Source organism: Bidens hawaiensis, unplaced genomic scaffold, assembly GCF_021521415.1.
Source record: "Bidens hawaiensis isolate Kalapana, Puna unplaced genomic scaffold, B.hawaiensis_p1.1 tig00048839_1, whole genome shotgun sequence".
NCBI classification, from domain to species: Eukaryota; Viridiplantae; Streptophyta; class Magnoliopsida; order Asterales; family Asteraceae; genus Bidens; species Bidens hawaiensis.
Genome location: NW_027498722.1, coordinates 15,550 through 87,638, shown reverse-complemented (window position 1 = coordinate 87,638; position 72,089 = coordinate 15,550). Strand labels below are relative to the sequence as shown.

Here is a 72,089-nt window from a genome sequence, read left to right as displayed (position 1 = left end):
AAATTAATGTTATACGAATTCATAACCGCTTAACAAAAAGTTTGAAGGCCAAACTTAAACAGTAGTCATAACCGTTAGCAACAGGTTTTCGTTGAAAACCGAAAACGACCAACCAAAAGTTAATGAAAAAAATCAACCGTGAAATCAAGCCAATGACCAGTTTGAATGGTTTTACGGTTTTAAATCAAACAACGAACACCAATAAACTTGTTACATGATTACCAAGGTATATGTTTCCCGCTGTATCACGCGGGAACCCGTCTAGTATTTACTAATATATGGGAGTCATATATCGCTTGATAAAAAAAAACTAGTTTTGGTTAACATAAGTAACCTTTATAAAAGAAATTACCAAGTCCCTTTATCTCAGTTTCCAAGGTTTAAAATAAAGGTACGTGTAAATCGTGTAACGTTGATGGGTTGAATTTTTCAACCCTAATCCGACCCATATACTTATTTATGTAATGTCAAAACCATTAAAAATTGTGTTGTGTTCGTGTCATATTCCAGATCAACCCGTTTTATGTTCATTTACGAATTTATATGAGTAAGATCTCTAGTGAATTAGGAACACTATAAGCAGTTAGTTACATGCTCGGACTCAAACAACACATTTTGATAATTTGGTTATGTTAATTTATTTATTTCTCTCTTATTCACATTAACAAACTTTGGTTTATATATATTTAGCTTGAGGTTAGAATAAACGAATGAGAATAATCACAAAATCAACAATTAAACTAATAAAATAAAGTTGATGAAAGTGAATAATGGATAAAAAGTTAAAAAACATAAATTGATTTCTCTTTTGAAGTTAACTAGTAATTTACCCGCGCGTTGTGCGGCTTTCGGGAGTTGAGGCATTAACTCGACGTGAATTCGGTTAGTTTCGGTTACATATATTACACTACCAAAACATAAACAAAAACAAAAACAAAAACAAAAAACATATAAAAATCGAAGAGGACCAATGGGGTGATTCGATAGGTAAAACTCTGACGTTGGTAAAGCCCAAGCGTTATCGGTCCCATGCGTTGAAGCGGCGAGTCTATGCAAATTTTGTCGGTTTCCGCCATGTTCATTACGCTTTTGGTTATATTTGCTACGGTGACGGAACAAAAGCAAACAAAAAAACACAAACAATATAAATATTGAGGCAGACAATAAGGTGGTGTTAGTCGGTAAAATCAGGTGTTGGTAAAACCCGAGCAATGTCGGTCCCAGGCGTTGAGACGGGTGAGTCTACGTAAATGTGGTCGATTTCCATGATGTTTGTTACAGTACCAGAACTAAAAACAAGTTTGATTGGTTACGTTCGTTACGGTACAAGAAGTAAAACAAATATATATATATATATATATATATATATATATATATATATATTGAGGTGAGCCAATGAGATGGCTTCGGTCGATAAAACCCAGACGTTGGTCAAAATCAGGTGTTGAGGCAATGAGTCTATGCAAAGTTGGTCGGTTTCTGTCATATTCATTATGCTTTTGGTTACATTTGTTACGGTGACAGAACAAAAACAAACACAAAAACACAAACAATATAAATATTGATGCGGGCCTATAAGGTGGTGTCAGTCGGTAAAATCGGATGTTGGTAAAACCCGAGCAATGTCGGTCTCGGGTGTTGAGGCGGGTGACTCTACGTGAATTTGGTCGATTTCCATGATGTTCGTTACGGTACCATAACTAAAACAAAAAATAGATATAAATTGAGGTGGGTCAATTGGGTAACGTTGGTCAAACTCAGGAGTTAAGGCGGTGAGTCTACGCAAATTCGGTTTTTCCGTCACATTCATTACGACACGAAACTAAAACAAAATAGTTCGGTCGGTTAACGTTACGTTTTGGTCGGTTTCGTCACATTCATTACGGTACTGAAACTAAAACAAAAGAGTTCGATCAGTTAGCGTTACGTTTATTATGGTACCAAAACTAAAAAAATAAAAAACAAAATAAAATGACCTACCAAAACTTAAAAAAAAAAAACAAAACAAAATGGTTAGCTGGGACGCCAGCCATCACTTTTACTTATATTAGATAATAGTTATATAAAAAACTTTTAAACAGTTAATTGATCAATATACTTTTTAAATGTATAGTGTTTTTCAGGGCCGACTTAACCATTTTGGAGGCCTGAATGGAAATGAGATTTTGTGGCCCTACATGACAAGTCTGAAAAAATATATATAAACTAGGATAATAACTCGTGTTACACACGGGTGGAAAACATATCAAGAAACAATATAAAATGTAAAAAACATATTCAATCAACACAAATATTTGACATAAGTTTTTTACCAGAAGATATTACAAAAGATGTTAAACTATGTCTATAACATAAAAAAAATACTTTATAAATAAATAATTCAGTAAATAAGGAATAATATAAACATAAATGAACCATTATACCTGAAAAAATAAAAAAACTCATTAGTAACAAATTTTGTAATATTATTTGACAACTAAGCTTACAAATACATACCAGGTTTAAACTTATATTTCACCCGTGTAGAGTTTTCGTTCAAAAACCTTTTGAAACAAAAAATGTCGGTTATAGATGAGACGAAGAATCTGGTTACAAACGATGGGGAGCGTTATGATTTTTGAACGAAGCATGTGCCTTTTAAAAAAATAAACAATGAACAATTTAAACCTAGTAAATTTAATAAGTTTTTTTCATTCTAACAATAATTAGAATAATTAATATCATAATTACATTAATAAGTTACAAAAATATAAAAGTCAATATCATTGATTAAAATTTTATTATGAATATGTGGAAATTAGATTTATAGAACGTTGATGACATAAAAGCCTATGTGGACAACCTATATGAAGGACATGTGGGATAATCATTTTGCTTTAATATATTAGTAAATTAGATGCTCGTTAAATCAGTTACTATTTTTTGACTAATATTATACCAAATAAAGGAACGTTTTAAATATAATAAACTAATATTTTAATTATTGTAACTGTTAGGTTCCTATTCATATATAATAAGATTTTTAAATTGATAGGTCATAAAAATAAATTAATATTAGTGAAACTTGGAAAAAGACGTATTAGGAACAAAAAATCACAATATATAAACATAATTTTAAGTAACAAACATATTAAAAATCATATCGATTAACCGATAATTTAAAAAAAAATCATACCTTTAAACCCTAAATAGATTAAAACATAAATTGATTAATAGGAATAGATTAAATATCAAATCTATTAATCGTTAGTATACAAAATCATGCAGTTAAACCCTAAATCCAATAACAGTGAATCAAGTTGACGTTGTTCTTCACAAAAATCGATTAAACACTAAAATATAAATCATACCTGATACTTGCAAACGATGAACATATTTGATGTTGTTTGGATTATAAAACCGACAAATCATGAACCGGTTATAGATGAGGTGAAGAATCTGGTTACAAACGATGGGGAGCGTTATGATTTAAACCTAGTAAATTTAATAAGTTTTATAATTCTAACAATAATTAGAATAATTAATATCATAATTACATTAGTAAGTTGCAAAAATATAAAAGTCAATATCATTGATTAAAATTTTATTGTGAATATGTGGAAAATAGATTTATGGAAGGTTGATGACATGAAAGCCTATGTGGACAACTTAGGTGAAGGACATGTTGATAAAATTGTGTTGTTTTAATATATTAGTTAGATTAGATGTTGTTCTTCACAAAAATCGATTAAACACTAAAATATAAATCATACGTGATAATTGCAAACGATGAACATATTTGATCTTGTTTGGATTATGAAACCGACAAATCATGAAGAATCGGTTATAAATGAAGCGAAGAATCTGGTTACAAACGATGGGGAGCGTAATGATTTTTGAACGAAGCATGTGCCTTTTAAAAAAGAAACGATGAACAATTTAAACCTAGTAAATTTAGTAAGTTTTTTAATTCTAACAATAATTAGAATAATTAATATTATAATTACATTAATAAGTTACAAAAATATAATAGTCAATATCATTGATTAAATTTTATTGTGAATATGTGGAAATTAGATTTATGGACCGTTGATGACATGAAAGTCTATATGGACAACCTAGGTGAAGGACATGTGGACAAAATTATGTTGTTTTAATATATTAGTTAGATTAGATTATATGCTCGTTAAATCAATTACTATTGTTTGACTAATATTATACCAAAAAAAGGAATGTGTTAAATATAATTAACTAATTTTTTAATAAACATATATAATAAGATTTTCAAATTTTAAATTGATAGGTCATAAAAATAAATTAATATTAGTGAAACTTGGAAAAAGGCGTATTAGGAACAAAAAATCACAATATATAAACATAATTTTAAGTAACAAATATATTAAAAATCATGGTAAAGGATAGAATACAATAATCTTTTATCGTACATTACGTACGCGACACTTTCAACCGATAGATTTTCAAAACCCAAAATCACAATTACACTCATCTGTTCGTCCCTCTCCCTCAATCTGTCTCCTCATCCCTCACCGACACCAGCACACCTCCTTCACCTTCGCTTGCCGGCGCCATCAACACTCTTCGTAACTATCATCACCGTCGACAACGCTCAAGTTTTCCTGTATAAAAATTGATTATAAAATTTATTAGATATATTATCAAAATAGATGATAAAACGTTCTGGTCTATCAAAATTGATTATACACTATAAAATTGTTTTTAATATGTTCAAGTTTTATTAGATATTTATATATATCAAAAACGTTGTATTGGGTGATATAGAAAAAGAATTGCACAGAAAGATGAATTATTCAATAATTTCTTCAAAAAACTCTGTTTTTGTCTCGAAAACAGAGCATGTGTTTGGTAAGAAATTGTACTCAACCCCTGCTCAGTTTTGTGGGAAGGGTCAAGTTCATGAGATCTTGATTGAGTCAATCAACATTTTATGGGATCTTTCTTGTGCTAAATTAGGCTCTTCACCTGAACCCATTGAGAATTACTACTTGGCAGTTGTTGTAAACCAAGAGTTGATCTTTTAATACGTTCAATAATATATCAATATATCTAATGTGTTAAAACGTTTCTATACTATGTATTATAAGGGAAAACGTATTATGATTGGTTATATTACTCAAAACGTATTATAAAAACGTTTTATCAAAATTCGTTATATCACAATTGATTCCTCCAATTGATTATATCAAAACGTATTATATATATATATATATATCAAAACGTATTATCTAAACGTTAGAACGTATTATAATATCAAAAGTATCAAAATTGATTTATATCAAAACGTTTTAATACGTTTTTGGTTTAATATGTTCTGTTTTAATACACAGATATATCAAAACGTTCTTAAAACGTTCTATTAATACATTCTAGTATGAAATAAAATTGATGTCTTCTTATACGTTTTGATAAAACGTTCTTTTAATACGTTCTTGTTTGAAATAAAATTGATTTTTTTAATACGTTTTGATAAAACGTTCTGTTTTATTTGCAGGTAACGAACATTTTTAGGGTTAGATAATTAACTCAATTAGTTTGATATCGATCTGCAAATTAGTTTAATACTGACCGAAGGTTGAATTATATTGATACGGGTTTTGATTGCCGTTCGGAACGGGGGTTTAGGTTTTGATTGCCGGATTTGGGGGAATTTTGAAGAACAGCGATTTGGGGAATTGAAAGACTAGATTTGGGGGAGTATACTTGTACGTTCTGGACGGAATTACCCTTTTGATAACCGCCGTATAGTATCGTATTAATGTATCTAATAATTTAATAGTGTTGAATTGTACGTTCTGGATTATCACATACCTAATGTACGATAAGGTATTAGTGTACGTTAACCGCCCCCTAAAAATAATATCGATTAACCGATAATTTTTTTAAAAAAAAATCATACCTTTAAACCCTAAATAGATTAAAACATAAATTGATTAATAGGAATAGATTAAATATCAAATCTATTAATCGTTAGTATAAAAAATCATGCAGTTAAACCCTAAATCCAATAACAATGAATAAAATTGATGTTGTTCTTCACAAAAATCAATTAAACACTAAAATATAAATCATACTTGATAATTGTAAACGATGAACATATTTGATGTTGTTTGGATTATAAAACCGACAAATCATGAAGAACCGGGTATAGATGAGGCGAAGAATCTGGTTACAAACGATGGGGAGCGTTATGATTTAAACCTAGTAAATTTAATAAGTTTTATAATTCTAATAATAATTAGAATAATTAATATCATAATTACATTAATAAGTTACAAAAATATAAAAGTCAATATCATTGATTAAAATTTTATTATGAATATGTAGAAAATAGATTTATGAAAGGTTGATGACATGAAAGCCTATATAGACAACTTATGTAAATGACATGTTGACAAAATTGTGTTGCTTTAATATATTAGTTAGATTTAAATTTAATGTGTTTTTTTTTGGATTTCGAGGCCTTAATTGTGGGTCTAAAGCCCTTACTCAGTTGCTTGGTTTCGCTGGCCCACATGCTGACCCTGGTGTTCGTTAACAGATCCATCCACTGTTTAAACAGTACAGATCAATCCATAGTTTTTCGTTTACAAAACTTCAGGAAAACCAAGACAAATTATTTTGCATGTCACGTGCAAATCTTTTTTCCCATTTCTAGGTTTATATTTCATATTTGTACTATCTTTTTTAAGATTTCTGCCTGACTGAAAGTCTGAAACCATTTTTTTCATTAGGCTTATTGACAAAGCCCACGTATGCAACTTCAATAGTCATGCATTTGGAACCTTCTGCCTTTTTGGGCTTCATCAGGGCCTTTTGGGCTTGCTAGTATGACACATACCCCCCCCAACTTTTTGGCTCATAGTGGGAAAACAATATCATATAGAGTTTTTTTTATTGTTTTTTTTGGGTCTTCTATTTATTAATTATTAATATTTGACACTTATAATTATCATGAACAAACTTATTTTAATTATTTAATCGTATAACAATAATAATTAAAATGAGTGAACATAAAAAAAAGCCATTTTCCAACGCATTTAGTTGATGTACTATGAAGAAATCATCATACAATTACAATCAATGTTTTCCCAAAAGCAGGTGACAAAACCATGATAGGTGCTACCCCACATACAAAAGCAAAGGGGGGAAAAATAGAAGAGACGTCATTTATTGTTACAACTAACAAAAATATATATAAAAAACTTTTGAATTATCTTTATTAGATTCATTTACTAGTTCACTAATCGAGTGTCCTTTATGCCAAAAATGAACAACGCTATGATCCATCAAGCTATGAGTCGTAAAAGGTACATCAATAGGGGTAGACTTCTAAGGAAAATTCACACCTCTAAACATATTGATAACTTTTAAGTATATTAGTTGGGTATAACTTTTCTGGTTTCACGATATGATACAAAACATCGTGAAAAAGTTGAAAAGATGAGCGTGGTTTTAATGCGTGAAACTTAACATGGAAAACATGATTCTATTAAAGTGAGGAAAGTTACTTGTTTCATCACACCATGTAATACAAGGGCATTTGCTATTGATCTTTATTTTTAATTTGGGTTAGAGTTGTTGATCCGAGCCTTTTTTTCTTTCTTTTTTTCCCAAAGAAACAATAAAAAAGGATTAATGAGTATAATGATGAAGTGTTTTCTTTATAGTACATTTGGTTTGTGTATTGAACATTTGTATTGTATTGTTCGTGTTAGAGGCCTATGATAGAGGTGTTTGAGTCTCAGTTTGCCTATTTACGTTTTTTTCTCAATGTAAAGCACCAACTTTAGTAATTGGATCTTTAGACATTAGGGCGGGCATTTTTGTGGGTCGTACAAAAGATAAGAGAGAAATTTACTAGGCAGCTTAGGAAAAGGTCTCGGGTCATGAAGAGGTAGGTCCCAGCAGAGCCCAGTTGGACCCGCAAGACTCACCTTAAACAGGGACGTCTGCGCAGAAACCAACTGGATCCGCAGGACCAACCATGCTCAGAGACGTGACGTCCTTACGCGCAGTACGCAAGCTGGTCCCGCAGGAAATGCCTCCCAATGGTGAAGGACTCCGCCTGTCCCCGCAGCATCGGATACAAGCCATTAGGGAAGGCCACCCGCGCAGCAAGGCTACACGCACAAGGCACTTAGCTCTCAATCATTCCGTGTCACCTGAAGGAATGAGCGAAGCCGGGAACAATCCCGCACAAGGGCGGGAGGGGGAATACTCCCGCCCAAATAAGCCAGTCCGTACGATACGGGAAGATCTTTTGTACTGTACCTGACGAGGTATGGGAAAAAGATCTGACTAAAGATACGACAGCTTATGGACAACAGTATGGCGAGCAGCATGCTCCTACACTGTATGTCACTATTATCCGCTGCCTACTCACCAACTCTTGTCATACCACGTGCGTAGCCGGCAGTTGGTGGAAAAGGAATAGTATACAGCAGGCCTGGTCGCTATCAGCCGCTACCTACCCACCAACCACCAGCAGGGCACGTGCGTAGGCTACTGTTGGTGGAACAGGAACACTGTTGCAGCGAGCCATACCTCCTTGGAAACCCACCTTCGGCTATAAATACCCCAAATGTTATGATCATCTCATCTCATCACATTATCATCATATCTTATCTTATATCATCATATTATACCTGATATCTGCTCTAGCAATCTCTTAATATACTTTTATATTTAAAGAGCAATCTAGTCTGATTCTCACGCCGGAGGGTGGTCACAAGGAGAAACCCCCCCTTCTCAGTGACGAGCTCACGGTGTCTGTTTTGCAGGTTATCAGAAGAACCATCTTCTCAGGGTCTAACCCCTCGTGGGAAACATCTCTCTAACCCCCAGGTTACCAGTAATCTGTCCGGGGTCCGGTTAGTGTTTCTTCATTGGCGCCATCCGTGCATAAAGCTAGAACTACATTTTTCTCCAGTTTTTTCAAACTTCTACAAAGATGGTTAGAGAAATTCCGGTAACCACAACCCCAGCTACTGGGGGGAATACCGGTAACACAGTTTTTACAAACACTACCCCGGTTACCCAAGCCGGGGCAAGTGAAGTAAATTTTACGAACACTACCCCAGTTACTCATGCTGGGGCAAGTGCAGTAAATGATCGCCTACTGGGATCCACTGATACCCAGGTTGAGAAACGAAGACTCCCCCGCCAAACTCTCGATGAAGTTAAGGCATGGGCGGAGACACGACAAAAGGAATTCCAGGCTGAGTTGGACGAACGCTTGCGTTCCGTACAACAGGCCGACGAATTCGAATACTGGGAGGATGACTCGGAGGAATCCGACTCCGACGCGAACCCTCGCCATAGGGCAAAAGGGAAGCGTAAGGAAATGGAATCCCAACCGAAAAGGCATTTTGGACAAGCCTTCAAACCAAAAAGCACAGGTGGAAGTCCACGAGACTTCTCCAAAACGTTCAGACCAAACGTTGCAAATGCGGGAACGTCCAAATTTGCAAGGGACATTGCAGAAGCAATCGCCCCAAAGAGTGCCAAACAAATGCCTAACATAGGCACATATGACGGTATATCTGATCCAGACGATCATTTGAACAGGTTCATAGCGGGGGCAACCGTCAGCAATTGGACGGAACCTACGTGGTGTTACATGTTCCAAATGACGCTTGTTGGGGCTGCTAGAGCTTGGTTTGATCGTCTACCGGTCAACCACATCTACGACTGGGCAGACTTCCAGCAGAAGTTTAGCCAACACTTCAGCCAGCAACGGAAGTATACCGAGGAGCAATGGACAATCCTCAAATGCATACGAGAAGAAGATGAATCTCTGCCAAACTTCATCACTCGCTTCAACTCAAAGAAGCTAAGTTTGGGCAATATCAGCGAAGATCTTGTTCGCGCTGCCTTCATCCAGGGCGCGCATGACCCAGAGCTCATCCGCACCCTAACGGGTAAAGATGGCATGCCATCCACATGGGATGCCATCATGACAGCAGCAAAACGCTATGCGGAAACGGAGAAGCAACTGGGTAGAGATCTCCCACAGAGCACAAACCTCTACACTCAGAAGACGAGAGAAGACAACGTCCTCACTGCCCGACTAAATAAAAAGCGGAAGCTAGACATTTGGCAGTCAAGGGTAAACTTTGACACCTCATCCGGCTTGCAACATCGATTGGGCGGAAGGGATAATGTACAGCCGCACCGGAACTCCAGATGGACGCCACTCACCAAAAGCGTCACTGAGATATTCGCCACTGAAGAGCTCCCGTGGCCAAAGCCTCCAATAATCCGACATCGTCACGATGCTGATCGGAGCAAATACCGTGACTTTCACAAGACAAAAGGCCACAACACTGAAGAATGCATAGACGTAAAAGACATGGTCGAAGCATTTGTCAGAGATGGGACGCTCGCGCACCTCGTGGCGCAATAAAGGCTGAGCAGGCGGGTGCGTGTAGAACCCCAGCTGGGGAAAACACGAATAAAAATTCCAGCTTCAATATCGAGACTACATGCTGCGTAAAGAACGAGATCCCGAACCAGGTGCGTATCGGCTCGATGGCACTCCCATCCCAACAACATGGAAGGGAGCTCATTTACACAGTTTGCATGTAAATCAATTCCAATTTGTAAAGAAAAGGCCAAGAGCCACTTCTAATGGAAATGATTCTCTTTAGAACATCGAAGCTGATGATTTTACATTTATACTTTTCTGAACACTAATATGTCGGCTTTCACCGCATAATTATGTGAAGAATCGTGGCATGGGGAAGACGGCAAAAGACCGCATAAACCCAAAAAGGACAAAACCTTCACGCAGGTCAGTTGAAGGGGAAAAGTTCAGCACCCAAAAATGAAAGTGCCGGTCTATCCGCACGAATCATAATGAGGAAACTGAACAATAACCTATCAACAACCGCGCGTCGAACGGTTAAACTATGCAACACTGGTGACGGCATTCACATTACGAGAAGTCGTTGCGTGGGAAGGCGGTCCTACCCGCACAAACCCAATAACGTGACAAACCTTCACGCAGGTCAGTTGAAGGGGAAGAGTTCAATTATCCCATTAAATGAAAGTGCCGGTCTATCCGCATGAATCATGAAAGGAAACCGACACACCAACCTATTGACAACCGCGCGTCGAACGGTTCAAAACAAAATTCTTAAAAGGATGAGGAAAACCTACACGCAGGTCAGATAAGGGTAAAGTTTTGCCATCCTACTAAGTGCAAGTGACGGTTCTACCCGCACAATCACGAAAGAGGAAGCAAAACTTCACACCTATTATCAACCACGTTCAAAGGTTAACTTATCCTCAAAGGATGAGGAAAACCTACACGCAGGTCAGATAAGGGTAAAGTTTTGCCATCCTACTAAGTGCAAGTGACGGTTCTACCCGCACAATCACGAAAGAGGAAGCAAAACTTCACACCTATTATCAACCACGTTCAAAGGTTAACTTATCCTCAAAGGATGAGGAAAACCTACACGCAGGTCAGATAAGGGTAAAGTTTTGCCATCCTACTAAGTGCAAGTGACGGTTCTATCCGCACAATCACGAAAGAGGAAGCAAAACTTCACACCTATTATCAACCACGTTCAAAGGTTAACTTATCCTCAAAAGATGAGGAAAACCTACACGCAGGTCAGATGAAGGTTAAAGTTTAGCCAGCCTACTAAGTGCAAGTGACGGTTCTACCCGCACAATCACGAAAGAGGAAGCAAAACTTTAACCCATTATCAACCACGTTCAACAGGTTAACTTATTCTAAACACTTGGAAAATTGCTAATTTAAACTAAGTATGCAAGTCATAAGTTTATAAAGCAAGAAACCCAAAGAAGGAAATAACAATCTTATACGCAAAAAGATTTATATTTCACAAACGAATTATTACAAGAATGGCCGGGCAACTACCCGCCTACGAAAAGAAAATAAATACATCTGTACAAGCTAAAACTATCCTAGCAGTGGGAAGGGATCTTCAGGATCAGGCTTCAGGGCCACTTCCACTTGGACCAGCCCCATCAGTAGAGCGTGGCAGTTCAAGGAAAGCTTTGAGGATAGCTAGCCCATCATCAGCAGCAGCGACTTCCTTCACCTTCTCCACCACCGGATGCGGGAAGGCGGCATATTGGTTCACCGCTTGGTCATATGCAGCTTCGGTGTCCACATCGAACAAAGGGAAGTTGGAAGGCGGGACGCCTTTCTCAACGAACCCTAGACCAAGCAGGAAGCCGGCCCTTTCCCCATCCTCATGAGAAGCGTTGAGGGCTGCGCTCATGGCATCATCGTAAGTAGTCTCTGAGAAGACCCGATGCACAACCTACAAAGAAAATACAAGTGTCAAACACCTTTTCTATGTACAAAGGAAAGCGTGAAGACGTAAAGCTAAACATACCTGAGTCAACGCTTCTTGAAGAAGCCATTCCTTGGCAACCAGAGCTTCTTGGAGGGCGGCTTGAGCTTGGGTGCGGGCGCGTTCGGCTTCGCTTTTGTTAAGGTTGGCAAGTAGCACTTCCTTTGCAGCAGCCTCTTCAACGCCCTTAAGCTTCCGCTCGGTGTGGTCAAGCACGCCCCTCTGGTCCAGGATCTCTTGGAGTTTCTTGGCATCTTCCATTGCCAAGGCATCATGAGCACGTTGGAGAGCCTCTAATTTGGCCTTGAGCTCCTCATTCTCCACGCGTAAAGGCTCAGCAACGGCTTCAGCTTTGGTGGCCCTCTCGGTTGCGTTCCTCGCAGTCTCCTTAGCCAGCCGAAGCTGTTCGTTAACAGCTTGGGCAGCCTTGGAGCGGGCCTCGAGTCGCGCTTGAACCTCAACCTCGAGGGCCTTGAAGGCCTTCTCCTTCTTCGCAGCAGCTGCGGCCAACTGTTGGTTCTCCTCCCGAAGAGCCCGCGCTTGAGATATTTCCTTGGCGCGAGCTGCTTTTAACTTGTCGTTTTCACGACAAAGCAGCTCGACGCGCGGCTGCATCCGGGCCTGGAGAACCCGAAGCTCATTGGTTAGCCTACCCTCCTGGTAGCTAGCCATGGCTTCCCCCAACGCACCATGGGGAGCAGCGTGGCGAGCCCATTCCACGCACTCCACAGGGGTACGAAGGGTTGTTCCTCGGCGGATGTTCCATCGCGGAACATACACTTCATTGGAATCCGACACTGCAAAAGAAACAAAGCAGTTAGGAAAAGATGAAGAAAAATATAAAGGCCAAAAGAACCCTACGCACCTGTAGGGTCGATCACAGGCCGATAGCCACCGAACCCATCACCTGAACCTAAGGGAAATCCATCCAAAAGGTCGGGCAGATGGGAAGGTGACAAAGATTGGCGAGTACTCCCATGCGTACCTGATGGGCCGGCTGTCGGTGCCGGTGGCGGGGGCATGGTGGCAGCCGCCGCAGTCGCTACCGCAGAATCCGCAGCAATCGTAACCGCCGGCTCGGTGAAGGATGCTGTAAAAATCGCACTCACGGCCGGCGGTGACGTCAACTCGGCTGGAACAGTCGGCTCAGAGTGAGCAACTGAACCAGCGGGAGCAGGCGCAGGCGCCTGGGTCGTCGCCTCAGGTAGGCTGACCGAGCCTACCGTCATCGGCGGAGGGGTACTCCTCTGCGCTCCACCCTGGAATGCGTCAACATCCACGCCTGCACAAGAAGATAAGTGTTTCAATAAATTTATAAAGTGACAAATCTACAAAAATAAGGATGTTTGTACTTACGGGTTTTCTTGAGCCTGAACGTACGGACGAGCGGGGACGAGCCCGATGGAACCGGTCTCTTGATGCCGGTCACCGTCGTCGTCGTTGGTTCTCCGGAGGTAACAGTCGTAGCCTCCGGAGCAGTAGTCTTCTCACCACCGGGGTTCCCCGCCACCTCTTCACTATCTGACTCGGTGTCAGATAGAAGCACCGGATCAGCTGTGGAGGCCACCTTCTCCTTCCATTTCCCGCCGGCAGCCTTCTTCTTCCGCACCAGCGGAGGACCATCTGCGGATTCCTCAGAAGAAGACAGGATGTCAGGAATTCCAGCAGCGGGTACAGCATTGAGGGGTTGAGGATAGAGTATCGCCTTACCTGGCCGCCGTTGGCTCAGGATCTCGTGGCCCAGCGGATAGACCTCCACAAACCGATCCGCCGTTTGTTCCAGGATGGGCAACTCGTTCTCGTCTAGAGCACGAGTACCCACCCGCACGGGACCGTCAGCTTCCCGCGGGTACAGGAGCGACTCCAAATCGTTCCCCTCTGAAAGAAAAGAAACAGTTAGAAGACAAACTCATATCAGCAAGAAAGACAAGACATACCATAAGGAATAGAGTTCAAACCGTATTCGAGAAGGATGGGAAACCGAGACGCCTCCTTCCATACCCGGCTCATCCCCAGCATCACCATCCCGGACTCCGCAAACCGGTAAACCGGAGATTGGACCCGGGATATCTTCGCGAACCATTCCGCCTCCTGGTAGTTGGAAGCGTGAAGGCTCGGAAGCGCTTGCCCCTTCTTAAACTTCATGGCAATAGGGATGGCGCGGGCAGAAATGTAGAAGAACTCCCGCTTCCACGATCGGAGACTGCGCTCGGTCACGCAAATCTTCAAACCCTTAATACGGGTTGTCAGGGTGTACCACCCCTGGATGCACCTCCAAGTATAGAAGGTTATCAGGCGGTCCACATAGGGCTCAATACCCAGAATCCGGCACACCCACTCGAAGTGCCGGATCTTGGCAATCGCCATCGGATGCACCTCGGTCAGGTGCACACCGTGCCTCTCCAGGACACGGTACACAAACTTTGTCAATGGAAACCTAAGGTTCCCATAAACAAAGAATGCAGCATATACCCCGATCTTGCCACTGGGGGCATCGTACACAGTCTGGTGGGGTTCAGGAAACTCAGGCTCAAGAGACTCAAGCATGAATTTCCTGACGACATACTGGTACTGATCGACAGGTAGAGCACACTGGCACTCGCCAGCAGTACTCCTATCGTCGGCTACAGCTTCAACATCATGGGAAGACATATTGCAGAGGAAGAAGAAACGATTTCGGAGGAATGCTCAACTGAATAAGGGAGTATTCACCAGAAATCGCCTTAGAGATGAAGAGAAGAAGTGAAGATGTGAATTACAAAGGACCCTCTTCCCCTTTATATAGTGATCGCAATTAATGCGGTGAATTTAATGCGAAGGAGAGAGAAATTGAAGGTGCAATGAAACCGTGACATGTGGCACCGGGCAAGCTGGCAACAGCTGTTGGCAGGACGAGTGCCATTAATTTCGCGGCCACGCGCCCGAAAAATCGCGCCCACGCGCCGTAAAAAGCGTCTGGAATGACCATATAATGTCACGTCACCATAACTTCTTGCACGTCCTGACACAGTCAGAAGAAACCGTCGCACGACGTTTCAGAGGTTTGGACTGTTCCTATCTTTCCACCAACCTTTCGAATTTCAAAATTCAAAATTTAAAAATATTAAAAAGTAAGAGGGAAAATACTCCTTACCTTGGCAAACAAGTAACCGTAAGACGGATGCGGGTACAGTGTAAAGGCAAAACCCTTCACATACCTAGCACCCGCAGGGAATTGAAGCCAAGTAAAACCTTGGCAAACAAGTAACCGTAAGACGGATGCGGGTACAGTGTAAAGGCAAAACCCTTCACATACCTAGCACCCGCAGGGAATTGAAGCCAAGTAAAACCTTGGCAAACAAGTAACCGTAAGACGGATGCGGGTACAGTGTAAAGGCAAAACCCTTCACATACCTAGCACCCGCAGGGAATTGAAGCCAAATATTCCTCGGCAACCAAGTAACTATAAGACGGGTGCGGGTACAGTGTAAAGGCAAAACCCTTCACATACCTAGCACCCGCAGGGAATTGACGCCAGGAATACCTTGGAAGTAAAGTAACCGTAAGACGAGCGCTGGTACAGTGTTAAGGCAAAACCCTTCACATACCTAGCGCTCCGCTGGGAATTGAAACCAAGAAGGATCTTCTAGGCAATGCTTGCGGAAACGGAAATAACATCCCCGCATAGCGGGAACGTCGAGAACTACGTTGCTTGAAGCTCCAGGATGGAATTGGTGGTTTTAACATAATTGATCACTATGTTCAAAACCACCAAAACCTCATGGAGAGTCCACACAAGTGGGACTCAACGCTCCTGACTTGCGAGGAGGTTACAGACCTACCCGCATCATACCCAAAGACCAAGCAGGAAACTCGGGAATTTCTGCAAGTGACAAGGACTTCCGCGGGAAGAATACCCATGGAAAACCTTAAAAAACCCTTTTCAAAACCCTTTGCTTAAGTCCAAAAGTTCACCTCACTTTATTAAACACGCATGAGAAGAACATTGGACTGGGGGGACTTGAAGAGGTAGGTCCCAGCAGAGCCCAGTTGGACCCGCAAGACTCACCTTAAACAGGGACGTCTGCGCAGAAACCAACTGGATCCGCAGGACCAACCATGCTCAGAGACGTGACGTCCTTACGCGCAGTACGCAAGCTGGTCCCGCAGGAAATGCCTCCCAATGGTGGACTCCGCCTGTCCCCGCAGCCTCGGATACAAGCCATTAGGGAAGGCCACCCGCGCAGCAAGGCTACACGCACAAGGCACTTAGCTCTCAATCATTCAGTGTCACCTGAAGGAATGAGCGAAGCCGGGAACAATCCCGCACAAGGGCGGGAGGGGGAATACTCCCGCCCAAATAAGCCAGTCCGTACGATACGGGAAGATCTTCTGTACTGTACCTGACGAGGTATGGGAAAAAGATCTGACTAAAGATACGACAGCTTATGGACAACAGTATGGCGAGCAGCATGCTCCTACACTGTATGTCACTATTAGCCGCTGCCTACTCACCAACTCTTGTCATACCACGTGCGTAGCCGGCAGTTGGTGGAAAAGGAATAGTATACAGCAGGCCTGGTCGCTATCAGCCGCTACCTACCCACCAACCACCAGCAGGGCACGTGCGTAGGCTACTGTTGGTGGAACAGGAACACTGTTGCAGCCGGCCATACCTCCTTGGAAACCCACCTTCGGCTATAAATACCCCAAATGGTATGATCATCTCATCTCATCACATTATCATCATATCTTATCTTATATCATCATATTATACCTGATATCTGCTCTAGCAATCTCTTAATATACTTTTATATTTAAAGAGCAATCTACTCTGATTCTCACGCCGGAGGGTGGTCACAAGGAGGAACCCCCCCCTTCTCAGTGACGAGCTCACGGTGTCTGTTTTGCAGGTTATCAGAAGAACCATCTTCTCAGGGTCTAACCCCTCGTGGGAAACATCTCTCTAACCCCCAGGTTACCAGTAATCTGTCCGGGGTCCGGTTAGTGTTTCTTCAGGTCATAAAAAAGTTGGCGGGCTTGGTCTAGGATGCTTGAGAGAAATAAAATATCAGCTAGCCTTCTAGCAAAATGGTGGTGAGATGCAAGAAAGAATCAAATAGACTATGGATGGGAGTTATATTTTGTATTCATTCGTCAAAAAGTCGTCTTAACACTGTTCGTTGCAAATCGGTTGTTTAAGGAAGTTCAGTGCAATATAACAAGAACTGAGACCAAGTGAACGACCCGGCTAAAAAAATGTCAATTTTATGACCTTAATTAGTACAAGAGCCGTGTTGATGGAGTTGTATGGAAGTGGTCTTGGTCTAAAACCCTTTTTGGTTGTAGAGGTAAAGGAATTATATGACTGCCTTGACCTCCTAAAGCAAATGTTAGTTTCGCGAAACATGGATAAACGATAGTGCTGAGGTGAATCAAATGGCTCATTCTTGCTTAAGTCTCTTCGATTATTGTTCAACAATCCGATAGGTCCACATCAAAATGATATAGTGTAACGGAGTAGGGGGGGGGGTTCACATATAAGTGAATATCTTTATGTTTTCGTGAAGGGCTGAGGTGAATCGTATTCCTATCTTTGATGATCTCCCAAAAAGAAATGTGGTAATAAGCTTGATTAAGTTTCCCCCTTTGCAAAGACATCCCATAAACAACCGATGTTCTACTCACATTGTGTTGCACAAAGATAACTATTTGGCAATTAATCTGCAAGATCCAAACATTTATGTTTTATCTACTCACGATATCCATGATTTCCATAAAGCCTAATTCCTAAATCATTGAAATAGAAGTTTACTCATGCAGTGATTCTTACCTCTTATTGATGTTATCAAAAGTTAAGAAATTAGACGGTTTTCAAGCTCATAATGGAAGTCTGAGAAACAAGCTTCATGTGTATAAATCAAATAGCAAAACTAAACTCTTTATCGTATAAAGATCGAGGTAGATTTAACTCTTAAAATACATACCTATTATGAGTATTTTTCGCTTGAAAAATTTTACATCATTGTTAGTCTCTCATTTTTATTTTTTTTAATAGCCAAAGGTTACACCATACAGGCTCGATTAAACCAATGATCTTCTATTCACACATTGTGTTAACTTTTTTTATAAAAATTATTGAGACTTGATGTTTCATGTGACTCGGGTTTAATATCTGTCAACATCATTTATTTTAGCGGCACAAGGTGATGATTAAAGACTAAGCAAATATGTGACGTTCACTAATTGGATCATTGAATTGAACGAGCTTTATCTCACCGCACTGTCATGCATTCAGGCATGTGTTCACATGTTAGGTGAGGGTTTTTATCGAATCAAAAGACAAGTATATCATGATGTAATGAATTTCGTCAATAGCCCATTTAAAAAATTCGTTAGCTGTTATAAAAAAAAAAATTAAAATTAACCATCATAATATATTCCTGAAAACAAGATATTATAATAATTATCCATATATATGAAATTGGCAACAAAACCCTAATTCTTTTTCCTCACTCCCCAAACCCTAACCAACCCACCCACCCACCCACCACTCAAACCCATTGCCTACCTTCCTCTTTCATCTTTCACTACACACACCACCAAAACCTTCTTTCTTCATATCACTTTAGGCTTCCAAAATGGTGGCTGATAAGGGCAAAAAACCCAAAATTGGAGACAAAATCGACGACCAAAACGATGAACAAATCGACACTGAGCTTGTGTTAACCATCGAAAAGCTCCAGGAGATCCAAGATGAGCTTGAAAAGGTACAACCTTTTTTCTTGTTTTTGTTAAATTAACAATCTTTATGCTTGATTTGAACCAAATTGAGGTTGATTATTACAAATTGTTATCTGGGTATGCTTAAAGATTCTTTATAATCATGTATTTGCCAACAATGTTTCACCTTTTAGCAGAAATTTGTTACATTTGTACCCAATTTGTTGTGGGTTCAGATATTAATGAAAAGTCACCCCTGGGGGGGAGGGTTGTTAAATTAACAATCTTTATGCTTGATTTGAACCAACTTGAGGTTCATAATTACAAATTGTCATCTGGGTATGCTTAAAGACTCTTTATAGTCATGTATTTGTCAACAATTCTCACCTTTTAGCAGATATTTGTTACATTTGTACCAAATTTGGTTAATTTGTTGTTTAATGGGTAAATTGGTGTGTAAGTTTTGTGGGTCCAGATTAATGGAAAGGTGTTAAATTAACAATCTTTATACTTGATTTGAACCAAACTGAGGTTGATAATTACAAATTGTTATCTGGATATGCTTAAAGATTCTTTATAATTATATATCTGTAAAGAATTTTTCACCTTTTAGCAGAAATTTGTTACATTTGCACCCAATTTGTTGCGTGTTCTGAAATTTGTTAATTTGTTGTTTGATGAGCAAATTGGTGTGTAATTTGTGTTGGTTTAGATTAATGAGAAGGCAAGTGATGAAGTGTTGGAAGTGGAGCAGAAGTTTAATGAGGTTAGGAAGCCGGTTTATGATAAACGGAGCGAAATCATCAAGTCAATTCCTGATTTCTGGCTGACTGCTGTGAGTAATTATGACTTGTATTTTGTTATGATGGTGTTTTTGATCTGTTTTGAGTCTGATCTGTTTTTGTTTATGCAGTTCTTGAGTCACCCTGTTCTCTCTGATCTTCTCAATGAAGAAGACCAAAAGGTGAATCCTTACGTTTAGTTTAATGATTATGTAGCCCGCTTAAGATTCACTAAATAAGTAAATAATTATCTTGTTATGTTTATTTTTTCCTAGATCTTTAAGCATTTGACCTCTATTGAAGTGGAAGATTTCAAAGATATGAAGTCGGGCTATTCCATCGCGTTTGTGAGTTATTCGTTTCTTATGATGCTATTTGATTGTTTAATTAGTGTTAATTTATTAATTTATTTGTGTGATTTTATTTATACCTTATTCAGAACTTCAGTCCGAACCTGTATTTTGAAGACACAAAACTCAACAAGACTTTTATCTTCCTTGATGAGGGAACAACCAAAATCACTTCAACCCCTATTAAGTGGAAAGAGGGCATGGTAAATTGTTTTACCAATACATTTATTAACAAATACTTTAATAGCTCGAGCATGTTTTTGGGTAGTTATGTTTCTTTTTGTGCAGGGCGTTTCAAATGGAGTTGCACATGAGAAAAATGGAAATAAGAGGCCTCATGAAGAGGACAGGTACTTTTGTAAATTTTTTATTGAATATCCATTATTTTTTACTAAAAAACATATTTATTTGGCGATATCTTGTTATACTGAGTAATTATTTATTCTTCCCATTTTATATTTTTGTGTAGTTTTTTTGGCTGGTTCAGTGAAAGCCAACAGAACGAAGACATGGAAGAAATTCATGATGAGGTATGTTTATTTCGACTTGCATTCATTTAGCTTTAATAATATCTCGTTAATGCTATAACGGCATCTTTGATGTTTCATTTTGCAGGTTGCTGAAATAATCAAGGAGGATTTATGGACTAATCCGTTAACATATTTCAGCAATGTAATTTCTTATACGACATCCGATATTCATTTTCTTGTTATTTTTACCTTTTTACCTCTGCTAATCTTTTGTTGCATTGCACAATTTTTTTGTTAAAGGATGCTGACGAGGAAGAATTTGATGGTGACGAAGAGGTAATATTCCCACAATTTTGCTGATATTTAAGGGTTTGTTTTATATTTTTTTAAAGATGGATCTAACGTCTAGATGTCAACAGGAGAATGGGACTGAAGATGAAGATGAGGATCAGGAGGAATGAAGGAAACTGAACGAGTTTGTGTAAAGTGGATCTTTAAAAAGTTGCAGAAGGTTTCAGGTTTAGTGGTATGTTGGCTATAACAAAACGGTTCATCGTGGTCGGTCCATAGGTTTATAGTTAATTATCTACCTTTTTCTCTTTCTAAATATGTGCCCAAACTGCAATTTTGGACTACGCTGCCGGTTTAAGAATGAAAAACCTAGATGTTCAGGGTGGAACGGGTTTATGAAGAAAGAAGCGGTCTTGGGTTGATTATTTTGAGTTCATGTGCTTTGTATGTTATGCTTTGTGTTCTGGCGGTTTGTCGTTAGCATGTTGTTGGATTAGTCATAAGTAATGGATGTTAAAAAATCGTTAGAAACGTAAAAACCACCCAAACTGAGCTAAATTGTTTGGCTTATTGTTCGAAAAAACAGGTTTTACGATTCAGTTTACTGTTTGAAAATCAGGTTTTAAGGTTGGAACCGGCCATGGGATAAACCGAAACTGACTGAGATGTTAAAAGTGTTTTTTTTAAATGCATATAACTTTAAAAAAAAGCAGACATAAATTAAAATTTCTCAGGTATACGAGTCTAACTATTCCTTTACGTTATGTATTTTTAGTTACAATGTGTATAGATTATTAATTTTATTGATTGTGGTTTTTTTTTTAATTTTCAGTTGCCGGTTTGGTTTAGCTTTATAGAAAGCTTAGGGGCTGTTTGGGATTCCTTATTTTCGCCTCCTTATAACTTATAAGGAGAAGTCATAAGTTGCAAATGTGTAACTTATTAACATTTCCTTTCACATAATAAGGAAACCCAAACACTTTTTTTTAACTTACCATAAGTTATAAGTTATAAGGAGGTAAAAATAAGGAATCCCAAACACCCCCTTAGTTGCCGGTTTAGTTTAAAAATTTTCATTAATGCCGGTCCTAACAATTGATGCGATTGGTACGATACCCATATTGCTACCGCAAGTATGCGTACCGAATAACAATAAAGTTGAATACCGTGTACCGTACCGAAGTTATTGGTATGGTACAGGTGAAAGTATTAGTAGAGTACCTAGCTAAGAATATTCCCAGCCCGTTCCCTATCATATATCCATATATATATATATCATATAATTATATTAAAAAAGACTGTATTTTCTCTTCTGTTCAATTAAATAATATTTATTATTATATTTTCTCTCTCACATTCCTAGCTCGTTCCCTACCATATATTCATATATATCATATAATTATATTAAAAAAACACTGTATTTTCTCTTTTCTGTTCAATTAAATAACATTTTTTTATACCTTTATCATTATATTATATTTTCTTTTTCATTCACTCACAGTCACTTTCAAAAAATATTTGAAAATTATATGGTATGAACAGTGAAACCCCAAATTTAACTTTTTCGTATAATATTTTCTCTCTACTCTATTCACAACCACTCATAACCATACCATATAATTTACAGATTTCTCTCACATATTTTTAAGGAATAGGTTGAGAATGCTCTAAAGTGCCACTTTGTTTTTTTTTTTTTGTATTCCTCAAATTTCTAATGATCTTGGGTACTGGAATAAGTTGAATCGGTTCGGGTACCAGTACCCTATGGGTACCAACTACCAAATTGGATAAATTGGTATGGGTACTGTACCAACATTTAATAAACCATAATTCTAAAACCGAAATACCACCACCAAAGCATAATACCAGCCGTCTACATATTCCGAACGGGTACAATATATTCTCGGTTGGACCTTTTTTTAGATATAAAATGCGAAGTTTCCCAATAAAAACCTCTACATATTTCAAAACAAAATACATAATTACCCATACTCGTAAGTAGCGAATACTGAAATTCTAAAATCTTGATACCGATATCTGTATCGAAAAGGCTAAATCAAAATGCGTACGGGTATTAGGAAAAGAAATTTCCGTTGATCAAATTTTGTATTTGATTCATTTGAATATTGCATTACAGCGTTTGAAAGAACGGTCACAATATTCTTTAAATCGAATAGTATCGAAAGGGGCAGGAGACAAGAGCTAAAAACAAAATACAAATTTGATCCATCAGTCTACGTGCAATATTTTTAGGAGTATAGCACAAAAACAAAAATGTACGTCAGCCCATTTAAATAATCTCTAGAATAGATACAACAAAAAGTTAAAACATGTTTTGTAGTTTTCATGGAAACAAAAATATGGTTACCTAACGCTTTGTTACAAAATTTTTTTTAAAAAAAGGTGCAACAAAACCCAAAAAATTAAATGTTACCAAATTGGATTCAATATCTCTACTGAAAATAAACCGGTTAACCGAACCGACTCGAAAATCAAACCGAAACCGAACCGGTTTGTAACGATTATGTAGAAAACGGTTTGGAACCGATTGAAACCATAGGTTCGGAACCGGTTTGTTATTTTCTCCACCAAAACTGGTTCCAAACCGGTTACCAAACCGAAACCGATCAAAACTCGAACCGAAACCGATAATAAACTGGTTTTGACTGGTTCTTAACCAAACCGAACTGATTTCAACCCAAACTGATTTTAAGTTTTAAATCAATGAAATTGCCTCATATAATCCAATACACACTAATGGGAAGTCATGTGGTGGATTGATGTTAAGATCAAAGGAACATAAATTTATAAACCTCATATCCTTTTTAGGCGTCAACATGGAAGAAGAGGCTTGTAGTATGGGACCAACTACGTATCTAACCAATTTGAAGTATGGGATCAATTAAGTATCTAACCAATTAAATAATAGTTGTGTTGTTTGTTAAATATTACGCATTTCGACAGTAAAGTTAGTAAAACCCCCACACCTACATGGCGCGGGGCATCATCCACCTTTTAGTTACACCACTAAACTTAGTCTAAGTACAATAAAAGAATAACGTAAAAATGAATTATTTTAATAGCTCAATTGGTCATTCTTTTTTGTCAATGATCATTGGCTCAATTGACAAACGCTAGCTAAGTGTGAAGCAAGAGGGATGTACCAGAGATACGACCACGCACGCGACAAGAATATTATGTGAACCTCTTAGAGTGTCCCAATTCAATTCCAACAAGTGGATGCTACTAATACAGGGAAGAACACCATTTTCTTAATTCAAACTCAGGTAAGATGAGCTGTATACGGATGATAAGCGTGACAACCGGTTGCACTAAGTAGCCGTTTATATTAAAAGACAATTTTTCTGAAATCAATGCTGATATATATATTATTATCCATGAAACTGAAACATAATAGAATATTTCCATTATCACCATAAAAGGAAGCCGGAAATAACAATGCAAAACGTACCAATATGCCTACACCAACTATTCCCACGGTTGATCTGTCACCTTTCTTCACCTCGGGCGATGAGTCTGGCCGAAAAAAGGCTGTGGATTGTTGGGTTCTATACGCGTGTAGCCCCGGCCCGTCTTGGGTTGGGCAGTAAAAGACTTGAAGGGTTGAATGGGCTGGCCACCCACTCAACTTTAGTGGCCCGTTTATTTTATTTTCTTGTAACTTGTGAAGAAAGAAAAAAAAAACCCTAGATGCCTCCCTATATAAACCATAGTGTATCATGTATTTTTTGTGCACCTCAATAAAAGAAGAGACCCTGTTCGTTACCCGTGGACGTAGGTTACACACCGTGACCGAACCACGTAAATCCCGTGTTCATCTTTATTGCTTTACGATTATTTTTATTATTATTGTGTTTTGAATCTGTGTTTCGTAAACCCCACTGCCACCACCAAAAGCATATTTATATGGTTTTGTTTGGAAGATTGTGTGCTTGTGAAAAGCTACTGCCATATGACAATTATTATTACATGATAGGAATGTGTGTGATTGGAATTTGTTATATGTGTTCTTGAGTTATACTGCCGCCGCCATTATTGTTTAATATTGAAATTGTCATTGCAAAGTCAAAGCAGTGTATATCAAGTTTGACCCTCTCGTTCAGAAAAGAAGAGGAATCAGGTTCATTGCTTTCGTTTCAGTTTTCTGTTTGGGTTATTTATTGGTTCAGTTTTACTTCTCGTTTATCCGCTGCGTTTACGTATTATTGTTCGTTTTATAAATCAATTAGAAATACCGTTAAGTTCTTAAGGTCCGAGCCGTTGTATTGTATTGATTTCTGTTGCCCTATCCGACTCCTTTCGGGTCAGCCGCGTACACGTAATACCTAACAAGTGGTATCAGAGCCAGTGTTGGCTCTCACTCTTTAATCTCCGGTATTATGGCTGATGAGGGTAAAACGAAAATCTAGAAGTTTGATGGACAAAACTTTGGATGGTGGAAGATGCAAATTACGGATTTGCTGATACAGAAGGATTTGGATGTGGCTTTGGAGGAACCGCCTGAGAAGATTACTGATGAGTGGAAAGCTATTGACAAGAAGGCGAAGTTAACGATTAGGCTTGCCTTGTCTATGAACGTGGCGTACAACATCTTAGACGAAACCACAGCGCGTGGAATCATGGAGGCGTTGTCAAACATGTATGAGAAACCATCGTCTGCAAACAAGGTGTTCCTAATCCGGGAGTTGGTTAACACACGCATGAAAGAGGGAGGTTCTGTTACCGAACACATATACACCTTCAATTCTCACCTGAGACGTTTATCATCGGTGAAGTTCAAGATTGATGATGAATTGCAAGCTTGCCTACTTTTATCTTCATTACCTGACAGTTGGTCAGGAACAATCACTGTAGTCACCAGTTCAGTTGGATCGAATCCTTTGACTTTTAACAAAGTTCGTGACTTGATTTTGAATGAATATTCTAGAAGGAGGAATAATGGAGAATCATCAAGCACTTTGCTAAGTGCTGAAGGTAGAGGGCGGAGCAAGAACAGAGGAGGCAACAGGGGTAGATCAAAATCCAGAAAAAGAAGCAAGTCTAGGCCAAGAAAAGATATTACTTGCTGGAATTGCCAGGAGAATGGGCATTTCAGAAGTCAGTGTACTAACCCTCCGGCACCTCAACAGAAAAAAGAAGTAAATTCTACTTCGGAAGTAAATGCTGCTACAAAAGAAGTTTCAGATGATGAAGCCCTAATCTGCTGTGTTGAGAACACAGTTGAGTCTTGGATCATGGACTCCGGTGCGTCTTTCCATGCTACGTTTAGCACAAAGAGCCTTAAGAATATCAGAACAGGAAACTTTGGCAAAGTTCGTTTGGCGAATGATGAGGCTCTAGACATTACCGGGATTGGGGATATCGACTTGAAGACTCCTTTAGGAACTACCTGGACTCTGAAAGATGTCAGAATAATTCCTAGATTAAGGAAGATGTTGATTTCTATTGGGCAGCTTGACGATCAAGGTTATGGTGTTACTTTTGGAGGAGGGCAATGGAAGGTCATAAAGGGTAAGTGGGTAATTGCTCGTGGGAAGAAAAAGGGTACGTTGTACATGGCAGAAATCTCAGCGGGAGAGGTAAATTTAGTGGCTAGTGGACCGAGTCCATCATGTTTGTGGCATCAACGACTCGGTCACATGAGTGAGAAGGGTTTGAAGATACTGGCAGAGAAAGGTAAATTCCCTAATTTGAAGGTGGAACTTGATACAGGGTTCTGTGAACCGTGTGTGCTTGGCAAGAAGAAACGGGTCACCTTTGTAAAATCAGGAAAAACACTTAAAGCAGAGAAGCTTGAGCTTGTTCATACCGATGTGTATGGACCAACACCAGTATCATCATTAGGAGGCTCCAACTACTACGTCACTTTCATTGATGATGCTACACGGAAGCTATGGATCTATTTTCTCAAAAACAAGTTCGAGGTATTTGATGTTGTCAAGAAATGGAAGGCAGCTGTGGAGATGGAAACGAATCTAAAAGTGAAGTGTTTAAAGTCTGACAATGGCGGGGAGTACATCAGCAAGGAATTCGTTAATTATTGTGCTGAGAGGGGTATAAAGATGATTAATACCGTTCCTGGTACGTCACAGCAGAATGGAGTAGCCGAAAGAATTAATAGGACACTGAATGAAATAGCTAAGGTAATGAGGTTAAATGCAGGGCTTCCAAAGACTTTCTGGGCAGATGCAGTCAACACTGCTGCATATCTTATAAATAGAGGACCGTCAGTTCCTCTTGGATTCAGAATTCCAGAGGAAGTATGGAGTGGAAAAGAGATTACATTCAAACATCTTAAAGTGTTCGGTTGTGATGCTTACGTTGGGATAAAAGACACCGAGAGGGACAAGCTTGACCCTAAGGCGAAGAAGTGTACTTTTATAGGCTATGGTGATGCGAAGATGGGCTATAGGCTTTGGGATCCAGAGGTCAGAAAAGTATGTAGGGCTCGTGATCCGGTGTTTAATGAAGTAGGACTTTACAAAGATAGAAAGTCATTCACACAAGAAGCTGATAAAGAACATGTAGAGTTTGAAAATACAAGTGAGAAAGTTGATAGTCAGAGTTTAGAAACATCAGAAGAGGTTGAGGAAGAAAATGCAGATGAATTTGAGGATCTCTCTGACAGTGGGAGTTCAGAGTCTAATACTGAACAGTCTCCACTGGAACAAGAAATGGTTACTCCTCAGCTAGAGGTTAGGAGGTCTTCCAGAACCATTAGACCTCCTAAGAGGTATTCCCCTTCTGTTAATTACCTTATACTGACAGAGAACGGTGAACCACAGTGTTACTCTGAAGTAATGAGTTTGAAAGACTCGTCTCAGTGGGAGCGAGCTATGAGAGAAGAGATGGATTCACTAAACAAGAACAATACTTGGGTTCTTACACCGCTTCTAGCCGGGAAGAAAGCTCTTCAGAACTGATGGGTATTCAGGATCAAGGATGAAAGTGATGATACAAAGAGATACAAAGCACGATTGGTAGTGAAAGGGTTTCAACAAAAGCATGGGGTTGATTATAATGAGATATTTTCTCCTGTGGTAAAAATGACTACAATCAGACTGGTGCTTAGTATCTTGGCTGCAGAAAACTTACATCTGGAGCAGCTGGATGTGAAGACAGCTTTTCTGCATGGTGATCTTGAGGAGGATATCTACATGGCACAGCCAGAGGGGTTTCAAACAGTTGGTAAAGAAAACATGGTGCAAGTTAAAGAAGAGTCTTTATGGATTGAAGCAGGCGCCCAGGCAGTGGTATATCAAGTTTGATGATTTTATGGGCAGGAATGGATACAAAAGATGTGAGATGGACCACTGCTGCTATCTCAAGAATTTCGATAGTTCCTATATCATCCTACTTCTGTATGTAGATGATATGCTGATTGCCGGTTCAGACATGTCAGAGATTAATAAGTTGAAGCGACAGATGTCTGAAGAATTTGTAATGAAAGATTTGGGTCCAGCCAAGCAAATTCTTGGCATGAGCATCACCGGAAACAAGAAGGACAGTTCTCTAACTTTATCTCAGGAGAAATACATCCGGAAAATTTTAGAGAAGTTCAACATGAGCGATGAGAAAACCACTACTCGAAGTACACCTATGGGTAGTCATATTAAACTTTCTAAGGATCAGTCTCTCCTAGTACTGATGGAGAAAAGGCAGAGATGGCAAAGATTCCTTATGCATCTGAAGTGGGTAGTCTTATGTATGCTATGGTGTGCACAAGACCTGATATTGCTCACGCAGTGGGAGTTATTAGCAGGTTTATGTCAAATCCAGGGAAAGCACATTGGGAAGCAGTGAAGTGGCTTCTTAGGTACTTAAAGGGAACTTCAAATATGGCCTTATGCTTTAAAGGTAAAGATGCAATTCTTAAAGGGTTTTCAGATGCTGACTTAGGTGGGTGCAAAGAGACTTATAAGAGTACTACGGGATATGTGTTCACTATGGGGGACACTGCAATCTGTTGGAAATCTAGACTGCAGAAGAGTGTGGCGCTCTCAACTACAGAAGCTGAGTATATGGCAGCTGCTGAAGCGAGTAAGGAGCTTGTTTGGTTGAGGACTTTCTTAGAGGAGTTAGACAGGGAACAAACAGATTATCCGTTGTACTGTGATAATGAAAGTGCTGTGAAATTAGCCAAGAATCCTGTGTACCATGGTAAAACGAAGCACATTCATATGCGTTATCATTTCATTCAGGGTTTAGTCAGTGATGGGACTATTCGGTTGAACAATATTAGGGGAGACAGGAATCCGACAGATATGTTTACCAAGGTTGTGATCTTGGACAAACTGAAGCTCTGTGTAGCTTCAGTTGGTCTCCAGGAATAGTGTTAAGGAGTTGGCGACGAACAGGTGGAAGACATGGTATATATTGAAGACTAAAGATTACTGGTACAGGTTGGTTTACATGTAGAGCAAGTGAAGATGTTCTGAGGCTCCAAGTGGGAGATTGTTGGGTTCTATACGGGTGTAACCCCGGCCCGTCTTGGGTTGGGCAATAAAAGACTTGAAGGGTTAAATGGGCTGGCCATCCACTCAACTTTAGTGGCCCGTTTATTTTATTTTCTTGTAACTTGTGGAGAAAGAAAAAAAAAACCCTAGTTGCCTCCCTATATAAACCACAGTGTATCATTTATTTTTTGTGCACCTCAATAAAAGAAGAGACCATGTTCGTTGCCCGTGGACGTAGGTTACACACCGTGACCGAACCACGTAAATCCCGTGTTCATCTTTATTGCTTTACGATTATTATTATTATTATTATTATTATTATTATTATTATTATTATTGTGTTTTGAATCTGTGTTTCGTAAACCCCACTGCCACCACCAAAAGCATATTTATATTGTTTTGTTTGGAAGATTGTGTGCTTGTGAAAAGCTACTGCCATATAACAATTATTATTACATGATAGGAATGTGTGTGATTGGAATTTGTTATATGTGTTCTTGAGTTATACTGCCGCCGCCATTATTGTTTAATATTGAAATTGTCATTGCAAAGTCAAAGCAGTGTATATCAAGTTTGACCCTCTCGTTCAGAAAAGAAGCGGAATCAGGTTCATTGCTTTCGTTTCAGTTTTCTGTTTGGGTTATTTATTGGTTCAGTTTTACTTCTCGTTTATCCGCTGCGTTTACGTATTATTGTTCATTTTAGAAATGAATTAGAAATACCGTTAAGTTCTTAAGGCCCAAGCCGTTGTATTGTATTGATTTCTGTTGCCCTATCCGACTCCTTTCGGGTCAGCCGCATACACGTAATACCTAACAGTGGACACCATAACTAAAGCCTGTACCGAATATGGGTTCTTCCAAATAGTGAACCATGGCGTCCCACTTGATTTGATGAACCAAGCAATGAATCTTTCCAAGACGTTTTTTAACTACCCTGACGAAGTGAAGCGCGAGTCTAGTTCCGGCCCGGATGCACCACTTCCTGCTGGCTACAACAAGCAGCCGGACCACTCACCGGATAAGAACGAGTACTTGCTCATGTTCCCACCGGAATCACCCTTTAATGTTCTCCCGGATAATCCACCCGACTTCAGGTAAATGAAGTAGAAGCCGCTACTTGAGATTTTTTCACTAATCATAATAAAAATAAGACAGAATTACAAATTTTATCCTTTAAACAAAGCCAATTTATGGATCGTGGCCCTTTTTTAGTTTTCTTACAGGCGGTGTCCTTTAAATATTTTTTTCCTACACGTTATGTCCTTTACGCTAACTGGGTTAGAAAAACTCAGTTAAAAAACGTCACGTGAGTCGCATGTGAGGGCTGTTTGGTCTTTTCATCTATACCGCTTTTCTTTTACTTCAATTCCCCCAAATTAAAACATTCTTCTACGCCGATTAATCAAAAACCCTAAATGGATGATCCCCGATTCTTCATCCGTGAAGCCTTAGAACAATCGGATGTTGAGAAGTTTTATGGTAAGTTCAAATTTTAGGGTTTATAATCGGGTTTATGTAGCTAATAACTGTTTAATCTTTTATTTGTAGTTAATCATCCACATTTGTTCTCGATCAAGTTGCATCATGGGGGTACTTTCACCAAATTTCTGGGACGGGTTTATAACAGAGCCGTTGTCAATTTCGTTGACATGCTAGATATTGACAAGTTTTCTGTTCACGAGCTTGATGGAATCTTGGAGCAATTACAGTATCCTACAAAAAAAGTTAGATTCTACCACTATCTAGTACCTGGTTCAGAATTAGATTGGGGGCTTAGAGCTTTGGGAAGTGATGATGATGTTAGGGGATTTGCTCAGTATATTGGAGCTTGGAAATTAATGAATGTGTATGTTGAGCATGATTACACCTCTGTACACACATACTTCTGCTCACCCTCAAAGTTTATTATTGAAGAGATAACAGATGAGGAGTTGCTTGCAAGTGAGATAGTAATAGATAAAGGAAATGCAGCTAAGAAAAGGTTGTTGTTGGAATGGCAAGATAGCATAAATGAGACTGGTAAAGGCAGTGTGGAACAAGAGACAAATGTTGGAGATGAGACTTTTCAACAAAAGAAAAATGTTGGAGTGAATGAAAATGTTGAAGTTGTTGAAGGTGGAGATGGTAGTGGAGATGGAGATAGTGAAGAATCTTCAGGTTCAGATGGTGAAAGTGGAGATGATCTTGGAGATGAAGGTGGTGAAGATATTGAAGAATCTTCAAGTTCAGATGATGAAAGTGGAACTGATGATAGTAGGGATTCTAATTTTGAGATGAGAGATGAATGTTCTGATGAGGATGAAAATGTAGAGGGTTGTCCAGTTAAGAAATCTAAGAATGTTAAGAAAGCTAAGGAGGGTGATGAAAATTCAGAAAGTGATTCAGATAGTGATTTCAACTATGAAGATGGTGACACAAATGATGTAGATGTAGATATGAGGGATTTTAGATTGCATACTGATTTTGAAGTTGAACAGCAGGATGCAATTGGTAGTTCAGAGGGTTTGGACATTGAAATGGATGATGTTATGTTGGATAATGATAGGTTGTATATAGAAAAACAAGGAGATGAGAGGGACATGGATTCTCTTTTCCATGTGGGGCAAGTTTTTGGTACAAAAGCAGAGGTGAAGGCTATGATCAAGGCACATGCAGTTGAAACAAGAAGAAAAATTAGGATAAGAAAAGATGATTTGATAAGGGTGATGGTAGTGTGTGAAGGGGATATGGAAGATGGGTTCCACAGGCAGGGGTTGGATCTAGCAGTGCTAATAAAGATCAGGGACCAGACCAGAAAAATATTGGGGGTAGGGGAAAAAGGAAAGACCCATTTGCTAGTAAATGCCCTTGGGTACTGTTGCTGTCATACCAAAAGAGAACAAGTTCATGGAAAATTACAAGGTTGGTAACTGAACATAAATGCCTTCAATCTAGGCAAATTTATGCTTGCACAGCCGGGTTCCTCTCAAACCAATTAATTATTGATCTTCAAGATGACCCCAAGCTGAAAGTTAAATCTATCAAAGAAAGGTTTCAAAGGAGGTTTGAAGTTGGTGTTTCTGACATGAAAGCTTACAGGGCAAAGATGTTGGCCAAGGAACATATCAATGGAAATTTCAAAAGCCAATATGGGTTATTGAGGGATTATATTGAAGAGTTGAAGAGGACTAATCCGGATACAACAGTAAAGCTTGAATTAGAAGGATGCACAGATCCAACATCTGAGACAAGACAATTCAAGAGGATATATGTTTTCTTGGGGTCTTTGAAAAAGGGTTTCAAAGCAATAGGAAGGGATCTCTTGGGACTGGATGGGGCTTTCCTTAAAAGTGCTTGGCCTGGTCAACTTTTAACAGCAGTTGGTCTAGATCCAAACAATGGATACTACCCTGTTGCATATGCTGTTGTTGAAGCTGAAACAATGAACTCTTGGGAATGGTTCTTGGAATGCCTTGGTGATGACTTGGATTTGAACAACAGATCTAAGTTTACCTTTATGAGTGACAGGCAAAAGTTTAGTACTTTTGTTTATGTATTTTGGTAATTTATTTAACCATTAGTAGATTAGTGCTTTAGTAATGATTTGTTATATGTACAGGGTCTTATACAAGCAGTAGATAAGTTGTTTCCTTCTGCAGAGCATAGGTTTTGTGTTAGGCACATCACATATAACATGAGAAATATATTCAAAGGTAAGATTTACAGGGATGCTCTTTGAAAGCTGTCCACATGTACAACACCTACACATTATGAGAGAGAGATGAACAACCTAAAAAAGTTAAACAAAAGGGCACATCTTTGGGTATCTAAGATCCCACCAGAAACATGGTCAAGGTCACACTTTACTGGTAACTTCCAATTTTTGTTCTTTATTATCTAATAACTTTCAACTTATGTCCTTTATCTAACACTATTCAAATGTTTTGTTATAACAGGTAGAGCAATTTCAGATGTGTTGACCAATAACATGTGTGAATGCCTTAATTCAAAGCTGGTAGATGGAAGGGACAAGCCTATTATAACTTTGCTGGAATACATCAGAGAATATTTGATGAGGAAGATTGTTAATGTGTTGAAGGTAATTGATAGGTCATCAGGGTTACTAACACCATATGCTACAAAAATGATGGAGTCAGTGAAGAAGGAAGCAAACAGGTGAGTTGTATGTCAATTTTTACATGTGTTGTAACATGTGTGAATGCTTTACATATATGGATGATAGGTACACTGTGCATTGGAATGGTGAGGAGCATTATCAGGTCACAAGACCAAATGGTGATCAGTGTGTAGTGAACATGACCATAAATACATGTGCATGTAGGAGATGGGAGGTAACTGGGATTCCTTGCAGACATGTGGTGGCAAGTATTTGGGTGAAGGCTGCTCATGACCCAACTGTTGGCAGGCCAGAAACATTTGTCAACCCAATTTACACAATGGATAGGTGGAAGGCGGTGTATAGCTACAAGGTGTATCCTATCAATGGTATGAGTATGTGGCCCATATCACAAGTCCCATTACAGATCACAGCTCCTAAATACAAAAAGCCAATTGGAAGACTAAAGAAATCAAGGAAAAAGTCAACCGTGGAGAAGGAAGATGGTGGTTCAAGGAAAAAGTCAAAGGTTAATGCAAAGGGCAAGGGAAAGGTTGTGGAGGGTGAAGGTCAGCAAGCAAAGGCAATGAGAAAGTCAAGGTCAAAAGGATCCAATGCTTGTGGGACATGTGGTCAAAAGGGTCACAACAAAAGATCATGCATGGCTTCAGTTGTTGATTAATGTTATCTGACTACTGTTTGACTTTTTATGTAGCTTTTAAGTTGTTGGCTTTATGAACAGGTTCCTTTTGTTTATTGTTTTGTGGTTGTTTAATGGTTGTTGAATGTTTAATAGATGTTTAATTGGCAAGTATCTTTTAATATGGTTGTTCATCATTTAAGTTGGTTGTTGTTTGCATTTAAAATTGTTGTTGGTGATTGTGACTTATATTGGACATATTTGCCCTTGGAATAGATTTGAATTATTTTGGGCATATTGCCCTTGGAACTGATTTTACTTATTTAGTACATATTGCCCTTGGACATATTTGACCATATTTTATGACAGATTTGCCCTTGAAACAGATTAGGACAGATTTTCCCTTGATGGATGTGCAGAATTGGATTGATGGATGTGCAGATGTTTAAATGAGCAGATGGATGTGCAGAATTGGATAAATGGATGTGCAGAATTGAATTGATGGATGTGCAGATGTGCAAATGTGCAGATGTGCATATTGTGACTGTTTGTGCATATGGATGTGCATATTGTGACTGTTTGTGCAGATTGTGCATAATGTCTCACACACTCTTCACTCTAGCACAATTGACCACACTTGCACATTTGAACACATTATTTAACACACTTTGATCATACTTTGTCAACACATTGAATGTCACACCCTGACCATGACGGAAACGTCGGGGCGCAACCGATTGTTCATCGCACACGACACTATTAAGTGACAATATTTAATCAACTCATTTAAATTCATAAAAACACAAAGAGTCACATAACTTGTTCATACAATAACCGAATTCAAATCATAGTAAATAATATATTGTTCGTTTTGCTAATATCCTAATAGTCTCGATAATGTTTTTTCTTCAAGTCCTCGAGTCAACCTAAAGTCAAACTTGTAATATTGCATAAATAGAATTTGTCAACACAAAGGTTGGTGAGCAATTTCATAGTTTTTGAACAGTAGATATATAATATGAAATTCCACAACTTGTATACAAAATAATAAATAATAGCAATAATTTAGATAAATGAAATCGTTAATAAGAATACATTAATGACACCTTTCTATAAGGGGATGCCAAATATACTCGGATTTTGTATGAAATCGTTAATAAGAATACATTAACGACACCTTTCTATAAGGGGATGCCAGATATACTCGGATTTATGAATCAACCATCCAAAGGCGGTAAACACATTAGCACTTAAGCATATAAGCATATAATCACCAAATTGAGCATTTATTTAAGTAAAGTATACAATAAATTTTGTGGTTTAAGACTCAAGTATAAATCATTTGGATTTGAATAAGTTTGCAATGTCACCCCCAAAATATAAAAGAGTGAAAACGGGGGATGAAAGTACTCACGTTCAAGTAATAAACTTGAAAGATTTGATGATTTGGAGATTAACCGGAACGATGAGTTTAACGAACGAAACCTAAAGGAGAAGAAATCTTGTATTAGAAAAGTTGTATTGGAAGTCTTTAAATGAAAATAAATGATAAGAAATGTAAGCAATGTAAAGTTTAAGGTTTAAAATGTAAGTATTTAAGAAATTATAATAATAGTCCTTTAAAAATGTAAGTTTGCTCGAAACCGGGTTAAAGTATCTAGCCCTTAATTTTACTCAACCTATGTTAAGTAATAAGGTGGGTAAAAATGCAAGAAAGCAAGTCCCTTTATAATATAGATACCAAAACGGGTTTTAACGAGTGTTCGGGTGGTCGGTTTGGGTCTTGGTGACTTGACCAAACCCAAAGTCAACTTTCCCAAAATAATAAATGTATGAGATAACTCAATAAACCTTAAAGAGACTTAACCAAGTATGTAGTTCTATTGTTTTAGAACTAACAACGTCCGTTAAGCGAGTGTTCGGTTTAATCGGTTCAAACTTTGTTATAAGATCAAGTTGGATTCAACATTCCGAGTACTTTGTGAAAATAATTAAAATCAGTTTATAAAGTATTTTTAAAGAAATATATAAGCTTTAATGGTTAAAAACACACTTGTGTGTCTTAAGCGAGTAGACTTGGTTTAGTTCGGTTTGGTTCGGTTTTTATCTTGGAATAATGCCAAGAATGGTTACCACATGTCCAAACATCATAGAACTTGTAAAATAATTTATAAATAATAATACCAAAGTCTTACATACAAAAAGTCAACAACAAAGTCTTTAAACGAAAGTTCGGTTTCCGGTTTGGATCTTGTTTCGGGATAAGACCGAGGTTAGATTCTACAAACCCATAACCATGGAACTAATTAAAATGTTTTTTTAGAAACTCAAATCTTACATAAAACATGTTTATACAACTATTTAAACAAACTAGTAAACAAGAGTTCGGCTTCCGGTTTTGAGCTATTTACGGAATAACCGAGGCTAGTCTCTACAAAATAGAACTAAGATGAGCAGAAGTTAAACAAGTATAAAAAATTTGATGGTTAGATGCGGAAAATATATATAATTAAGGACTACTACGAGTCCTCCATGTAGCTTTGTCTTATGGGCCGGACACTTAACCGACCGAGACCGGAGAAATGCCCATCGAAGGTACCAAGGGTGCTATTATATATATGTTGTATAACAATATTTAAGTATAAATTAGTGTTAACAAGTTGATTATAATGTAAGACTATGGTCAATTTGACTTTTGAAAGTCAAACTGCCAAAAAAAATATGAAGAACACCTTTGAATACTTGAGAATTGGAAGAGAAAGAGATGAATGAGCAGGGATTAATGAAGGGGATAGGGGTGTATATATAGGGTGGGTTGAAAGGGTCAAGCATGGGTTGTGATATCAAGGTTTGCATGCAAGAGGGGTCAAGACAAGTCACAAAACGACAAAAAAAGATGGGGCTGCTGGTCTGCTACTGGTCTGCACGTCGGTTCGCGTCCGGAAGTTCATTTTTGATGTATCTTGAGCGTTTTAAGTCCGTTTTCGAATCCGTAAAAGGGGGGTTTTTCAAATTAGACAAGCGGGAATGTTTTAGTAAAATAAAATCCAATATTTTATATATTTGAAATGTTTGGGATATAAATCGGGTCGGTTTACAACGTAAAAAACAAATACAAAATAAATACAATTTGACCCGAAATCGAGGGATGTCACATTGAACACCCTATTTAGCATTAACACATTACATCATACTACTGATTATACATTGCTTAAAAGGATCCCAAATTACATCCAAAATAAAGTCAAAATACAAAAGTCAACAACTTCAAAATACAAAAAGTCAACAACTTCAAATACAGTCAAGTAACTACATTTTCATTGCAATTACAATTGCAATGAAAATGACCCAACTAATGACCAATCTCTTCTTCATCTTCCTTGCTTCTGCTTTATAACTCTCTAAACTTTGTTCAACATTGTTTTTCGACTTCAACAAGCCTGGGATAATCTCCATTACCCGTTCACACATTGGTGGGTCACGCCATCCAAGAATGGGGCAATCCGATGTCTGGAAAAGAAGAGAAAGATGAAGGATAAACGATTATACTAGAACTGAAATCGAATTACAGAGTTACCATGTCCGGACAAGAGAAAAAGCGACGACCAGGATTTCTATCTGTCCATGAAGTTCGAACAACAGTTAGCTTGCCACAAACACAGTAAGTCATCCTCAATTGAGCCCTAGTATTTGAAATTCGCATCGAGCCCTAATTTGGGTTATTGAATTGAAGCCCTAATCGGGGGGGGGGGGGGGGGAGGGGTTAAAAAAGGAGGGAACTGACATACATTTGCAGGTATAGATGAAAAGACCAAACAACCCTCACATGCGACTCACGTGACGTTTTTTAACTGAGTTTTTCTAACCCAGTTAGCGTAAAGGACATAACGTGTAGGAAAAAATGTTTTAAGGACACCGCCTGTAAGAAAACTAAAAAGGGACACGATCCATAAATTGGCTTTGTTTAAAGGACAAAATTTGTAATTCTGTCTAAAAATAAGCTAATTTAATATGCGACCACAAGCCCTAGCTCAAATTATCATAAAAATAAGCTAATTTAATATACGACCACAAGCCCTACGCGAAAAAACGGGGGGTGGGGGGGGGGGCTCCCCGGGCCTTAAGTAAACTTCGTCAATGTTTATAAGTAGGCTCGAGCTAGCTCGCGGGCTTAAACAAGCCTATAATAAAGTTTATTCAATATATTAATAAGGAAAATTGGAAATAAATAATCCCACCTTTTGTGTATTGGCCGATAATAATCTCATCTTTAAAAATCACTAGCAATGGTCCCACCTTTTAACTATTTTTGTCTCACTGGTCCTCCGTTAAAAAATACTTAACGTCGTTATGTTTTTTCCCTAGTTTCAAAACGGTGTTTTAGGGCTTTTGATCGGAAGAACGATACGAGTCGACCGATGTAAAACTTATCTCGAAATGGTGATCCAAACGACGAAACAATGTTTCAATTCGGGTGATTGAATTTCCAATTAACAAAAATCAAGCCATTTGAAACACCGGTTCGAAATAAGTTTTACATCGGTCGACTCATGTCGTTCTTCCGATCAAAAGCCTAAAACATCGGTTTGAAACTAGGGAAAAAACATAACGACGTTAAGCATTTTTTAACGGAGGACCAATGAGACAAAAATAGTTAAAAGATGGGACCATTGCTAGTGATTTTTAAAGGTGAGATTATTATCGGTCAATACACAAAAGATGGGATTATTTATTTCTAATTTTCCTAGTAATAAAAATATAAAGAACTAAAAAACGTAGTTTAAACTTTATCTTTTAACTAAAGAATACCAAACCAACTGAGCCAAAACTGAACTCGAGCTTTAACTTAAAATAAAGCTTGAAACAAGTAGAGTTCGAACTCTCGTAAGTTACACGAGTAGCGCTCTAGCCTAGTCGAACTTGCCTCGACTCATTACAGCTCTATTAATAGGTTGTAAATTAATAATCATGCAATAAAGAGAAGGTTTTTACTCCTATTAACCTTACCGACTTTACTTACAATATACAGACTTCACTTACGAGTAAGATTTTTCTAGATATGTTTTTCACTTTTTTCGTTCGGTCTCTTTTTATAGAAACAATTGAAACATGGCCTCTATTGAATTTTGACAGAAAAACATTAGAAGAGATGTTCAAGAATTTTGTGAAAACAGGGCAAATATTAGAAGGCATAGTCTGTGAGTGTTTAGGCCTCCCTCCAAATTTTCTCAAAGACTACAACAACGATCGAAGCTGGGATTTCATGGTAACATTGAGGTACTTGCCCGGGACTGAAACCAACAACAATGGAATAACCCGAACATGAAGATGGGAACTTGACCACCATCGTCCTTCAAGAAGACATTGGTGGCTTAGAGGTTTGCAAGAATGGAGAATGGATTCCGGTCATCCCTTCAGAAGGCACATTGGTCGTCAACATAAGTGATGTTAAGCATATTATTTGTAACATTAAACTCATAAAGTTCAACAAATTAATAGTATAATATGCTAAAAGTTTGATACATTTTGTTGGTGGTGAGTAATAAGAAATTTAAAAGTGCGACACATAGAGTGGGGAGACCAAAGGGAAGAAGCCGACATTCATGTGTGTTTTTCTATAACTTGCAAGGGGACAGATGGGTCGAGCCGTTGCCAAACTTTACTCGAGAGGCTGGAATGGAGGCCAAGTACCGGGGGTTTTATTATAAGGATTATCAGGCCCTGAGGTTGAGAAACAAGACTCATCCACCATCTAACCCTGAAGATATCATTGCAATCACACATTATCTATATCTATATCTATATCTATATTATCTATAATAAAACATATAAGCATGTAAGGAGGACAAAATAGTAATTCAATCATTTTAAGACACTGTTAACAACAAATAGGGAGACGCCGTTAAAATTAACTAACTTCAACTCAGGCAACGTTCCATGCTCTCTCTGGCGACCTTTCATGCTTTCTCCGGCGACGTTTAATTAGGGTTATAAATATCATCATTCCTTGCAATCAAGTATCATTCATCATTATTACCCATGACTCTACAATCAAACAGGCGACGTTAGGGCTATAAATGTCGAAACCGTCATTGAAAATCCTGTAATCGCTTTCAATCAATTGTCCACGGGCAGATGGTTGATTGCAGTTCCTTCAACTCCCCCACAATTTCGAAAGGCAGGTGCGATACTTTGGGTCTAAGATTATATCGATTTCGTTTGTTTGTGTGCATTCTATGAAATTAATCAAGCATTTCAATGATCAATCCAATTATTCAATTCGTGTTATATGCTTATGTTTTCACACCACATGTTTGTTTAAAGTTCTTTGTGAAATTTTCCGTCTTAAATGTTTAATAATTATAATTTTAAGAATATTGTAATTATGTACAGATAGGGGTTTTGATTATTGATTATGATTGCTCTACAAGGCAGGTGTATCAGGATTGGGCTACAAATATTATATTCTATCGGGTGCCGGTTGTATCAATGGTCAGTACACTTTGTAAGTTTGTTAGTTTGATACCGATTTTCAATGTCTTTAGTCGGTTTACGTTCTGTGATGATTGTGTCACCATGAGTCTTTTCGCGTATGGCCAAACAAGTGGGAAAACATTTACAGTGATTGGAATCACCAATTACTCTTTAGCATATATATAGGGTAAGGATCCTAAGAGAACCGTTGGCAAATTGAGAACTTTGAGAACCATTTTGAACCACTAAAAAAACCCTCTAAAAAAATTATAAAACAAACAAAACCGAAAATTTTAAAAAAGTAAAAAAACCAAAATTCTTATATTTCATTCCGGTTTCATTAAAAAAAAACGAAATTTTTTTTTCTTTTTAATTCGTATTATACCTATACACATGTATACTTTCATTTAATCTCTAGTTACGTAATATACACATATGTACATTATCATTTACCTTAAATTATACATATGTGTATAGAAAAAAACATGTGTGTACATAATATACATATATGTATAATAAAAAAAACCGATTTTTTTTTCTTTTTAATTCGTATTATACCTATACACATATGTATATTTTCATTTAATCTCTAGTTATGTAATGTACACATATGTACATTATCATTTACATTTAATTATACATATGTGTGTAGGAAAAAAACATGTGTGTACATATATGTACATATTATACATATATGTATATGTATAATTTAGCTAAATCGAGAAAAAAAATTTTTAGAAACCGGGATGATAAATAAGAACTTTTGGTTTTTTTGGTTTTTTTATTTTTGTGTTTTTTTTTGTTTTATGATTTTTTTTATTTTTGGGTTTTTTTGTGGTACAAAATGGTTCTCAATTTCCAAAAAGTTTTCACATGATCCTGATCATATATATATATATGGGAGGGATTTTTTGAGAACCATGTTGAGTTTTAAAAACTCAATTATAGGCCACACATTTAATTAAATGGAATGGAATATGTGGCTGAGATTAAATCTGACAAAAAAGTCAAAGTAGGAGAGAGAATAAAGATATAAGTAGTTACACCAACTTTTGTGTTCGTTACACGTGTAAAAAGTCAACTTGGTGCGTAAAAAATTTTGTAATTTTTTTACGTATATGTAACTTACATATATTACGTATGTGTAAAAAAAATTTGAAAAAAAAATCGTTACACTGAGTTCTTTTGAGTTCTTAAAACTCAAAGGGGTTCTTATTTAAAATCTCCCATATATATATATATATATATATATATATATATATATTGAAGGTAATTACTAATCACATCATGGTTTTTATATTGTTTCCCTTTTGACAATTTAAATAACTATGGTTAATTTCAATGTAGCATCTTCATAGGGACTTTCATTTGAAATTCTCGACCATGGTGATATATAACGAATCTGATAGAGATCTTCTTAGGACTAATACTAATGCTGATGGCTATTCAATTTGACTTTTGGATGATCCAGAGGTAAACTTTAGTCTTTAACTTAAATTATTTTCTAATATACATTTTATATTGATGATAATGATGGTGACCCATTATAATTGAGCAACAATTCTTGAAAACCTCACTGAAGAAAGTGTTACGCATTCGGACCTATGATGGAAAGTAATGACCAGCTTGAAAGAAAAAAAATGGTGTAATCTAAGGTGAACGTGGCCAAGCAACGATTGGATAAACAATTTGAAAGAAAAATCACCCGTCAAGAAAGCATAGATGATGTGGGCCTCTTCATTAAATGGATTCTATCTGCTGAACACGCCTCGAAACCTACCCGATCTATTGATACGCAGGTTTGAATTTAGTTTTTGGGACAATTATGAACATGTAACTGATGTCGGTTTAGCACTTCTTTTTTTTTATGAAAGTTACTAAAGATCATGAGACGTTAGTCATCCACTATCAACTTTTAAGCATATTTTGAATCAACTTGACTATTAAGTGATGGTTACCGTCACAAACATTGTTTCTATTTGATATATAGGGCAATTTTCGAGTATCTAGAAACAAACCGGATAGTGTGTATGTGTAGTCTCACTAACCCTAATTTTTGAACTTTGGTTTTTCAAGTTATTATTATAACTTTGCTGATTTATTTGCTTGATGAGTTTAGGATTTGTAGAATAACGTTATACACTTTCAATTTGTAAACATTTGTACATTATTAGGGTTGTCTCAACATGTCATTGATAATTTTTTTTATTAGTTAAGCTATTTTACTAATTTATCATTAAAATCAAAACGATTACAATAAAGTGGCAGGCAAACGGGCAACAAGTTGCGCCGCAACCCCCTGATTGGGATAAACATGGATGGTTTTACTTTTATGTGAGAATATGCTTTTTTTATGTGTATAATTTTATTCAATTGTCAACTCGGTTATACTTTTCAGTTACTTTTTTAGTTACTGTCTTGCACACTTGAGATCGGCTCATTAAGAGCTCAACTCTAGCCGTGCTTATACGAGATCGGGCCTAATAATAAGCTTGTTTAATAAATGAGCCTGCACATTAGCTTCGGTTATCAAGCTTGAGTTGGCTTACAATATGTATTGTTTTTGACATGGAAATACAGCTAAGACTGGAAAATTTAAAATTTTTTAAAATATAGATATATCCAACTTATGCGCTTCTTTGATTAAAATGCAGATAAATATGTGAAGACAAAGTAAGAGAAGAGCTGCCAATACTTGAGCACATAGAGAACATTGTATGAAAGAACTGATGCGAACCAATCACATGACAAGATTGAGTCCAACACCCTACAAGGTATGTACTAAATATGATAAATGTATAAAAACTTTTTTAGTTTTAAAATAATTGATATATTGAATATATTGGAGCAGGTAACTGTAAATGCAAAGCTATATGAGTTCATTCATTTCCTATGTCTCAACAATGCACTGGTCAAGTTACCGCAGTAAGGATGCTTAAACCAAACATCATAGCGATTTGAACATCATAGTAATTCAATCATATGATCATGCCGAAAGCTAATATGCAAATCATATGATCAAGTCATGTTTCAGGGAGATAAAAATATTACCATTCTTCATATGGTATCTATCAGACATAAAATGATACACTACAAGAAAGTATTAGTTTCCTGATGTTTTAAATGACCTCAAAATATAAGGTTGTCAATTTATAAATTAGTCCTAAAAGTTGATGTTGAAGTGATGTTACTTAAAATATTAACTAGAAAATTGGTCTATGTAATGAAACTAAACTATATGTGAACATACAATATGATAACCGCATTATAGAAGCCGAAATCATATCCGAAAGTAATATTGAAACTAACACTTTTATTCTTAAAAAAAATCCTATGCCATTAGATAAAATGATTAATTTCAAAGTATGAAATTTTCACTTTTTTTTTAATTTTGTATTAAATATTAATAAAATGGGAAATTAGCAAGCCTCTCTGACCCTTATTCCGCTGTAAACTGATCTGAATGAATCTTACAAATACCGTATCGTAACGAACTGAACCAATGGCATTGAATTCTCTCTGCATCACAAGAAAAGAGTTTACCCGCAGCAACGTGTGGGCTCTAGTGAAATTTAATTGTCAAGAAACATGATCTAGTTGCTTGTGTTGGTGTTGTCGCTTATTGAGTATAGCATTGAGACATGGGTTTTAATGAAATACTTGAAAATTATTTCCAAATAGGATTCATAAAATACTTTAAAATTATTTATTGGTTTCACAAAATACTTTAAATTATTTATATATCACAGTTTATACTCTTTAGATGCATAACCATCAAAATAGTTCACTTATTCATCAAAATAATTTAAACTATAAGCTATTGATCAATAATAATCCATGGTCATAATGTGATTAATAAAACTCTTAAGTTTCACTTTGGCTGTCAAAGGCAATCCTACTTTAACGGAAAAGTAACTTAATGCGTCTCTAATGAACAGTTTACTGCTTTTTACTCTAATCAAAACTTTGCAAATTGTTTTGAAAAGACATAAATGAAAGTTAGGTCTAAAGACTCTAAATGAAGTTACTTCTCTGTTTGACAAGGATTGCCCTTGGCAATAAAAGTGATAGTTAAAAGTGTATCAATCACACTACAATTATGCCTAAACTATTGTGCTCTGTCTTCGGTTACCGTTGTGGTGGAATTGGTTGAGTGACCTCAATTGTCAAAGACAAAGAGAAGGTGTAGGTCGAAAACAAGCATGTGTTTCAATTAGGAGAGAACGAAGTGAACTTGGATGTTGAACCTGCTTGATCATAGATCGGGAAAGATGAATGAATACTTACGTGATTATTGAATCAAAAGTGACTCTTAGATTTACCTTTTTAGCAAAGTAGTGACCTTCTTGTCACTAGAGTTCTTCAATCAGTACCAATAGAAGGGTGAATCAGACATGAATCTAAGGTGGAGAATGATGAGCGGGCGAATGGATGTATTTAATGTTGCGTGTTTTAGTTTTTTTATTATATCAAACACAATTACTTTGCTTAATTTTATATGCGTAGATAACAGAGGCTTATACAAGTGTTTTGAGACATTTAGAGTGAGGTTTAAGCATTAACCATGAAATGGGAAGTGTGAAGGAAGGTTTAGATTGTGTGATGAAGAGTTTAGGGGAAAACCTAAAGCCGAAAGTAAAAAACTGAACAAAACGGGATGATTGAAAAAAGAGTCAAAACGTAAAATGAGCATTTTCGATTTTGAAGATTAGTTATGAGGCCCATAATATATAAATTTGGGGTGTCACGGTGAGGGGAATCCAAATATGAGATTTACTTGGGAAGAAAACCAGAAGGAGAGGCAACTTGCTTTCCTATGGGTGCAAATTGCGTCCAGTCTGAAAAAGTGGGACATATTGAAGGACGCAAGTTGGTGATTTCTAGGGGGCACAAATTGTGCCCTCCAAGACTCAACTTGAAAAATGGGACCTACGGCAATTCGGAATTTGGTTCCGTAATTAAAGTAACTTCTAGGTTACAAATTCTCTCTCCTTCCCAGCCGTTTTACAACATTCTAGAGTCAATTTTGAAGGTCTTAAATGTGACAACTGCCCAAATCCGACCCGACCCATGTACCCGTTTTCGGATCCGTTTTTAAGATTTAAAATTTGATTATAATCTTTATAAATATATCATATTACTAATAATAATAATTCCTTTCCGCCGTCCCGCCCCTTTTTCCCTCTTGTCGCCGTCCCGCCCCTCTGCTTAACCCTTAAGCCTTGAACCCCTTCTCTACTCTTTGCTTGTCCTTTGGTTCTTCCCGCCTAAGGATGTCTGCGCAGCTCCACGCGCCAGACTCCTTACAAGGAAGCCTGCGTGAAGACCAGCTGTTCCTGCGATACGCGAGGCGAACTGTTCCCACGGCGCGCAAAGAATTGTAGTTCTTCCCACGGCGCGCTAAGGATTGTAGTTCTTCCCGCGGCGCGCTAAGGATTGTAGTTCTTCCCGCGGCGCGCTAAGGATTGTAGTTCTTCCCGCGGCGCGCTAAGGATTGTAGTTCTTCCCGCGACGCGCTAAGGATTGTTCAGTCTGCCTTCGCCCTCGCGCACTCAAGTCTTCTCGCGCTAGACACTTAAGTCTTTTCTCCAGTTTAAGCCAGCCTGTATGCTTTTGAAATATCTTATCTTCTGTGCTATACCTGCCAAGGTATGGGCACAGTAGGCCAGATCTGACATCTGTCCGAAAGGTCACTTTCGGCGCAGCTTGCTTACCAACCCTCTTGGTTGTCAGAAAAAGTAACTGGCATAATCTTTTAAAATCTTCTTTTCCATGTCTTGTTCAGTACTTTGACTGACCCCTCCCATGCTATGAACAGTAACCTGTCAGCTTTCCCCATCCCCTGCAGCTGCCACCATATCTTTTGCTTTTGATACCTTTTGCTTTGATTTAATAAGATCTTTTTCCCCAATTCTAGGGATGTGTTCCCTAGGGTTTTCCTATAAATAAAACTAATTTCTTGGATAATTAAACACTCCCCAAAATCTTTCTCCCTTACTCTCAGCCGAAGATCCTCAGCGACGTCTACACTCCCCTCTTTGCAATCCGTCCTCTCTTCTTTTCTGCCCAGAAATCTCGGTAAATATATAATATATAATTTTCTTTTTTAATAATTTGTCTAAGTAACTTGCATATATTCAAGACATAAAAACCAATCGTTAAACCAATAACCTCTTATTTATAGGTTAACCTTCGCTTGTTTAAAAGTTGGTTCTTGCATTATCTTTCAACGCATCTTTTACAAGTGAGTAATCTCGTACCTAATCCCCTTTTATTTTTAACGTTTTGGGATGTTCATGTGTTCGTACAACTTGAGTCTTAAACTTGTTTATGAAATTATGTGCGCAAAACCCATGTGTTATGGACGTTTACTAGTGTTGTATATTTGTATGTGTTGATCATTAACCGCTTTGATCGGCCTATTCCGAAGTTTTCATGGATCCATTAGATGAACACGGGAGACCTATTGTTACGATTTTCTTGGTTTGTTTGCACATACACGAATGATTATTTGTTTTTGCTCGACTTGGAGCACGCTATGAACTATGAGCTATGATCTATTTAGGCTTGATCACAATCTGTTTACACACTATGTTGAACACCAGTTATACACATGTTGCGCGCAGTGCTTTGTTATTATCTATTTATATCTATTAAACTTGATTTCTCACCGACACGCAAGTGTTGACGTTTTATTTTAACGCATGTTCAGGTTTGCTGTAGCTGCTTTTGGAAACTCGAGGACACGTAGGATGTTTTCTTTTACTTTGGACTTAGTTTAAAATATAACAAGACAAATTTATGTATTTGAATATTATGAGTTATGATATGTGATTTATGTTACTTTATGGTGTGTTATGCGCATGCGCAATGAAATGTATTTATTAAATATTGACACCCAAATAGTGTCACGAGTAATGAAACAATACGTAGCGCCCCGATGTATAATCCGCCATCGGTCGGGGTGTTACAGATTGGTATCAGAGCTCCGTGACTTTAGGATTAGGTGGTTAGACGTAACGACCTAGAATACCTAAGAGTCCCTTCACGCGCATGAGAAAAATCTCATGATTGCGCTCTAATTGTTAATTACTCGATATTTATAAAATATGCTTGCGCATACGCAGCACATGATTTCATGTTTTATCCGCGATCTTTCGATTTTTATTGTTAAATTTCAATTCGTTTCTTTACTTACATATTCGTTGTTGTTGGGACTTAACATTGAAAATCCGAAAAGTCATGGTGATACATGAATAGTTGATTTTCAATCCCCATTAACTTTATGTTCTAAAATTGAAGATTTGAAAAGTCATGGTGATACATGAATTGTCAATCTCCAATACTCATTTACTCGTATATTTTAAATTGAAAATTTGAAAAGTCATGGTGATGCATGAATGGTCGATTTTCAATTCGAATTCATTACCTGTACTAAGTTTGTATTTAAATTCATATTTTACTTCAAAATTTGATAGCATTTAACTCCGCGAAACAAGCTTTACAATGATATACTTTGCGCTAAAACGATTTCCCATACCAAGATATTAACAAAAACTAAAACTTTTATAGAATGCCTCCGCTATCAGCTCGCCGTCATCAGAGGAGAGAAGCCTCGCGCAGACGTATGCAGCGTCGTTCTCAGGAAATGGCCGCCGCAATAGCCCAAGCCTTAAATCAAAATAATACCAACCCCTCCGGATACAATATTAAGTCCTTTAATGCGGGTAACCCTCCGAAATTCACAGGGCTCGAAGGAGCCACCGTAATGCTCCAATGGCTCGAGAAAATTGAGAACACCTTCCTCCATACCCATTGCCCTCCAGACCGACGAACCTTATACGCCTCAAGTGTCCTGGAATCAAGGGCGCTTACATGGTGGAACGGAGTAGCTCACGCGCGTGGCGCAGAGGCTGCTTCTAGCATGCTCTGGGAGGAATTCAAGGATCTTTTGACTCGAGAATTCTGCCCTCCCAACGAAGTAAAGCGCCTTGAGGAGGAATTTTGGAACTTGAAACAGTACAGTGGTGAAGCGCGCGAGTACCCAGTAACTAAGTTTGCTTGTCCCGCACCTAGTTACCCCTTCCCGTCGCGCCATCGAAAAGTTTCTTGGGGGTCTCCCCATGGAAATTCAAGATTCTGTATGGGCCAGGAACCCAGTAACCCTCTCTGACGCCATCGAGTTGGCCGCTGTGCTCAGCGACAACCATGTCAGGGCAGGAACCCTGTTCCTGCGGGGAGCCGAGAAGACCAAACTCACCAAGACTGTCCCAGAACCAACAGAAACCAAGCCAGAACCCTCAAATCGTAACAACCTCAAACGCAGGCGCAAACCCAATCATCAAGCCTACGCGCTTACCAACCCGCTCATTGTCCAGCAACCCGCCTACCAACCTCCAGTATACGCTCCTAACCCACTGTCAACCTACCCAACACCCCCTGTAGCCCATAACTATGCCTTAACCAATTCCGCGCTCCCTGCCCCGTCAACTAAGAAACCTTACACAGGAAACCAACCCTTTTGCCCAACCTGTAAACTTCATCACCCAACTCAAACCCCGTGTCGACAATGCAACCAATGTGGCCGTATTGGTCACACTGCTGAGTACTGTAGAGTCCTTCCCGCCAACCCAATCGCGCAAACACCACCAACCTACCCGCAAAACCCACAATCAACATACCATAATCCACGACCCAGGTCGTGCTATAACTGCGGTGACCCCAGTCATTTCCGGAACGCGTGCCCGAGACTGCAAGTACAAATTACGCAAGCTAATCCGGTTAACCAAATTTCAAACCAAGTGGCGCGCGGACGAGCTTTTAATATAACCGCGCACCAAGCGCAAGCGAATAATGACGTGGTTAATGGTACATTTTTACTTAACGGACAATATGCATCTATACTATTTGATACTGGCGCCGATAGGAGTTTTATTTCTCGCGCATTCGAACAAAAACTTGCGCGACCGCGAGTAAACTTAAACGAAAACTTTACAGTTGAAATGGCTAACGGTGAAACAATTATAATAAACTCCATGATCAAAGATTGCACGCTTAACCTTAATGAACACGATTTTCTAATCGACCTCATTCCCATGCCTCTTGGAAGTTTTGATGTTATTATTGGTATGGACTGGCTCTCGCAAAATCGCGCCGAAGTAATCTGCGCCAAGAAATTGATTCGCATTCCTCGGGAAAATGGTCAAGATCTTCATATCTACGGCGAGAAACCATCTAACGGTCTTAAACTCATGTCATGCACTGAAGCCCGAAGACTTTTACGAAAGAAATGTGTCGCGTTCTTAGCTCATGTGGTCAAACCCGATGAAGGAAAGAAGAAACTTCATGAAATCCCCATCGTGCGTGACTTCCCCGAAGTCTTTCCCGAAGATCTTTCTGGTTTACCTCCCGCTCGGGAAGTCGAGTTTCGTGTTGATCTTGTTCCTGGTGCATCCCCCGTAGCCAAATCTCCTTATCGACTTGCACCCTCTGAAATGCAAGAATTAGCAAGTCAACTTCAAGAGTTGACCGACAAAGGATTCATTCGCCCTAGCTCTTCGCCGTGGGGTGCTCCGGTTTTGTTCGTCAAAAAGAAAGACGGTTCGTTTCGCATGTGTATCGATTACCGCGAGCTGAACAAGCTCACCATTAAGAACCGGTATCCCTTACCGCGTATTGACGACCTCTTTGACCAACTCCAAGGTGCCTCTTGTTTCTCCAAAATCGATCTCCGTTCTGGCTATCACCAGTTGCGTATCCGCGAAGAAGATATTCCCAAAACTGCCTTTCGAACCCGCTACGGTCATTTTGAATTCTTGGTCATGCCCTTCGGTTTAACCAACGCACCCGCTGTCTTCATGGATCTAATGAACCGGGTGTGTAGGCCTTTCTTGGACCAATTCGTGATCGTGTTTATCGATGACGTTCTGGTATATTCCAAAACCAAGGCCGAGCATGAACAACATCTTCTGTTGGTGTTGCAAAAGCTTCGAACCGAACAACTCTATGCCAAACTCTCCAAGTATGAGTTTTGGTCTGACGAAGTACAGTTTCTTGGTCATGTTGTAAACAAGATGGGTATTCATGTCGACCCATCCAAAATTGAAGCAATCAAGCACTGGATTTCACCGACCACTCCTACCGAAATCCGTTCCTTTTTGGGCTTAGCTGGTTACTACCGGCGATTCATTTCGAACTTCTCAAAAATCGCCTTGCCTTTAACAGCATTAACGCACAAAGGAAAACTGTATATTTGGGGCTCGAAGCAAGAAGAAGCCTTTCAAACGCTCAAGCGAAAGTTGTGCGAAGCTCCTGTTCTAACGTTACCAGAGGGTACTGACGACCTTGTCGTTTATTGTGATGCCTCCAACCAAGGTCTCGGTTGTGTACTTATGCAACGAGGCAAGGTTATCGCTTACGCGTCAAGGCAACTCAAAATTCATGAAAAGAATTATACGACTCACGACCTCGAACTTGGTGCAGTTGTATTTGCCTTAAAAATCTGGAGACACTACCTCTATGGTACTAAGTGCATCATTTACACCGACCATAAAAGCCTTCAGCACATTTTTGATCAAAAGGAACTTAACATGAGACAACGCCGATGGAACGAACTCATCAGCGATTACGATTGTGAGATCCGATATCACCCTGGAAAGGCTAATGTGGTAGCCGATGCGCTCAGCCGCAAACCCAGTCAACTCAACTGTATTTTGCCGCGCACGCAGCTTCGCTTCGCGCCGATCCGAACCAATCTTGAATCGCGCATTCGCGACGCGCAGCACGCATCGATCAGTAAAGGCAACCTACGCGCCGAGTTAGCGTGTGGTGCGGAAGCACATCTAGTCCCTAACCTGAATGGAACTCTCTGTTATCTCAATCGCATCTGGATTCCCGATGATGAGATTCTTCGCACTATCATACTGAGTGAAGCGCACAAAACTCGATATTCCATTCATCCTGGCGCTGACAAAATGTACAAGGATTTGCGCCTTACTTTTTGGTGGCCCGGTATGAAAAAGGATATTGCTGTGTTCGTAGCTAAATGCCTAACTTGTTCTAAGGTAAAAGCTGAACATCAACGCCCATCTGGTTTGCTCGAACAACCAGAAATTCCTACGTGGAAATGGGAAAGTATAGCAATGGACTTTATCACCAAGTTACCCTCGACCGCAAGCAAACATGATAGCATTTGGGTAATAGTGGATCGATTGACCAAGTCTGCCCACTTTCTGCCCATTCGTGAAACCTACCGTGTTGAACAACTTGCGCATCTATATGTCAAAGAAATTGTCTGCCGTCATGGTACTCCCTTGAGCATCATATCCGATCGCGATGGCCGTTTTATATCTCGCTTTTGGAAATCTCTCCAATCTGCGTTAGGAACTCGTTTGGACATGAGTACTGCATATCATCCTCAGACTGACGGACAGTCTGAGCAAACCATCCAAACCCTTGAGGATATGCTTCGATCTTGTGTTCTTGATTTTGGAGGTAATTGGGATTCACACCTACCTCTGATCGAGTTCTCTTATAATAACAGCTATCATTCCAGCATCGGTATGGCCCCATTTAATTGGGATTCACACCTACCTCTGATCGAGTTCTCTTATAATAACAGCTCTGATCGAGGTAATTGGGATTCACACCTACCTCTAATTGGGAAGCACTTTACGGTCGAAAGTGCCGCTCACCGATTTGTTGGAACGAAGTGGGTGAAGTTCAAATCACAGGACCCGAACTAGTTCAAGAGACAACCGATAAAATCGCCAAGATCCGTGATCATCTGCTGACTGCCAGAAGCCGACAGAAGAGTTACGCAGATCGCAGGCGGAAGCCTCTCGAATTTCTAGTTGGTGATCTTGTTCTCCTCAAAGTGTCGCCCTGGAAGGGTGTTGTCCGCTTTGGGAAGAGAGGTAAGCTTGCACCTCGTTATGTTGGTCCGTTCAAGATTCTTGCGAGAGTGGAAAAAGTTGCCTACAAGCTGGACCTGCCGCCCGCGCTCAGCAATGTGCATCCAACGTTCCATGTATCCAATCTCAAGAAATGTTTAGCTGACGAGAACCTCCACATACCACTTGATAAAGTTCAAGTTGATGAGTCTATGCATTTCGTTGAGAAGCCTGTTGAGATTATGGATCGCGAGGTGAAGAAAACCAAGCGCAGTCGCATCCCTATTGTCAAAGTTCGCTGGGAGTCCAAGCGCGGAGCCGAGTTCACTTGGGAAAGGGAAGATCAAATGAAGATCAAGTACCCGCACCTTTTCTCTGCGCATCCTACTTCGAGATAAATTTCGGGACGAAATTTCTTAAAGTAGGGGAGACTGTGACAACTGCCCAAATCCGACCCGACCCAGGTACCCGTTTTCGGATCCGTTTTTAAGATTTAAAATTTGATTATAATCTTTATAAATATATCATATTACTAATAATAATAATTCCTTTCCGCCGTCCCGCCCCTTTTTCCCTCTTGTCGCCGTCCCGCCCCTCTGCTTAACCCTTAAGCCTTGAACCCCTTCTCTACTCTTTGCTTGTCCTTTGGTTCTTCCCGCCTAAGGATGTCTGCGCAGCTCCACGCGCCAGACTCCTTACAAGGAAGCCTGCGTGAAGACCAGCTGTTCCTGCGATACGCGAGGCGAACTGTTCCCACGGCGCGCAAAGAATTGTAGTTCTTCCCGCGGCGCGCTAAGGATTGTAGTTCTTCCCGCGGCGCGCTAAGGATTGTAGTTCTTCCCGCGGCGCGCTAAGGATTGTAGTTCTTCCCGCGACGCGCTAAGGATTGTTCAGTCTGCCTTCGCCCTCGCGCACTCAAGTCTTCTCGCGCTAGACACTTAAGTCTTTTCTCCAGTTTAAGCCAGCCTGTATGCTTTTGAAATATCTTATCTTCTGTGCTATACCTGCCAAGGTATGGGCACAGTAGGCCAGATCTGACATCTGTCCGAAAGGTCACTTTCGGCGCAGCTTGCTTACCAACCCTCTTGGTTGTCAGAAAAAGTAACTGGCATAATCTTTTAAAATCTTCTTTTCCATGTCTTGTTCAGTACTTTGACTGACCCCTCCCATGCTATGAACAGTAACCTGTCAGCTTTCCCCATCCCCTGCAGCTGCCACCATATCTTTTGCTTTTGATACCTTTTGCTTTGATTTAATAAGATCTTTTTCCCCAATTCTAGGGATGTGTTCCCTAGGGTTTTCCTATAAATAAAACTAATTTCTTGGATAATTAAACACTCCCCAAAATCTTTCTCCCTTACTCTCAGCCGAAGATCCTCAGCGACGTCTACACTCCCCTCTTTGCAATCCGTCCTCTCTTCTTTTCTGCCCAGAAATCTCGGTAAATATATAATATATAATTTTCTTTTTTAATAATTTGTCTAAGTAACTTGCATATATTCAAGACATAAAAACCAATCGTTAAACCAATAACCTCTTATTTATAGGTTAACCTTCGCTTGTTTAAAAGTTGGTTCTTGCATTATCTTTCAACGCATCTTTTACAAGTGAGTAATCTCGTACCTAATCCCCTTTTATTTTTAACGTTTTGGGATGTTCATGTGTTCGTACAACTTGAGTCTTAAACTTGTTTATGAAATTATGTGCGCAAAACCCATGTGTTATGGACGTTTACTAGTGTTGTATATTTGTATGTGTTGATCATTAACCGCTTTGATCGGCCTATTCCGAAGTTTTCATGGATCCATTAGATGAACACGGGAGACCTATTGTTACGATTTTCTTGGTTTGTTTGCACATACACGAATGATTATTTGTTTTTGCTCGACTTGGAGCACGCTATGAACTATGAGCTATGATCTATTTAGGCTTGATCACAATCTGTTTACACACTATGTTGAACACCAGTTATACACATGTTGCGCGCAGTGCTTTGTTATTATCTATTTATATCTATTAAACTTGATTTCTCACCGACACGCAAGTGTTGACGTTTTATTTTAACGCATGTTCAGGTTTGCTGTAGCTGCTTTTGGAAACTCGAGGACACGTAGGATGTTTTCTTTTACTTTGGACTTAGTTTAAAATATAACAAGACAAATTTATGTATTTGAATATTATGAGTTATGATATGTGATTTATGTTACTTTATGGTGTGTTATGCGCATGCGCAATGAAATGTATTTATTAAATATTGACACCCAAATAGTGTCACGAGTAATGAAACAATACGTAGCGCCCCGATGTATAATCCGCCATCGGTCGGGGTGTTACATTAAACATCTCCCGAGTTAATTTCTTCATGCGATAATCATTCTCATCAAGCCACTAACCATTAAAGATTCCACGACGATCATGGGTGGCTAAACTTCTCAGTAACCACCTCCGGTTGGACGGTTTCTGTTGACTCAAGTTAATTGGATTGTTTTTTGTTGATTGAGAAATACTTGTGGTATGATTAATTTTAATGAATTGTGTGTGTCGCAAATATCTGTCTTTTATCATTCACGTTCGGTTTTCTTGCATCGTGAGCGATTTGGTATCTAAGGGGGTAGCTAATGTATATAATTGGGTAATTAGATTGTACAAGTTAGTTAATTTTACTATCAGAATCCGTATCTGAAATTTCAGATATCCATTCGAATAATAAATCGGATATCTGAAATTCCAAAAAATGAAGAAAAAGAAGAATTTCTATTAACGAGTAACAATCTCTATAACAAATCTTATGTCAAATAAATCTAAATGAAAGTCACCTATTTACTTGGCCCAACAAACAATAACAAATTCAACAAAGTTTGGCATATTACAGAATGAGGAAATTTGACCCTTGGCATGTTTTATCCGAAATTGGGAAATCGGAGTAAGGTCGACAGTAAGGAATAATCCATCGGCAAAGTCAGATGGCCGAGGAGTGGTCGTAGTCCACCGGCGAAGAAGTCAGATGGATGGATCGTGGCTGCGTAGAGGCGTTTGAGTGACCAGTTTGTGAATAAACAATGGATTTAGGGTTTCAAGCTTTAAACATATCTATGGGGAAAATTCCCAAAATAGCCCTTTCTAGAGATAGAAAGCCCAAAATAGCCATTTTTTAAAATTTGAACTCTCCAGACACATTAGGAAAGATAATAAAGATGAGGGAGCAGGCTAAATATCTAAAGAAAGTTAGGGAGCAGACCAGATTTGGGAAAATATTAAAGGAAAAGTCCAAATTTTTTTGAAATGTTGGAGCAAAAGTTCAAATTTTTTCTAAACTTTTTTCTCAAAAAACAGTCTCCCAAGACTGTTTTTTATGTTTCATACATTTTCCGTCCATATTTTCAAATTCTAGGAAAAAGAAATTTTTTACAATTATACCCCTGGCGATGGACGTTTAAGACGGCGACGGAAGCCGTTGGATTCCGACCGGAGATAGGAGGATACGAACTGGCTGCGTGATTACGTGAACAGAGTGTCGGATACGGACGGCGGCGGCGGAGGAAGCGAATACAAATTTTTTTACGTGGATACGAACGGTGACCAGAGATGACAGATACGACGGCGATACGGACGGAATTTGGAGAGAGACCGTCTATCCGCCTATCCGGAGATACGACGCGGGGGACGGTGACCAGAGATAGGCGGGGATGGTGACCGTAGATAGACGGATACGACGGCGATACGGACGAACGGAGATACGATGCCGGGGGTAGACGCCTCTTTTAATCCGGATATACGACGTCGAGGACGGTGACAGGAGATAGGCGGGGACGGTGACCGGAGATAGGCGTGGACAGAGTGTCGGTATCGATCTCCGGTCGGAATCCGACAGTTTCCGTCGCCGGCTTAAACGTTCGTCGCTAGGGGTATAATTGTAAAAATTCTCTTTTTCCTAGAATTTGAAAATATTGATAGAAAAGGCAGGAAACATCAAAAAACAGTTTTGAGAAAAAAAGTTTAGAAAAAGTTTGAACTTTTGCTCTAACATTTCAAAAAAATTTGGACTTTTCCTTCAATATTTTCCCAAATCTGGTCTGCTCCCTAGCTTTCTTTAATTATTTGGTCCGCTCCCTCATATTTATTATCTTTTTCTAATGCGTCTGGAGATTCCAAATTCTAAAAACTTCTGAGGAAAAAGGGGCTATTTTGGGCTTTCTCTCTCTAGAAACGGCTATTTTGGGAATTTTCTCATAAATAAGACTTACTAAATGTCATATGTCATCACCAAATTAATTATTACAAAAAATTTTTCTCTCCTCTCTTTCATATTAAATACATTTGACATTCTTTTTATTAATAATTTTATATTTCATTTTTTCACCTTTTAATATTTTATTTTCTCTTTTTAATAATTCTTTCCTGATTTAAACAATTTAATACAAACATAAATATATTATTTTTTATATAAATAAATTATATTAGTTATTAATATTAGGTTTTATAAATAATCAATTTTCACGTTAGTTATGAATATGATTCCAAAAATTAAGGTTTTATAAGAAATTGTATATTGGATGAAGAAGCAAGATCAATTTAGATTAAATTTTAATAAATGGTAACTTATTAAATATATATGATTATTTACTAAATTATAAGTCTTTTTCTTTCAAACTCTTAAAAGACAAATTCACTATTGATGTATTCTAAGTATTTATGTTAACTTACACGAGCGGGTTTCTTTAACCGGTTAAAATATCAAACATGGTTTAGGTCAAAACAGTTTATGATTTGAATGAGTTTTGGTCCATGGGTTGGTTTAAAAAAATAAACATCTACAACTTCTTTTTTAATTGACTATTTAATCGACCCATCATTTATGTTAAATTCATCATCTTAAAAATCTACAAAAATATGAACACTAGATTACATGTTTTGGTTTTCAGGTGGATAAAACAACTTATCTTTGGAATACAAATGTTATAGCACACTATTAATCATATGATAAATTGACTTTGTATATTCTTCTATTATTGAAGATTTCAAAAATATAGATTTCTTTAGCGAGCGAGGTATACTTGCACCGATAAATGAGATCGTTCAAGAAATTAGCAAGCGTTTGATATCCATGTTTAAGGGAGATAAAAAATATTACCATTCTTCATATGGTATTTATCAGACATAAAATGATACACTACAAGAAAGTATTAGTTTCCTGATGTTTTAAATGACCTCAAAATATAAGGTTGTCAAAGTTATAAATTAGTCCTAAAAGTTGATGTTGAAGTGATGTTACTTAAAATATTAACTAGAAAATTGGTCTATGTAATGAAACTAAACTATATGTGAACACACAATATGATAACCGCATTATAGAAGCCGAAATCATATCCGAAAGTAATATTGAAACTAACACTTTTATCCTTAAAAAAATCATATACCATTAGATAAAATGATTAATTTCAAAGTATGAAATTTTCACTTTTTTTTTAATTTTACATTAAAAATTAATAAAAGCTAAGGCCAATCAATATTGATGGTTGGCTTGTTTTTTAGACAATTTATTTTAACTTGTTATCAGTTATGTGTTACATTATCTAGAGTTATAGACAGAAACAATGTGAAACTACTACGTTTTAATATAGAAAGTAAAATTACAAATAAAATAACAAATAATTTGTACAAGGAAATATTTAAAGGTTTGTAATTTTCTAACGTTTTATTTTCATATTATGTAATGTATAATTTATTCTACCATATAATTTATTTTTATATCTTTTAAACATATTTTTTGTATTTTACATTACGTTATTATTTAAATATATTTATTTATTCTAACCCGTGTGCTACACAGGTAGCTAATCTAGTTTAAGTATAATAATTAAGAGTTAATGGTCATTTTCGTCCTTGTGGTTTGCTACTTTCGCTACTTTAGTCCAAAGTTTAAAATTTTGTTAATTTAGTCCTTAGCCCCTCCGTCTAACGACATCCAACTATGCTGTTAGTTTAAGAGGTATTTTTGTCTTTCTCCTGTTTTCAATTTATCAAACATGATGAGTTGACATAGTTTTCATATGTTGACTTTAGGTGGTCAACGAACGGGAAGTAGCAATCAAGAAACCAATGACTTCAAAGACAATGGTAATTCATCTTACAAAATTCATATAAACTTTATGTAAGTTTATCAAGTTAAGTTATATTGACAAAATTGTGTTACGGGTTGAAGTTTTTGTGGGGTTTCAATTGTTCAGTTGAGATCTCCGGTTGAACAAGAATCATAATGTTGATAGGATCTTGAAGTTGTATGTGTTCATTAGTTGTGGTCGTAGTTAAATCACTAATTGTTGAGTGATACTAAGACCAAAGTTTTTATCCATGCTATCGGGGTAAAACGGTTGAAGTTGTACAATCACTAGTGAATAATAGAGCTAAAGGGTCACCTCATTTATAACCATCAAGTATAAAATGGTAAAGTGGATGATTTTAAAGTGACCTGCATGTAGTCAAAGATCTGAAATTTTAGCCTAAATGTGGACGGCCAGTTTGGCCCGTTTGTAAGTTTTATCTGAAATGAAAGGTTTGAAAAGATGTACGTTGTATGCTAGTTGATCTTGATTGAGTAATTCATTAATTTTTTTTATAAATTTCACTTGAGTTGGCAAATGGGTCGCAAGTGGCTGGGATTGCTTTCTTTTCAAATTTTGCATCTCTAGTGTTGTCCATTTATTATATAACTAGTACAATATATGGATCCTGTTTTAGGTAAAATGCATGCCTAAAGTGGTGCTTGAAGATCATGGCATAGGGACATATATATTATATGGATTTTGTTGTTTATAGCTGTGCAACTATAATTACTGGATTATTATTGCGTGGGAGACCATTTGGAGATGACCTTGAGAAACAAAAAAGGGTTTTGCTTCATGAACAAAGAGTTATTTGGTTTGTGAATGCTTTGCATCTGAGACGTTTTATTTTGCAATAGGGCTTGCATCCTGGCTTTAAAAACCATTATTGTAGCATATTTTGTGTCCAAAATCTTTCTTGCCTAAAAATCTGAAATATTCCAGGCTTGCAAAAGATGCTGTCAAGGCTTTGAAGAAAAAATTACAAACTCAAGAACCCTAATGTTCAGTGACTTTTTTGATTCAAACTTGCATATATTTTGAACTTTTCTTACAATTCCGTTATTTTCTACTTTTATTTATAAATCTTGAAGTGACGGTTGTATTCTGGATTTTAGCTTTTATAGACAATGGCAAAGAATTGTGGTGAAAATGTTCGTTATCAAATAGCCGAGCGAAACCTACTCCCGGAGATGATTAAGACTGTCAAGAATAAAGTCAACTTTCCATTTGACTTTTTACCATCTCTGTTCTGAAGAAAGTTGACTTTGATGTGACTTTTGACTTTTTTGATTCAAAAGAAATATATGTTTTGCAGACGGACATACGCACGGGGGAGAAAATATTGGTACTTTTAGACCCTTGACGATAAGCGTTTGATCCTCAATATTATTTCGCTTCAAAGAATCGCAGGTACGTTTATTGTATATGCGCGCTTTCAGTCTTACAAACAAATTTATAATATTGATTTATTTAGTATCATTTCATGGTTACAGCAATATGGACTACAATTTCCGCGAAGGTCACCCGTTAAGCCGTTACAGCTCCAATATTTACACCTCATCCAGCTTTAAGATCCCCTCAAGCAAACTATGGTGGGCCAAGTAACTCTTCAGCACGGATTGATGAAGCCATGGCTTCCGAGATTGGAAATTTAAGGTACGTTTTCTCCTTAGTTGTCAGCAATCAATATACTAATTGCACAAAATTTCTGGTTATTTAATTTTATAGTTCACAGAAAGGTTGAGGCATTGTTGGATCAACAAAGGCTTCTTTTCTTAGTGGGAAGAAACTGAGAGTTAAGCATTTTGGTGCACCATCCGGCTCCTGGTCGTGCGGAATCGTGTGCATTGTGGCTGACCCGACAGACCGATTATGTTTCTTGGCAGCATTGCACCAGAATTGCTCGATGGTGGATTACGATTATGTAGAGTGACAGTTAGCAATGATATGGATATCCCCATTCATGGTGACATCATGATGGAAGAACAATCCATTTTAGAGGTTAAAGCATCTTCAGCTGTTAAAAGAACTGAAGTTTGCAAGAAGTCCAAATTTGATTTTTAACAATTAAAATGAATTAATTAATAATTAATTTTTAGATTAAAGAGTAATCCTTCAAGGCAAAAAAAAAATGAATTTTTTTAAGATTGATGAGTACAGCCAATGGTGTAATTCTTATTCCACTTATTATTTATTCAATGTCATATTAACAAGCAGACTAAAGGCAAATTTCAAGAACTGAAACAGTAAAGTACACAAAGCAGACAATTGTACCGAATTCAAGAAACCATCAATTTCAATAGCCCATTCATTCTTTCACCATAATCAGTTCTCCATCACTAGTTATTTGCTTCTTTCCCCACCATATACCTGCACACGAAGTGTTTAATCTGCGGTAAGGCAATCTCATCATGACTCAGGTTGTGGCGTTCCCCCAACTCCTTGAATCCCCATTTTTTATGCTCGGTGTTTAGTTCAAGGAAAACATGAATCTCGCCTTGAGGAGAGATCATTTTCTTGAGGAGAGACCATTTTTCGTGAGTTCTCAACAAACTCTTCGACTTGATTGAACGAATGTGGATGATATAGTATGATCCTATCATACAACATTGGGTTTTTATCTTTGTCGAAGTTCACACGAACATCACCCACCATGTTTTGGATCGTAACATGAGAAAACATACTTGTATCATGATCTTTCAATTCTTTTAGATGGTGTCCGACACCTTTAAACTTCTGTGAATTATCACCTATATATATATTGTTGGAATGAGAATATATTAGTTAGCAAAAATTAAATTAAATAATTTGATACAAATTAATACAATCATTGAATGAAAACAACATTATCAATGCTAAGTTCAGATGTAGCCGTGACATTAGTCCCACCGCCTAACATGGAAACCAATCCGGACGAAAATGAGTAATCATCTTCTTTAACCACCAAGATGTTATGCTCCCGTTTATACAACTTTATCTTCTTAACCTCGTTCAAATGCTTAACAGTGCTGTAGAATAGTTTCTAAATGTTGCTCTTCATCGTTGTGATTATTCAAGCAGAATACTGGAGATTGGTCGCCGGAAAATTCGTCGGAGGAACGCCGGACCGGAAAACTAACTCTCTGTGTGTGCGCGTATATACGATTGTGATTTGTGAACTGTATCTGTGGTTCTTGCATGATTGATCTATCATCATATATATACACACGAGCTAATTAACTAACCGGACTCGTAACATATAACTAACTCTAACTGAAAACCAACCGTTTGTGAGAACCGTTTCTCTTATGCGCGCGCGTGTGTTAAATGTTGATGATGATGATGTAATAAATAAATATATTCATACTATGGGAAAATAAGTAACATATACAACTCTAACTTTGTTACCCTGATTCAAAAGGGGGCCCATAAAAAATGGAGGATTATCGCTCGATTAATCTAATTGAGTGCATACCCAAACTTTTGGGCTATATATATATATATATATATAAATGATTTTTTTTGGGGGGGGTTGTCTGAAGAAAGGCACGCCATTGTAGGGGCTTCAAGGCTGAGAGATTAGCATAAATGCTGGAAGATCGGCACGGGGCTGAAAGGATGCCCTAGATTAATAACGATATGTGTGCGTGCGGGGCACATAAAGCAAAAATTTATTATCGGGAAACAAGAGTGATTTTCGATGATTTTAGGCGTAACGGTGTCACGAAAGTGCTATTGCGCAGGGAATGGTAGGGTCGGGGAGCTCAGGCCAGCGCGCAAGCCATTTTAACAAAGTTACATGGTTAAGAGAGAAGGAAACTACTCCCCGAAAATGCTCCGCGCCTAGGTTCTTTTGTCGTTGGGGCTTATCCTTGTGAATCATTCATTCAGTTGAGCGTTCCTTAGGCGTCGATCAACCTTGAATCACAGGCCGCTCTGTCGTTGTTTGATTTTTCGTTGTCTAATCACACTCGAAATTATGTATCTACTTATCATATTTTTGCCCCTGCTTGGTAGTTCCATAGCAGGTTTTTTCGAACGTTTTCTAGGATCAGAAGGAAGCGCTATAACAGCCACTACGTGTGTTTCATTCTCTTCGATCTTATCTTTGATTGCTTTTTATGAAGTCGCACCGGGAGCTAGTGTTTGCTATCTAAGAATAGCTCCATGGATCTCATCAGAAATGTTTGATGCTTCTTGGGGCTTCTTTGGTGACTGTGAAATCACCAGATGAATTGCCCGAGTAGATAGATTAGATCTGGACACGGCTGTTGCTCCGCGGTGATACGGACTCGACCCGCTCCTCCCGCACCCCGGGGCACATATATATAGTTAGACTAGTTCGTAGCTTGATTTCTTTTTTACTTAAAAGTTATCCTAGTTATTCTAGTGGTAATTAAAAGAGATCCCAATTCCCATGAATGAACAAGAATGGCATAGAGAATCCATGATCGGGAATTTAACACCCTCAACAATAATTCTTAAGGAACAATGCAAGTACTGAAATTGTTAAAATAGTCCACCATTCGTTATGAACACATAAGGTGTGAACGAAACATAAGGTGTGAATGAACTTCACGCATACATAAGGTGTGAATGAAAAACACAAACATCTAAGATGTGGTGGGTTTTTGTTTACTTTTATGGGTATTAAATATATATTTTTTAATATTATTTTTTTTTTATTTTAAAGCCGACAACAACAGCAAAATCTGAACATGGAGAATGAATTCCGGTCATCACTTCAAAAGGCACATTGATTGTCAACATAAGTGATGTTCTTCAGGCAACATATCGTTTATTACAACTCTTAAAGACCAACTAAATAACAGTATCATAAGTTATAAGTTTGATATATTATGTACGTGTTAGAGTAATAAGAAATTTAAAAGCATGACACATAGAGTAGCGAGACTAGAGGGAAGAAGCCGCATTCTTATGTATTTGCAAAGGGTAAAATGGGGGGAGCTGTTGCCAGAATTTACTTATGAATTGAGGGAAAGTACCGAGGGTTGTATTACAAAGATTACCAGCCTTTGAGAACGAGAAACAAGAGTCACCTACCATCCAACCCCAAAGAGATTAATTAAATCAATAAGCACATTATGAAATTTATTCGTCAAAGAAACATGATCTTGTTGCTTGTTTTGATGTTGTGTTCAAATCAGTGTTGTACGTTAGACTTTTTGGAAGGTATAACAACGTTGTTGATCGTCGGTCGGTATAGCATAGGCTCGTCACATCGGAATGTTCCAGAAATAAATAAACAAGATTGTAGTTTTCTTTTTATAAATTACCAAGCAAAAGTTAATTCTAACAAGGTATAACAAGATTGTAGTTTTCTTTTTATAAAATACTTAAAAATCATTTGCATAGCAAAGTTTACACGCTTTAAATGCATAAATATCAAAATCATTCAATTATTCGTCAAGATAGTAAGTTATAAGCTATTGAACGACAATAAGCGGTACCGCCAATATGAATAATGAGACTCCAAACTTTCATTATCATTGTCAAAGACTCGAAGGCAATCCAACTTTAATGCAAAAATAATTTAAGTTCCCTCTAGTGAACAATTTACTACTTTTATGCTAATCAAAATTTTACAAATTGTTTTGAAACGACAAAAATGAAAGCTAAGGCTAAACAGATTTACTTCTCTGCTCAAATGGGATTGCCTTTGACACTAAAGCTGAAAGTTAACAGCGATATTGATCACATTGCCGGTATGGAATAAAATATTTTCAATTGCATTTGATAACGCGTCGAATAATACATCGGCGGTTGATAAATTAAAATTAAAATATACGCCGATTTGCAATGGTGTATTTTTTCACCTAAGGTGTGTTGCACATATCATTAATTTAATCGTGCAAGACGGACTTGCTTCGGATGAGGTTACATCGGTTATAAACGATTTTAGAGTAATGCTACATGAAGTTTTTAAGAAAAGTAAAAAAAGACAAATGGATTATAGAAAATTTTGTAAAGATACGGGAAGAAAAGCTTTGGGAGCTAATTGGGATGTACCTCATCGATGGAATTCCACTTGCATAATGTTTCAAAGTGCTTTGAAACAAAGAGAAACTTTACAAATGTTTCATTCTAGTCTTGCCGAGAATGATTTGGCAATCCCCTTTTCAAATGAGAAATGGGAAATTATCAATGACTTATCGACTTTTCTTGAAGTTTTTAAAACATCAACTACGAAACTATCGGGAACGTATTATCCGACAAGTCCCTTGGTTCTTTCGGAGTTATTTTTAATCGTTAACAATCTTAAAGAATTTGAAAATAAAAGTCCAATGTTTTCAAACATCATATTACCAATGAAGTTTAAATTAAAAAATACTTTCTTGAATTGCCACCGATTTTTACTTGCGCCGCCGCTTTAAACCCAATGTTAAATGTTACGGGGGTTGAATGTGTGATAGACGAAATTTTTTCAGCCTTAGATATGCATGAAGTTGACCCAAACTTTTCAACAGAGGCACAAAATGATTTTAACTTGAATTTTAAATTTATGTATGACTTTTATATAAATAAATATGGGTCAAACATACACATGCCTACGCCGGGGGGGTCGTCATCAAGTTCAAGTGCTACTAGAGTACGAGACCCCATGATTAGCCTTATGAACACCGTTCGCAACGTAACGGCTAAAAAACAAAGGGGTAACACCCCTTCAAGCGAACTAGAAAGGTATAGTGCATATGATTTCTCTACCGGTTTATCCGAAGAGGAATATGGCACTTTTGATGTTTTGGCTTGGTGGAAGGTAAAGGAAACCGAGTTTCCGATTCTTGCCACCATGGCCCGTGATTTACTAACCGCCCAAGCTTCTACGGTAGCTTCGGAATCTGCTTTTTCTCTTAGTTGCAGGGTAATATCGGTGAGAAGAACAAGACTGAATTCGGAGTCGGTGGAGATGTGCATTTGCTTGAAGGATCACTTGGACTCAATCGATCATGTTCAACACGTAACCACTCTGGAAGACGAAACACCACTTGATGTTCGAGTGCACGACGAACAAGAAGGCGTTTCTACAAGTAATTCTGATGAATAAGTCGCCACTCAATAATTACGACGAACAAGAAGGCTTTTCTAGAAATAATATGTCACAACTTTATATTTATAAGTTTAATGTTTTGTTAGTTTGTTTTTGAATATTTTAAAACATGTAACCTTTTTTTTTTTTGAACTTCTTAAAGTAAATAAAATGAATTTTATGTTAATTGTTTTTTTTATTTAACATGTTATACAAATAACTTTTTTTTTTTTTGAACTTCTTAAAGTAAATAAAATGAATTTTATGTTAATTGTTTTTTTTATTTAACATGTTATACAAATACGAATCGTATAACACCGCTCTTGATTATAATTCAGCATTTGACTTGCGTAAGCCAAAAGACTATAATACATAGCAAACTCAACAAATGTAACACGATACAGATTTAAGTTCACCATTACACGATACACGATACAGACTAATCAATTCAAACACGCTGACACTCATAGCATTAAGTTCAATATGTTGTTTACCATTGCTCTGTGGGTGAACAACAAAAGTAGCATGAGCCTCTTCAGAAATCAGAAGAACACAAATCATCACCTACACAAGCAGCGGAAACGAAAAACGAAAAAAAAAATAATATTTTACACTGTAACCGGTTGGAACCGGTTACAGTGTAAGAACCGGTTTAGGAACCGGTTACAGTGTAAGAACCGGTTTAGGAACCGGTCAGAACCGGTTCCACCGGTTCCGGGTCCGAGGGTTGGGGAACCGGTTCGGTTCCCTAACCGGTTCGACCATGGAACCGGTTTAAACAGTGATGTTGACTAATGGAACCGGTTCTGAACCGGTTCCGGTTCCTTTGACCAACCCGATTTGATCACCTATACTGCCATCCAACCCCAAAGAGATTAATTATATCAATAAGCACATTATGAAATTTATTCGTCAAAGAAACATGATCTTGTTGCTTGTTTTGATGTTGTGTTCAAATCAGTGTTGTACGTTAGACTTTTTGGAAGGTATAACAACGTTGTTGATCGTCGGTCGGTATAGCATAGGCTCGTCACATCGGAATGTTCCAGAAATAAATAAACAAGATTGTAGTTTTCTTTTTATAAATTACCAAGCAAAAGTTAATTCTAACAAGGTATAACAAGATTGTAGTTTTCTTTTTATAAAATACTTAAAAATCATTTGCATAGCAAAGTTTACACGCTTTAAATGCATAAATATCAAAATCATTCAATTATTCGTCAAGATAGTAAGTTATAAGCTATTGAACGACAATAAGCGGTACCGCCAATATGAATAATGAGACTCCAAACTTTCATTATCATTGTCAAAGACTCGAAGGCAATCCAACTTTAATGCAAAAATAATTTAAGTTCCCTCTAGTGAACAATTTACTACTTTTATGCTAATCAAAATTTTACAAATTGTTTTGAAACGACAAAAATGAAAGCTAAGGCTAAACAGATTTACTTCTCTGCTCAAATGGGATTGCCTTTGACACTAAAGCTGAAAGTTAACAGCGATATTGATCACATTGCCGGTATGGAATAAAATATTTTCAATTGCATTTGATAACGCGTCGAATAATACATCGGCGGTTGATAAATTAAAATTAAAATATACGCCGATTTGCAATGGTGTATTTTTTCACCTAAGGTGTGTTGCACATATCATTAATTTAATCGTGCAAGACGGACTTGCTTCGGATGAGGTTACATCGGTTATAAACGATTTTAGAGTAATGCTACATGAAGTTTTTAAGAAAAGTAAAAAAAGACAAATGGATTATAGAAAATTTTGTAAAGATACGGTAAGAAAAGCTTTGGGAGCTAATTGGGATGTACCTCATCGATGGAATTCCACTTGCATAATGTTTCAAAGTGCTTTGAAACAAAGAGAAACTTTACAAATGTTTCATTCTAGTCTCGCCGAGAATGATTTGGCAATCCCCTTTTCAAATGAGAAATGGGAAATTATCAATGACTTATCGACTTTTCTTGAAGTTTTTAAAACATCAACTACGAAACTATCGGGAACGTATTATCCGACAAGTCCCTTGGTTCTTTCGGAGTTATTTTTAATCGTTAACAATCTTAAAGAATTTGAAAATAAAAGTCCAATGTTTTCAAACATCATATTACCAATGAAGTTTAAATTAAAAAATACTTTCTTGAATTGCCACCGATTTTTACTTGCGCCGCCGCTTTAAACCCAATGTTAAATGTTACGGGGGTTGAATGTGTGATAGACGAAATTTTTTCAGCCTTAGATATGCATGAAGTTGACCCAAACTTTTCAACAGAGGCACAAAATGATTTTAACTTGAATTTTAAATTTATGTATGACTTTTATATAAATAAATATGGGTCAAACATACACATGCCTACACCGGGGGGGTCGTCATCAAGTTCAAGTGCTACTAGAGTACGAGACCCCATGATTAGCCTTATGAACACCGTTCGCAACGTAACGGCTAAAAAACAAAGGGGTAACACCCCTTCAAGCGAACTAGAAAGGTATAGTGCATATGATTTCTCTACCGGTTTATCCGAAGAGGAATATGGCACTTTTGATGTTTTGGCTTGGTGGAAGGTAAAGGAAACCGAGTTTCCGATTCTTGCCACCATGGCCCGTGATTTACTAACCGCCCAAGCTTCTACGGTAGCTTCGGAATCTGCTTTTTCTCTTAGTTGCAGGGTAATATCGGTGAGAAGAACAAGACTGAATTCGGAGTCGGTGGAGATGTGCATTTGCTTGAAGGATCACTTGGACTCAATCGATCATGTTCAACACGTAACCACTCTGGAAGACGAAACACCACTTGATGTTCGAGTGCACGACGAACAAGAAGGCGTTTCTACAAGTAATTCTGATGAATAAGTCGCCACTCAATAATTACGACGAACAAGAAGGCTTTTCTAGAAATAATATGTCACAACTTTATATTTATAAGTTTAATGTTTTGTTAGTTTGTTTTTGAATATTTTAAAACATGTAACCTTTTTTTTTTTTGAACTTCTTAAAGTAAATAAAATGAATTTTATGTTAATTGTTTTTTTTATTTAACATGTTATACAAATAACCTTTTTTTTTTTGAACTTCTTAAAGTAAATAAAATGAATTTTATGTTAATTGTTTTTTTTATTTAACATGTTATACAAATACGAATCGTATAACACCGCTCTTGATTATAATTCAGCATTTGACTTGCGTAAGCCAAAAGACTATAATACATAGCAAACTCAACAAATGTAACACGATACAGATTTAAGTTCACCATTACACGATACACGATACAGACTAATCAATTCAAACACGCTGACACTCATAGCATTAAGTTCAATATGTTGTTTACCATTGCTCTGTGGGTGAACAACAAAAGTAGCATGAGCCTCTTCAGAAATCAGAAGAACACAAATCATCACCTACACAAGCAGCGGAAACGAAAAACGAAAAAAAAAATAATATTTTACACTGTAACCGGTTGGAACCGGTTACAGTGTAAGAACCGGTTTAGGAACCGGTTACAGTGTAAGAACCGGTTTAGGAACCGGTCAGAACCGGTTCCACCGGTTCCGGGTCCGAGGGTTGGGGAACCGGTTCGGTTCCCTAACCGGTTCGACCATGGAACCGGTTTAAACAGTGATGTTGACTAATGGAACCGGTTCTGAACCGGTTCCGGTTCCTTTGACCAACCCGATTTGATCACCTATACTACCATCCAACCCCAAAGAGATTAATTATATCAATAAGCACATTATGAAATTTATTCGTCAAAGAAACATGATCTTGTTGCTTGTTTTGATGTTGTGTTCAAATCAGTGTTGTACGTTAGACTTTTTGGAAGGTATAACAACGTTGTTGATCGTCGGTCGGTATAGCATAGGCTCGTCACATCGGAATGTTCAAGAAATAAATAAACAAGATTGTAGTTTTCTTTTTATAAATTACCGAGCAAAAGTTAATTCTAAGGTATAACAAGATTGTAGTTTTCTTTTTATAAAATACTTAAAAATCATTTGCATAGCAAAGTTTACACGCTTTAAATGCATAAATATCAAAATCATTCAATTATTCGTCAAGATAGTAAGTTATAAGCTATTGAACGACAATAAGCGGTACCGCCAATATGAATAATGAGACTCCAAACTTTCATTATCATTGTCAAAGACTCGAAGGCAATCCAACTTTAATGCAAAAATAATTTAAGTTCCCTCTAGTGAACAATTTACTACTTTTATGCTAATCAAAATTTTACAAATTGTTTTGAAACGACAAAAATGAAAGCTAAGGCTAAACAGATTTACTTCTCTGCTCAAATGGGATTGCCTTTGACACTAAAGCTGAAAGTTAACAGCGATATTGATCACATTGCCGGTATGGAATATGATTGTTAACCAACGGATTATATTTTGAACATGAAAAGTTCACCATCTTAAACATAACACCATTAAGTGAAATTAAAAACCAAAAACAAAATTTTCATATGAAAAACAGATTTAAACCTTAAAGTACACAAACCCGAGTAAGCAAGACGATGAACAGCCTCTGTGCACAACGACTAAGGACTTCAAAGAGGTAAAAAGTTGACATGTTATTCAGAAATATGTACGCAAACGCAACTGATTTACAGAAAGTAAACAAGACAAGCATATTTAAAATCTGAGAAAGCTACCATACGGTTAATAAGAGTTCCACCACAGCAAACACAAAAACAAGCCGCCCAATCCCTCGACAGAGAAACCTCAGTATCTGAAATCATCCTCTGAAAATATGCTGTTACCTCTATATCTCACTTCCCTATCAGACTGCACAAAACAAATAGATATTAAAACTAGATCTTACAATCGATTATAATAAAAAAAAGGTTAAGATGCATACACGTTGAATGATTTCTTGAAATGCATCCGGCCCGTGCTCCTGAATGTACTTCTCAGCAGCAGTTAAGATGTCATCTGGTTTGCTGAACACGTCTTTCTTTCTTGGAACATACCAAATGTTAATCGTTTGTTTTCCATTGTAAAACGGTCTAACATACTGCTCATAAACATATGCAGCGCCACTGAAGTATGGCATCACCAACCAGCAAGTTACAATCAGCTTTGCATACGGCCAGAATGGGATCCTGACAGGTTTTATAAACATAATCAAGAAGATGCAAATGAGCAATTGCACTATAAATAGGCCTAGAAAACGGGTAGGGCGGGTTTGGGTTACAGGTCAAAACGCGTCGATTCAAAAAAGGGTTGTTATTTTGGTTCGGGTCGGAACGGTTTTCGTGTTAGAACAGGATGGTTTAAACAACTGACACAAAATCATAACTAGAGGAAACTCAAATAATTTGACTAAAATTCCTTCAATTAAAGGATTTCAGAAGTCCTTCCAATAAGTTCAGGTCAGACCGGGTTCCGCGTCAGACAAATAACCAACGTCCCCGTGACGTGCGTTACATGGGACCAGATGGGCGTAACCCAGCCCCATTACAAGCTTAACCCAACACTCGATGTGTAACCGACTCTGCACGAGTAACCAGTGCCGGTTACGCGTGTTTAGGCGTCGGTTACATGCGTTTCAATGCCGGTTATGCACATTTTGGTGTTGGGTTATACGCGTACCAGCATCGGTTACACGTCCGATGCCGTGCCACCAGCGTACCAAGGCCGGGTTGCCTGTCCCATATTAACCCATTCTGACTCGTTCGAAAAATAAGACCAACCCATTCCGACCCGTTTGAAAATAACACCAACCCATTCTAACCCGTGTTTCAGCAGAAATGGTTGTCTGAATCAACCCACTCTAACCCGTTCCTATAAAAAACAAGCACCCATAACTATAAAGCATGCAACTTTACCATTCAATAAGCTTAGCAAACGTTAACTCGAACAGAGTGAACATAGAATACAAAACCCAATACGTCAGCCATTGCTGATCATCCACTGGGGATTTAGTCTCAATCGCCCTGATCGAAGCATACCTGTTGCACATCAACATAACCTTATATCAACATTTACTAATTATTTTACACAATAACACAAAACCCACAAATCTATTCACAATAACACTTACAAAGGATAAGCCAAACTAACCACTGGCCTGCAACACAAAACACACAATTAAACCAAATCAGATTCCTCACAAAACCCCTAAAAAATTAAACATTAACTCACTAAAAATCAAAATCATAATATGGGTTTATGTTCAATTAACAGGATATGAACAGGAAAAATGCTAATTTAAAGTATGAATTTGGGTTTGAAGAATGAAGAAATTACCCAGCAAGAATGTCGAAGTTTTGAGCGATTAGTTTAAGCAAATTTACAGCTCCAGATCCAGATCCCATGTCCGATTAATAAAGAAAACCAACCTGCAAGTAATCAAATTGTTTGAACAAATCTGGAGAGTGAAGACGACGACGATGTGAGAGAAAGAGGGTTAGGTGGTGAGCGTGGGAAGT

General features: G+C 37.9%; 2 protein-coding genes and 1 pseudogene across 3 annotated transcripts; 2 read left to right on the top strand and 1 right to left on the bottom strand.

The window, feature by feature from the left end:
* The first annotated feature begins 18,875 nt into the window (after window positions 1-18,875).
* Window positions 18,876-21,322, top strand: LOC143597676 (NAP1-related protein 2-like). Its single transcript, XM_077076110.1, has 10 exons — window positions 18,876-19,099; window positions 19,765-19,887; window positions 19,966-20,016; window positions 20,110-20,181; window positions 20,274-20,387; window positions 20,473-20,534; window positions 20,654-20,714; window positions 20,800-20,856; window positions 20,955-20,990; window positions 21,074-21,322. The coding sequence occupies exons 1-10, from the start codon at window positions 18,971-18,973 to the stop codon at window positions 21,113-21,115; spliced, it is 747 nt and encodes a 248-aa protein (XP_076932225.1). The 5' UTR covers window positions 18,876-18,970; the 3' UTR covers window positions 21,116-21,322.
* Window positions 21,323-24,366: 3,044 nt separating this feature from the next.
* On the top strand, window positions 24,367-39,980 carry LOC143597672 (flavonol synthase/flavanone 3-hydroxylase-like; annotated as a pseudogene). Its single transcript, XR_013146971.1, has 4 exons — window positions 24,367-24,506; window positions 30,242-30,518; window positions 39,294-39,642; window positions 39,701-39,980. The product of XR_013146971.1 is annotated as a flavonol synthase/flavanone 3-hydroxylase-like (transcript).
* Window positions 39,981-70,372: 30,392 nt separating this feature from the next.
* On the bottom strand, window positions 70,373-71,975 carry LOC143597673 (HVA22-like protein a). The gene is made up of 5 exons (XM_077076108.1): window positions 71,908-71,975; window positions 71,702-71,728; window positions 71,487-71,609; window positions 70,517-70,760; window positions 70,373-70,443 (listed from the first exon to the last, which is right to left on the bottom strand). Exons 1-5 carry the CDS (start codon window positions 71,973-71,975, stop codon window positions 70,381-70,383), a joined length of 525 nt encoding a protein of 174 aa, XP_076932223.1. The 3' UTR covers window positions 70,373-70,380.
* Window positions 71,976-72,089: the final 114 nt, after the last annotated feature.

Excerpts from the sequence above, each read along its gene's own strand:
- LOC143597676 (XM_077076110.1), top strand. The coding sequence starts at position 18,971 with ATGGTGGCTGATAAGGGCAAAAAACCCAAAATTGGAGACAAAATCGAC. Across the intron at positions 20,715-20,799 it reads TGGAAGAAATTCATGATGAG|GTTGCTGAAATAATCAAGGA; the intron begins GTATGTTTATTT and ends TTCATTTTGCAG. Across the intron at positions 20,991-21,073 it reads AATTTGATGGTGACGAAGAG|GAGAATGGGACTGAAGATGA; the intron begins GTAATATTCCCA and ends AGATGTCAACAG.
- LOC143597673 (XM_077076108.1), bottom strand. The coding sequence starts at position 71,975 with ATGGGATCTGGATCTGGAGCTGTAAATTTGCTTAAACTAATCGCTCAA. Across the intron at positions 71,610-71,701 it reads GTTAGTTTGGCTTATCCTTT|GTATGCTTCGATCAGGGCGA; the intron begins GTAAGTGTTATT and ends GATGTGCAACAG. Across the intron at positions 70,444-70,516 it reads TTCAAGAAATCATTCAACGT|TCTGATAGGGAAGTGAGATA; the intron begins GTATGCATCTTA and ends TGTTTTGTGCAG.